This window comes from Tetrao urogallus, assembly GCF_951394365.1.
Source record: "Tetrao urogallus genome assembly, chromosome: Z".
In the NCBI taxonomy this organism is placed as follows: Eukaryota; Metazoa; Chordata; class Aves; order Galliformes; family Phasianidae; genus Tetrao; species Tetrao urogallus.
The window spans coordinates 71,569,130-71,641,218 of NC_136816.1; positions in this window are offsets into that span (position 1 = coordinate 71,569,130).

Here is a 72,089-nt window from a genome sequence, read left to right on the forward strand (position 1 = left end):
GTGCAGAGCAGCTGTAGCAGCCCAGAGTGCTTCACCAATTAGTTACAGCTCACATTTCCCTTGTTTAATAAATCATGGGTTTATAAGGCCTGGTTGCAATACTTACAAGATGTGGTTAAGACATTTTTATTGGAGGGGAGATGTGGGAGGAAGAAAATGAAAGAATAAAGCATGCTTTTAGCATACTCTTTTTCTTTTTTTCCTGGTGTATACTGAAAAAGGAAGCAAGTTGTTCTCAATACACAGAAGCTGAATAATTACTTCTGTTTCTTAGGGCAATGTTATCATATTTAATGTATTTTTTCATTAAGCGTATCAGACAGAGACCAATGAATGTAGAAGAGTTCTTTTTTCCCCCCAGCACTGAGTGCTAATGGTGCTGAATTGCTGTGATACTACTCATCTCTCAGAAAGTAACAAATGCAGTGCACTCTATTAGAAGCCTATGAAGAAAGCCAATTCTGATCCTCGATGAACTGAAAGATATGCGGCTACAAATACACCATTAGTGTGGACTTTTTGGGGACTCTTCTGACTCCTCAACTAACACAATTCAAGCAAGAGACAAGAAGACTGGTATCTCTTCCCTTGCAGGCTGTTTATAGTACAAGCACTGAAACACACATGGATTTACTGCAGTTATAACTGTAAATATTGGAAAAATAAAGTTACGCACGTATGAGAGTCAGCAGGCTCAGCGAAGGCGAGTGTGATTTTGTGACTGTCATTTTTTACCAAGTGTCACTATCACACATGCTGGCTGTACCTACCAGCTGATTGCAATGTAAATATGGAGTCATTCAACTAAAACCTCCTTCTTTCTGACACTTTTTAAATGCCTAAAAATGTCTGGAGCTTCTGTATGCCATCATGGAACATAATATAGTTCAGTGCCCAAAGTAAAAAGATGTTTATGCCTTCTTTCCCATTTCTCCATCAATGGATCAGAAGTACCTTTTAGTTATTAGTCACTTTTATTTTTATGGAAAGAAAACAAATCAACTTGGTAGTAGAATTTATCCTGGAAATAAACACAGTGCCAGTGAGGTAAATACATTTGAATCATTCACTCCAGTCAAATAGGAAAAGAATGATCATTTCTGAGGAATGGTTCATCCAAGCTTTCTGGCTACATTTATTCATATGAAATCCAACCAGTGGCATTTAACAAAGAGAGCCTCTCTGAGAGAGAACGAATTTATGGGTGTGTATGTGCCTTCTAATTGACCAAACCGAGAACTGACCTTCTGTCTCTGGAAATATTAAGTCTCATAAAGATAAAATATAAGTTAATTTTAATTCAACTATACCATTATATATAGTGAATAACTCATTTACTATGAAAAGTCCCAGGACCAGAAGTATGGAAAAAAATCAATGTGCATTTTCAGCAATGTTACTCCAAGGGCTTAGGTTAATGACTATATGAAGAAGTCCTGGATCCACTATTTCAATAGAGCAATTATAGCTTATATAAACTGAGGGTGTCCTGAGATCTATTAAGTAAATATCATATCAAAAAGAGAGTGAAGAGAAACTTCATTCTTTGGCACAAAATATTCCAAGGGACTCCCACTGAAATGATTTAGAATTGTTCAGGAAAATTAAGAAAAATTGCACAGAAGTAGGTTTCCCTTGAGATGTAAGCTGTCTCCATGCATCATCTTGGCATTTGTAACTGCTCCTGAAGTATGAGATAATCTTGAGATTATTCAGCCATTGTGTTTAAATAACTGGGCTATGTAGTGTACAGTTATGTTTTGTAATTATATTGAGAGCAAATGCTACCATTTCTTGATTTTTCAAATTTAACTTTATTTTTGCTTTGGCTGAGGAGTCCCTGGTGAAAAAAAGTAGTTTATTTGTGCCTCATTTGTAAAAAAGAAAGCTTTGGTTAAATACATACAAGTTATAAGTAAACTAATGGGGAAGCTAGCATATATATTTTGCCCTACCTACATCACATTTAATCTCTATCTGCAAGACTTCAGCGGCATGAAGACACTTTGCTGGTACTCTGCAGATATATTTTATGCCCTGGATTTATCCATATTTCTGTGATTATTTATCCTAGCTGGGGTATACCTGTGTATTCAGGTTTTCTCTGTCAAGACAAACTGTGCCTGTTTTGTCTTCATCTTTTCTATCATTGTATTTTTCTTACAACTGATGAAATGCCTTGTTCAGTACTAAATAAAAGGTTCAAGCTGATCCCTGCTATAATTATCTTTTATTGGTTTTCCATGGACAGGTCTAGCCATCTTGATTCTGTTGTGTAAGTATATTTGATAGCTTACATGTCAAATAACATTACTCATGCTAATTGAGGGCACTTTGATATAAACAGGAAATTGAAACTAAAGAAAATCAAACAAAGCTTTTAAGTCCTCCCTCCCCAAAAAATCCACAACGTACTGAACAATGGAAAGAAGTTATTAATTTTAGTTCCATTGAAGATATTCTGTTAAATGAAAAATATGAGCTTTTGAAACAATGACCAATATGTATGTGAGTTAAACAGCTGGAGACAATACATAAAAAGAATCTCATTTAAACAGAAAAGAATCCCCTATAGAAAGTGTGGTGGTCATAACAACAGACTGTACTCTAACTCATGGTGAGGAAGGGAAACATTAACACATTAATTTTAAGTGTCTCAATCTCACTTTTATTTATATTTAATCTTTTAATCCTCAAATAATTAGTCATTACTAGTATTTAATGACTGGTTTGCTAATTGGGTATCCCTAGATGGAACTAAAGGCAGTTATACCCTTCTAAACTGATCATTAACTTAATGATCAAATTCTTTGGGATTATAACTATTATAAACTATAATTAACAGTTTATAACAGCTATATTATATTTTGTATTTTGTTTCCTCTAAAGAAATCATCCTGGAGTACAATTGTGAAGCTCTGATTAAAAGTCTTGTTTTTAGAAATGTTATAGTGACAGTATCCATTTCCTCTGGTTAGAAGGGAAATATTTAAGTGTTTGCCTAAAATCACTGCTATAATAGGTGTTGTTTTGTCAGATGTTGGCTGAAGAAGGCATCAGTGATGTTGTTGATTGGCTCGACACCAAAACAAAACAAAACATCTGGGAAGAGCAGGAGTGAATGAAATTTTAACTGATATTCTGTAATTTCACGGGTAATCTTTTAGATTGGTCAAGTCCCAGTTTATAATAAATAATTTTTGATAATTATTTATCTATCTATTTATTTACTTATTTATCTTTTTTGTCCCATTTTGTAGCATGCATAACCTATCACAGTTTATCAAGGAGCAGAGATTCTGCTACTTTCGCTGCCAAACCATAACACCTCTCCTTTGTCAGAAGATGTAGACTTCTCTTTTATGGGAATGGGATAACAGAAAGGCTATGTAATTCACTCAGTTCACCTGATGATCTAAGATAGCTCCTTTTTAGTTTTCAACCTGCTTGGGTGCTTCTTAGTACAGTGTGCATTGTTAGAAATGTATGTGTAGATAACTATCCATACAGAAAATCAAAGTAGATACATGTATTTTAGGAATGAATCTATAAGAGTGAGTGACCTGGAAACCTAAATGGAAAGACTTATTAATCAAAAATATTTTATTTTCTCTTTTTCAGTTTTCCAGTCGTATTCACAACTCAGTGCCATTTGTACTATGTGCTGGATTATTTTCCTGATTTTATTTGTAGTCTGTCTATATTTAAATACTTTAAGTCACATTTAAATACTTCATGTTACAACGATGGTTATTCCTTAGATTTATCTTCAGTGCTTTGACCCAAGTATCTGAGCTCTCAAAAATTTATCAGCTCCTGAACATATTCACTTTCATATTTTCTCCAGCAGGAAAGGAATCACTGACAAAATGACAATCTATTGGTGCCTCTCTTCTCCTTTCATATTCAAGATGCTGTATTCTCAGGCGTGGTGATCATAAACTATTCCTTTGTTTAGCAACTGATTTTATTTTTTAATTCAAGAGGAATTACATCTACTTTTCACTGCTGAGGTGGAACATACATTAATCAGCCTAGGCTCAATACCTCTGTTATCAAGAATAAAAGCCATCTTGCTCCATGATTCACCTTTCTTATGCCTCCCTAATCCTTCACATTTTCCTGTGTGTGTCTGGAACTTTGTAAAGGTTATATCTAGGAGCTATATGGATTTGTTTGAAGGTCTCTAGGCCGTTCTCTTGTCCATTTACAAGAACTTATCTCTCTGCAAACTCAGTGACCTAACCTTAACCTAAGTAGAAATATGAATTTCTTGCTTTCTCCCAGATAGTCATATCTAAGAGTAGTGGACTGTGGACTGTGACAAATATGTTCAAGCAGTGCAGAAGCAACTGAAACAAGCATTGTCTTACACAGGAATATTAAACAAACAAAAACAAACAAACAAACAAAAACAAACAAACAAACAAAAACCCACAACAACAACAAACCAAACAAAAGCAAGAAAACACTAGTTACACTCATTAGCAGAAATCACAAACAAAAAGAAAACTAAAAGAAGGGACTAGAATTTCCTTTTTTTTTTTTTCATGGCAAAAATCTTGCTAGCCTCTTGGATAATTTATGTGATAAAATACATTAAGTAAGGATAGACTGAAAAACAGAGTAGGTGGAAAGTAGAATTTCCATGGTGAGTAAAGGGCAAGAATCCATTAAATTGTATAATTTAATGGATAATCTTAAGTATATGGGTGACCAAAATGATTTTAAGGATGTACTTTACGGCCTCACTAATGGTACAGAACATGGATAGGAGTTTCAAATAGTTACAGTCAGATTCAGTCCTGAAACAAGAAGGTGCCAAAAAGGATCCACAGGAGATCTGAAGGTGATCTGATAAAAAATGGGTTGCTAGAGCTCTTCCCATACTTAATCTGCATTGTAACAATGAAGAGTAAGATTTCCTGCAGCAACTAGAATAAAAACCTCTTCAAGAATATAGTATAGTAGCTGTGTTCTAGGTCATGGTTGTCCATCCTTTTGCCTTGTCTGGGCCACATGTGAGTGAATGGGAATTGTTTGGGGCTGCATACAAAATATATAATTTTTTAAAATGTATTCTTTATTGAGACATAAAAAGCAGAGAGCAACAAAAGCATAAAACTAGTGGAATGTTTGACCTTTTTTTGAGAAACTAACGTATGAGGCAGGTTCAGTGGCAGTGTTGCCATTCCTAATGTATTCACTAGCTTTTCATCAGAGATTTTTTTTGGTGAAATATTATTCTTCCTGTGCTTCATCCCTGACAGTAATTGTTCACAAATGTATGTAATGCCAGAAAGTGATGATAGGAATAAAGTATGGCTGTGAAGTGAGGAATATTTTACTATGGTAAGATAAGGCTTATGAAAGTCTAGTAAAGAGACCTGACCAAATTTTTGTTTGAATTGAATGTCTGATTGCAATTGTCCATTCTATGTGAAAATTCACAGGTAATGTCTTTGTGTTGACTGAAGATGTACTCAAATATATATACAAGTATATATTAAAAATACTTTTTTTTCCTTAATCTTGAAACTTAATCTCAAATTTGTTTATAAAAACAGAAAGCATGGCTGCATTTTTTAACTGATCAGAGGGCTGTGTTTAGCCAATGTATCAAAAAACATAAAATTATTTGCTTGAGCTCATCACCATTTTAAGTTTCATTTCAAAAACTGTTGTCTGAAGTGTAGCACAGATAAGGTGATTTTCACTTTGAAAAAGCATGTTAAACTCATTTAAATGAACAATAAATGCTTTCTATACATTGCTTAATAAACTCACGATTAATGGTTTTGATGTTTTTGCATTCAGATTTACTACCATGTAACTAGTTTTTGTATCAGAGTCCATTTCAGTTTTAACTTTTTTTAAAAGATCTGATTGAGGTGACAGATGTTCTTTCAGTTCCATTCTTTTATCTTTATGAAACATTCCTTGATATTGAGTTTGGCAGCATGTTTCTGCATGTTATGTCCTTTTTAAATTGTAATCTTTGAAAACTGACACACTTGCCTTGCGAATTAAGCATATCATCGTATTATTTGACAGCACTGTCTGCGGAGCAGCATCCATGATGTTGTGGCAGCATGGTGCAGGCCGCACTGTGAGCTGTGCTGGGCTGCGTGTGGCCCATGGCCCACGGGTTGGACATGTTGTATGTAGGCATACTACAGCCCTCAGGTTGCTGTATGAATTCAACTGTCTGCAGAACAACCCAAAAGGAGAATCAACTGGTCCATTACCCAATATTATAGAAAAAAAATCAGCTATCTAATTGTGAAAACTGTTCAAATGTATGAGGCTGAACTAAAGAAGAAGATTCTGAGTTCTAAAACATAATGCTGGGTTGAGACTCTCCCTGACCTTCAAGAATCATTTAGCATTGCATGGCTTGTCAGCGATACTACCAATACCAGTGGCTTCTACAGAAACAATATGTAGGGGAACAGTGAAGACTTTCATAGAGTTAATACTATCAGAAGGTAATAACTGTCCAACTACATCTTTAATCTAATCTGCCAGGACCTTACCTACAAACTCTGAATACTACATTGGGTTTCATGAATGTATTAACTTGTTCAACTTGTTCAGCATAAGCTGATGCAGGTATTTCAGACAGGAGGACACAGAGTGAGGTGTTGCCATTCCATCTGTTGTAAAATCCCAAATCAGCTATGGAGCACCAGTGGTGTCAGAGGTAGCTCAGGCCAGCTCAGCTGTTTTCCCCCTTGACTCAGAATTCTGCGCTTGGATTCTTGGGAAGAGTACAAAATCTATGGCAAAAAGCTTATTTGCATCAGGTAAGAATCTGCCAAAATGCCCAAATACAAGTAGAATAAAAATGTTGTTACATTTATTTACTGGGAGCCTTTGTTTACAGAAATAATCTATCTTTTGTGATGGAACCACTGATTTCTGTGGGCATGTTTCTGACTTTATTGGTACATAAAGCAAAAGCTGCTAATTTGCAGAGTAAGAGAACAGAACTGTGTCAGAGTGTGCAGTATTTTCCTCAAAGTCATAAGGCAGTCTAAGAATTTATTGAATCAGGAGTGTGTTTTAACTTGAAACCAAACTGTAGATAATACACAGATACTCTTCCAGTTGGAAATGCAATGTGCATTACTATCAGAAGGAAAAATAGCTCAGTGAATATACGAACAAAGCAAAACTATAATTTCGCCCAGTGTGGTAAAATTCCCTAGGGAATCCTAGTGCTTTTCATCATGCTTCTTAACAGGAAGTCTAACATTATAGCAATCAGTTTGTGACTACTACATAAAGGGTGCATACTTTTAAGTGCAATTTGTACATATGAAATGTAACTCCTTAAGTGACACAAATTGCCTGAAATTTTATTAAAAAGAACTTGATGCTTGAAAATAGACTTGTTTTTACATAATTAAGACAGATGTTAGCATTGCAATTAGATTTCTGTGAAATTGTTATATTTTGTTGTTTTATGATAGTACCAGTTCAGGAAGTCTAGATGTGATATTTTTAAAATCCCAGTATATATTCATGTCCAGGTCTTGGATGTTTTATTTGTTTTCTGCATCTCTTTTAAATTACATGCTAGCTCTGACTGCATACTATGAAGTCCAGCAGGAGGCAAAATTAGGAAGGAAATTACAAATACAGAGTTCTACTTGTCACAATGGAATTCAAAAAACAATAACTACTGGGATAGTATCATAGATAGAATATTGTTCATTGTGAATTGAGTGGCTCATTTTCAAGCTAAGTGCAACAAGATAAAACACCATTTTCAGCATCAAGACTGGTTAACAGCTCTACTGGAAACATTTCACTTCACCGCTAGATTATTTTGGCAGGAAAAATAACCTGACCCCAGTAACTAAGGGTTGTACACTCATTGTCCACTTCTTCCATTCTTAATCGGCATGAATCATATCTACAAACTACACTATGTTCAGCAGTGAGAATTAAATAGGTTTCTTGGAAATGGTCCTGATGTTATTGATGGAAATGATCTTTGGGGAGTTAATGACCTGCTGTTAAAGGTACGCTTTGTCTGCTCAGGTTGTGTGTGCTTGTAAATAGAAAAGGTTGGACCTTTTTTACTAGAAATTGGTAACAAATGAGTGTGCTTTGTTGTGCAGCAGCGAGGGTCCATTGCTAAGCTTTCTATCCCCATGAATGCTCATTTGCAGTGTCACACTGAAATTAAAGTTGTAAAGGAAGTAAAATAGTCTCTGAAACACAGAAAGTGCTTCAGCTATTCTTCTCCCACCTACTTGAGTTTCTCTATCTGCTGCCCCAGAATTAAGAGGTAGAGGGAACAATGTAATAGCAGAGCTTGTAGCTCTGACAGCACATCCAGTGCAATAGGCTGGAACATGTGAAATGAGGGGTAAGAATGCTTGTTTTAGAACAACATGGTCTTGCGCAGAACAGTAAAGTCTGCATTTAATAGGAGCACTTTTTCCACAAGGAACTTACAAAATGATGCAGAATGCCTCTTGGCCTAGCAGGATTTCTCATTATGAAAGTTAATCATTGAAAATATTATTAAGATAATAAATGTCTACAGGTTGTTCGTGCTGTTGTAATGATGAATGTTCTCTGGGTAAAGACAACTGTTAGTTCTCAGGCCAACCCAAGCTGTGCCTATTAGATTGCCTCATTAAAGGTTAATCAAAGACCTGGTGAGGATCAGAAGTGTAATATAAGGGGGAGGTGCTCTGTAACTTTGAGGGTAGGAAGGTTTTACCCATATCTGGAGAAAATTTTGCAACCTCAGGAGCACATAAGTCAGAACAAAATTAAAAATGCACCGCTTGCATTCTTGAGTTTTTGCATTACATTTGCGAATCATTGAAGCCTGATCTTGTTTTTTTTTTTTTTTTTTTGTTTTTGTTTTGTTTTGTTTTGTTTGTTTTTTTAAGTATAATTCTGTCATATGTATAGTTTGAATTAATCCATTTATTAAAATATCTTATGCCAAGATTGAAAAACTAATTATTTTTTTCTGTTGTTTTCCGTTTTGAGGTACATTATTTCTTACTTCAGTTCTGCACTGCATATGGAATGATTTGATTTTGTATTCCTATTACTTAGAAAACAAGCAATTTCACACTTAGAACCTTTTGTAAATTAATTTTACAGGAGAGGAGAAAGAGAATTGGATGAAATTTAAAACTTCTGGTGGTGTGAACATTTCCCTGAATTGTTTATCATCATTAGCTATTACAGACATGTTCATAGTTCTATTTTGATCCATTACTTAAGTATAAATTACATTCTCTCTGGCTTTTTCCATTTCTGAGTTGCACAAATCAAAGCAATTCTCCTATTTTCCAGTGGCTGAAGTTGCTTACATGTGGCCTTTAGCCTCATCAGTCCTTGCGAGTAACATCTTTTGGTACAGTGCTTAATGTGTATTAGGCTATTATATAACCTTTACAATCATAGGAAAATCAACTGATATATTGGAAATGATAACTATATTTAAGGAAAATTTACAGCATCTTATTCAAAGCATGTAATTTTTGTATCTATTTTAGGTGTCTGGTAACCATAGACTACATAGATAAATGATGGTAGGAGAAGTCTAAGTTAAGGTCTCTGGATTACATTGTGATTTTGTTGTTGCTGTTGTCACTGCTGAATATCTATAAAGACTAGAAAGATTACAAAGGGTACAATGGCTATTCAAGCTAAAGAGACCAGCCAAATACATATATACACAAACTGCAAAGTTAAGCGAAGTTAATAGTCTTGCTTTTTCCTCTATTCAACCTGAATTTCAGGCCCAAATCATGTTTACATAGAACTATTTGAAAAATTGTTGGTAGTTCTCAGATTCACTGTAATATGTCCAGTATCGATGAAGGAAGCACTACACATGATCAGTCTCTTCAGTAAATATGATATTATGAAGAGAAAAATAAAGGTTTTTTAGCCACTTTACTCCCTAACCAAAAACGTGGATAATGTTTAGAATAATACAGATTTTACCTTTGTCTGAATTACCTTGGTGATTTTTTTGCTTGGTTTTGCAACTTTGGACATTTCACTTGGGATAAACAAATGAAAAAACAATAAAAATTTGATGCTACTGATACCACTTCTCCAATTAGTCAAAAATCTCTCAGAAAGGGCATCTCTTATGTGCCTCTCTCTCTCTCAGTATTTTTCGGTTGATGTCTTTATACTCTCATCTGAATACAAATAACTGTATGTCCTTTCCATGTGCGTGAAGTTGGACAGGTCTGAGACACCTGCAATACAGAACCAGAGCTTGAGCTAAAATAAAAGCTGGATGTGTACACAGCTTTTTGGCTAGAGCTTGTTCAAACCTGAATGGTTCAGAGACTAGACAGAAAAATAGATTATAATTAAATCTATCTGAGTTGATCTACCTATCGATCTACTTATTTACACATCTATACCTGCTGAGATAACGAATGGAAATAAACTGGAGTAAGAATTCTAACCCCTGTAAATGTAACTACAACAGTTAGCAACAGAGAGGTTTTGCTTGTAACAACTGCCGAAACAACAAATCTGATGCAAAACTTGTTGGGCAGATACACGTTTTGATGCCTTGCTTGTGAAAATTTTGTTTGTATGTGGAGATGGAACAAATGTGAAATCAGATTTTGATTTTGTTTATTTATATAAGGTCTTTGCCATGAAGAACAATGGAGATTCAGACAAGGAAGTAAAGAGCACTGAAGCTGTAAAAAAGCAAACTGTAGTTGGAGCAGTTTGTCTATGCAAGAGTTGCAATCTATAAAACAGGTAAACCACAACTTTCCAGTAAAAAAAAAAACAAAAACAAAAACAAAAACTTCAGACTTTAAACTTCAGAACCTTTTTTATTTTCTTTCTTCCCCACTTGTGTTTTTTACATTTTCTATTAAGGAGTCCAAGCACCAGGAATTGTAGATCAGTCCAAAGATACAGTCATATTAAGTTCATGTCCAGAATTACAGCGATTCTGTTACTAGCTTCCCATAAAGTATCCCAAAGCCCAATGTTTTAGGAAATATCTGGGTCATTTCTTTAACTTGATTTACCTTCTTTTAACTTCATTTCATTTACTAGAGTACTCTGAAATCCAGTTATAACAGAGATCACAATAACACATTACCTGCTCTCTGTAAGGGATGAACTGAACAAGTCCATTAAATAAAGAATAATTCAACTAGCGGATTGCTGCAGATTATTAATTCCACATTGGTAAACATTATTTTAGCTTAATAAGTCCCTAAAAGCTGAAGAGTCTATATTGAATCAGTATCAATTGAAGTTTTTGCTAGATAATCCTGACTAGGATCCTTACCTTTAAGCTTTGAGTTTGACATAAGCAGATACAGATCTGTAAGAAAGAAAAGCAACTCACAGCTGAAACTCCCAAAGAGATTTCACTGTTGCCAAGAGAACATAATGGATGGTAGACAAAACACTTGATTTCAGTTACAGGGGTGGAAAAATAATAGCAATTATCTTCTAATACCAATGGCTTAGAATTCTGCCCAGGTGAGTTAGCTTTGGAATTAGCATTATGAATCAGCACTCTAACACGTTGCGCTTGTACAGATCACTGGAAGAAATTGTAATTGATGGAGTGAAGCCACGTTGCAGCTTAAAAGTTAATGTAGGAATCTGGCTATCAAAGAGCTATGGCTTTGTTAGTAATTGATGCAATTGAATCTGTGAGAACACGTGAAATGTGAATAAGTTAACTCCTACTCTGATAGCAGGAGATTGTACCTGACCTCAATATTCATGCCATGTGATGATAATTGCACACATCATTGTCTTTAAAGAAGCAAAATTAAAATCAGAGGATTTAAAATTAAATTGTGAGGAAGATCTGCTCTCTGCCATGTTACCATTGCACAATAAGGTGAACAGGAAACAGTAGAGCTCATCCCTGCCTCGAAGCTTAGTCTGATTCATTTTTGCTGAATCTTCTAGTTTGGAGCTGTCAAGGTAATGCAACCGCAGAAATTGGTCATAAGCTGTTGGAGGTTGCAAAATAGTGTCAATGGGTTATTTAAGATGTGTGGACAGAAGTGGAATCTCATGAACCTCCGGCTGCAATTGGCCTAGAACTTAGCACAATGACACAAAAAATGCTGCATCCACTTCCGTGACTTAAACTTATTCCCATTCTTTTCCAGAAAGTGAGTGAATGGAACAAAAATAAAAGATTTTCTTTCCCAAGAGCTCACAACATGCTTGTGAAGTTTATCTGCTCCTATTCCTCACTAACACACCTGTCAATTTTTTGCTCTGTTAATGAAGTTACAACTAAAGCAAAGGGCAATAATACACTTTAAAAAAATCACGTAATTCAGATGCAGTGATACTTTATCAAATCCAGTACAGAATGGCCTCCCATGACTTGCTGCAGCATCTAATTTGGTCAAGTTTGCAGAGTAGTTCAAGACTTGATTGGAGATTGGAACAGCTATCCATATGTGCTTTGACTCCCTGAAATCCTTCATAGCATTAATAGTGCATGCTTGCTTTTGAGGCTTGGGAGCTGCTGCTCTACTAGTATTCCTAGTTAGTTCAGCCCATTATACAGTTTAAACTGAACTAGAAGAAAGGATGGGACTTGTCTTTTCTAACTCAGTTGCTGCACTGAAAGGCTCCAGTCCTGTCAATAAAGTTGCTGCAATGCATTCATCATTTTATAAAGAAGACCCATATTCTGAAGTGAATTGCATTCTTGTGTCCATTGACTTTACGAAGAATGTTTACAGGCTGAGATGTCAACACATCCCGCTCCCCATTTTTAGCATTTTGTACTTCAGTTGTACCATGAAATTGCAGGAGTTTGGGGAGAAAATATTTGGGAAATCAGTCATGATGAAAGATACTTACGTCTCAAATTTGATAAGCTTGATATTCACTAAATAAACATCAAATTCTGAATATAATATTTAAAATGGCCCCAACATTCACTAATGGACATATTTTGGCTAAAATGGCAGAATAAAATACAGACATTTTCCTGTTCGCTATAGAATGACTGAAGACTTGTTCTAGTGGTTGGCAACCCTGCCCTTCGCAAGAGGTTTGAAACTAGATGATCTTTGAGATTCTATGATTCTATGACCTTGAATTATGTTAAGAAGGTGCTTTTGCTGCTTCTGATCTGTTCTTTTTTCTGATCTGTTTTTTTTTGTTTGTTTGTTTGTTTGTTTGTTTTTGTTTCCTCCTCCCCCATTCTGTTTTCTCACTGAGTCATAGAAGTCTGGATGGAATTTTAGCAAATGAATCTAAGGGAGCAATCCCACACTGGGAATTGTGCCAGATGACTGTCTAGTGTTCTCCATCTGTTCCACCCCTCCACCCCACTGATTGGTTTCACTGACGCCCAATATAAGCTGAAGTAATGGCGTGGATGTGGGTGTATTTGTAAAAATGTTCCTGTGCTTTGTCATAGACCATTTCTGTTCTTCAGTGCTCTTTTCTATTTCATTCTGTCATGAAATAATATGTCAGTGGAAGCCACTTCAATTCAGACATGGGTATGAGGAAGACAAGATGGTACCTGTGAAACTTTTCCTGGACTGTGTACACCACACTCAAGATAGAACAAAAGATAAGATGTTAAAGATTCTGGCAGAATTCTGAAGTTTCAGTAGTCAGAAATGCTGCCTTTGTATACCACACATTTTTCTCATTCTGCAGTTCTCTCTTAACCAATAAAGATAGCAGCTGAAGTAGGTTTTTAAAAATTTCATTCCTGTATTGTCTTCCTCTACTCCATATTACCATAGAATTAGTGGCTGTTTTGAATTAGGATCATGGAGGTTATTAGTTAGTTATCAAATTGACACTGGATATCTCTGTTTCTTCCAAGGGAAGAAGATACTCCTCGCTGTCACTTTATTGTGCTTGTCATTTTAATTTCTCAGTGCAAAGAAAGAAAGAAGTGATCACACAGCAGAGCAGCAGTCTCCCATCCGAACAGTCTGCCTGATCACTGTTAAAATTTAGTTGTAATGAGAAAGACACCCCTCTCTCTACTTCATTTTGATATTCATATTGCACTCCTTCATGCAGTCTACGTGGTGATAGCTCTTCAGCAGCAGTCAGAAAAAAAACACCCAAAAAACAACAACAAAAAAACAACCAGCAACAAAAAATATTTCTGTGACTTCAGGATACAGTCAGTTTTTAATACTGCTGTCTTTTAATTCTAGCCTATTACATGCTTACTAAATCTCAGACTTAGCTTTGCCCAGTAGAAATGCTTTGAACAAATTTATCATGATATCAGTTTGATGTAATCCCTGATTTATGTGTTTGTGTTCAGGCTTCTCTCAATTCTCTGCCTATTGGCTTCCATCTGTCATAGTGCAACTCTGCTCTGGATTCCCCCCAGATATAACACTGTTAGCATTCTCTGCTGAAAATAAAATTTCTTCTTCTCTCTTTTTTTTTTCTTCTTTTTTTCAGTTTAATCTGAAAAGCAAGTAATAGCTACCTTACAGAAATATCACACAGATATTTGGAGTGCAGTGATCTTATCTGATTGTGCCAGTTAGAAGTTAGAGACTTCCTTCTCTTTTCATCTAATATTGAGTCTTTTTCTTTTTTTTTTTTTTTGGTTGATGTCTCCTTCAACTGCACTAATATATTGCCTTTGCTTTACATTTCAGAGCTTTCTTGCAGTATATTTACTTGAAGTAACATGCCATGATTGTGCATTTCTACCGTTTCCTCTGAGAAAAAAGTCTGTGTGAAAAAAGATCTGAAAAAAAAAAAAAAAAAGGGAAAGAGAGAAGAGCGACACATTAGTTGAATAGTCTAAATTTTGTAGAATTTTACCACAGTTTGTCTCATAAAATGTCTGTGGGAGTAACCCCAGTACTGAAGCAAGCAGGAAATCTCCTGTTAATTCCATAGCAATATATCCCATGTTCCTGTGTGGTGGAGGCATCTCACACTCTTTTGTGATGTCCCTTACTACTGAAACTATTCATGAAGGCATGTCTGTATGGCTTGGAGAGGAATTTACTCTTCATGCCTCTTCAGTGACAGATCTGTCTGTCGAGTCTGTTGGCTTATGCTAGCCATGAATGTCAATGAAGAGCATGCATCTGTCTAGAAGAAACAGGTCTGACACAACTGGCTATTTACAGAGCCCACAGAGCTGTTGCCAGATGGCAGACACTGTTCCTTTTCATTCCAGTTTGGATCTGGGTGCTGAGTAGGTTCAAAAACAGCAATTTAGGCACTGTTCTAGGAGTGAAACTTTGGGTTCAGATTGAAGATAGGGTTAAGGAGGTGATGTGTCCATGACAGGGAAGAAATCCACATTTACTGAGAAGTCATTTTCAGTTCCCAGATGTACAATTTTATGACTCAGTAATAAGTAATGAAAATACAGAAATATGAAATAATATCTGTCTGTATACTTAGGTGTAGTCTGTAGTGTGCTTGCATGGCATTAATCTCAGAGACTAAATAGAATGAAAGTTTAAAGTTTAGCTCATATCTGCTTCATTCTTCAAATTTTATAGCAATGCAAATTGGAAGAGCAGAAATACTTTCTGCAGATTAAAGAGCTCTATATTTTGGATTGTAGTTAATGAGGCACAAACATCAGAAAAGGTTTGCTTCAAATGGGTGGCCAAATGTTCAAGTGATTCTCTAAAGCTTTTCCATAAATCTGATATGGGAGAGAGGGTTTTGTGTACTGTTTCTGTTTTCTTTTGAATGTGTGTTTTTGTTTCTACTGTTTTGGTGCCATTTTCACACATGTGTATTATGTTTGCCCAGTTAATGTGGAAATTGATAGGAAATGATTTCTAGACCTTAATTTAAAGACATTTATGAAGATTTTTCAGAAAAAAATAAATAGATCTAGAACCTACGTAAGACTTATAAAACACAAAATGGAAAATTTTCCCCAAATTTACGTTTAAGAAGTTTCATAAGCTTTTCAGAAATTATGACACAAAGTAAACCTGGTTACCATTTCCATTTTTCAAGCAATTATTATTTTTCATTTCAGTAGAACTTAAAAGGTAAAAAAATCATGCTATTTTGTTATCTGTAATTAATTAATATAATTAAAAATTATAATACAAGGACAGAGTTAGAGAAAGAAAGAACAAAGGAAAATACAAATAAATTGAATTCATATGCTAAAATCTCAGAACCCAGGAAAAAGGCTGTAATATTAATTTTTCTTATGAAAGAAAAATTATGAAGAAATTTTACAGGATAACATTGAAGCATTGGAGTAACTTTTTCAACTAAAATTAAACGCTTCCAGCATTAATGAAACAAACTGCTTCATTTTGAATCACGTCAAATCAAATAGGCTCAAATATGATATTAAGCAGATATGATTTTCTTATGCTGGTAAAGAGACTTTGTAGTTCAGTAAGCTTTAAATGGTAATAAAAATCTTGTTTGCTGTTACATCATATAACTGATGCATAATCTAAGTTTTTGAGATAAGAACAGTCTGAATGTTTATAGAAGGCCCCTGTTGTCTAACAGGGTTAGGATAAGATGTCTCAGGCCATGTAGAGTACACACTGAAGGCAGATGAGACTGAACTCTTCCTGAAATCCCCTTCAGTATATCATCAACTTGCCATTACTTCTAGTTTGGTCCTTTTGCAAAAGGCAATAATAAAATCTTTTGAATTTTTTGTTAAAGAAGGAAATAAATATGAACAGCCTAGAAAACCTGCAAAGTAAAGCATTAAAATTTTTTAACAGTAACTCCTGTTAATAATAATAAAAAACTCCTAATAATAATAAACTCCTAATAATAATAAAAACTCCTGTTAATAATAACAAAAACTCCTGTTAATAATTTCCTTATGAAATGTCAATATATTTTAAATAGGAAAAATAAACCACAGCAACGAAAACAACCCAAACCAAAACTAACAACAAAAAAACAATGACCATACCCACAGACTCTGATCTCTCTAAATGTTGTCTTTGCTGCTCATAGACTTCCTCACAGAGGTCTGAAGCATGTTCCTTTCAGTCTCACAGAAAGAGCAATTAAGATCAAGGTTCCAGACGCCCTGCAGAATTTCTCACACTGCAATTTGGTTGACTGAGGTCCTACATGTTAGATCCCGCTTACTACGAGTTTTGAGGAACCTGAGGGGTGATCATAAGAGTATGAATTCTCAAGATCTCATCTAGAGAAGTATGTGCCTCCACACACAAGCTTTTAAAAAGGCTTAAAAGACCTGGTATGTCTGTATAAATTTAGAATTTATATGTCATGGCTAAAGGTATACTTGGGTCAAGCTGATAGAACTGTGGCAGACAGTGCACTCCTGGATGCTATTTTAAAGGCAAAAGAAGGAAAGAAAATTCTCATTTCCTGAGAATGATTTCTCAGGGATAATAAAAAAACTCATAATAACGAAGATGACAATAGAAATTCCCTTCTCCCAAAGAGAAATTAGCCAAAGTTGGTAGTGATGGCAGCTTCAGAACTGTTCTTTGATCTATTTTGATCCTGGTGTTTCAAGATGGTGAAACTAGAAATGTGATATGATATGTTACATACTCCAGTCTGGGAAAATTGGTGTTTTCACACTTAGGAATTTGACGAAGCAGTCGAAGAACATACTACATAGCTATCAGATTAATTGAGGAGAGCTAAGGACTCCAGTGCCTTAATTTTCATAGAATCCTGTGGAGAATTTTTCATCATATATTGAGATAGATATATTTTGTATTTATAAAAGAATATCCACTAGAATATCCATGATGCTCCTATCACCTTGGACAACCTGAAGGTATAATTCCTGTAATAGGAGAAAAAAACGAAACAAAACAAAAAAAACCCTAGATGTCTGACATTCCTATACCCTCATTTCTTCCAAGGTTGTGATTTCTCTGAGGTATTATGGAACCAGAGGTTACCCTAAAACAAAAAATTTCCTTTGAGTAAAGCATGAAAAAATCTCACCTGAAGAGGCTCTGGAATATTTAACATTAGTGACCTGAAAAAGATCATTCAGGGAAGCTATAGCAGGATTTCTACTACAGCTCTCAAGCCTTAACCAGTTATACGAACTTTTAAAATGGCATCTTCTCTAGGAAAAAACAAAGTATATTTTAAGTGTGGCAGTACATCCTATATTTGAACTTGATCTTCTTTCTTTGAAGTAAGAAAAAGGAATTTATCAACATTATAAAACCTGGGATTTGCAGAGAGCATTAACTACCTATTCCTAGATGAGTCTGTGGAAATCATGTTTTATTCCAGAGAACCAGTGTTATAAAAACGGACTTAGTCAGAAAATTCTCAATGTACTGATGACACAATTTCTAAAGAAGAAAACATGAGAATATATGCTTCATTTTTTCTTTTTTTTTTCTCTCTTTTTTTTTTTTTTTTTCTTTTTTATTTTAAGTTGGTGAACACTGTGTTACTGGGTGTGTCCTTCCACTGGGGAATATAGAAAATAAGTTCACAAATGAATAGATATTAAAAAAAGCGAAGAAACTTCAATGTGTCAGAATAGAGCAAATATTTGAACAGTGAAGTGAATTAAATGCCAGATGGAGGATTTATGACAGTGTAAAAGATCCCCTGTGGAAACCAGTAATATTTTATCATCCAGAAAAAGCCTGGTTTGGCTTTTTATCCACTAATAAAAGTCTGGGTTGACCACCCAGCTTATTTATATGTGTTTTGCTAGAACATCTGGTTACTTCTATACAAGCAGAAAGCAAAATCAAACTCATAAAATTGTTAACACTGATCATTAAGCCCTCCTGCAAAGTTAAAGTGATGTAAAGTAAATGAATTAATATGCTATATTTTCTAGTGTACCACACTGTCTGATACACAATGCAAATTTTTATGCCTGCTGTTATGAGCAAATTTTTGTTAGTGATATGATTTCAGATAGAAATATGTAGGATGAAATCAGGTATTAGGTAAAATGAACTCTGAGTTTCCATTGCCAGACCCAGGAGAATGGGAAAGAAAATGAATCTAGAGGTTGGTGGCTCTGCCTTTGGCAGGGGTGGTTGAACTTGATGATCCTTGGGGTCCCTTTCAACCCAAGCCATTCTATAATTCTATTATTCTGTGAATCCTACCTAAGTAGGATTTGCACGAATTGGGTCCAGCTGTATTTTATCCCACTTTAGGAAAAAGCATCAAACACCTTCAAAGAATCTAAGTAGATGGAAACAAACAAACAAGCAAATCATACTAAATAAGACAAAATACAAATCAAAACAACAACAACAAAACAAACAAGCAAAACATCAAACAAAAAAAGGCAACAAAAGAAAATCTTAATCCCAGCAGGAAGTTTTGCCTCTTCTATTTAAATGTTTGTGAATATAGATACAAGCAATTGTCTCTCCCAGAATCATATACAGTTGAACAATTGACCTGCCATTCTTCAGACTAGCAAAGGAATAAAAATGATGTATGTTTTCATTTATTTTCTTTTCCTAGTTTGACATTGAATCCAGCCCTGGATTGTTGTGCAAAATAAAACAATCCTTATATCTTTGAGGAAGAAGAGAGAAACAGAGGTGTCCACTGTCTTTCAACCATCTTTTTACAGTACTCGGCCTTTGACTCCTGCTTGAAAAGCCAACAGACCAGAAAATCCTGTGTAGTATGCTGACCTCATAAGGATGTCTTGGATGATCTTATATATCTAGAATATATCAGATGTTTGCCACTCCTGAGATCCCTCTGAACGAGTCTAATAAGAGAAGTTACTCAAGACACGTACGTTTCTTCTTTTCTAGTTATCCAATACAGACTGAGGACTATTTTTCTGAGATTTTCTTGTACAAAGTAAAAAAGATACTGTTTGTTACACATTCTTATTCCTTAATATAACAAAGCAGATGTCACGGAGTTGACCAGATCAATCTATGTCCGTGACAGGGGCGACAGGCCTCTGCCCTCCCCCCCCACCCCAGTCCCACAAAAATGGGAAGGAAGGAAGGGAGGAAAAGAGCAGCGGCAACAATCTATGGAGGAAAACTTATTTTACTATAATATCGGAATACAAAATAACACAATATATACAATTTAATTGAAATTGAGATTAATAAATCAGACAAGATGAGAGAGAGAGAGTTCCCGGGACCGATTCAAACCTGAAAAGCTTGGAATGGCCAGGAAAGCACCCTCCAGCACCCACTGCCAGGCAGCAAGAGAGCGCCCCCCCCACCTGGAAGGGCCAGATCCCGTGACTTCTGTAATGTACAGGGATAGGTACTTGGAATTGGGGCAGTGACACTTTAATGCCCCGTATACTACATGATGTTTTGATGTGGAATACTGAAATCCAAAAACAAAAAAAAAAACAAAAACAAAATCATAGAACCATGACAGCAGATTCATTGTATTATGTTCTATTGCTATGTACATCTTGTAAGAATTTATAATAGATTTCTTTATTTCTTTTTCTCTCTATTTTGCTTGTTTCCTTTCCTGCTGTTTACTGATGAATGAAGTTCTAATGAAGTTAGAGTCTGATTTTATGAGAATTTGTACTTTTTAATGCAGAGGCTAAGTATGGTATACTGCTCCTATTTGACTGCAGAGCTCTGATGGTTCACAGTAAATAGCACTTTCTTACTATTTCTGATCTATTATGAGGTGGAAAATTGCAGGGTTTTAGTTATTTGGTAATGCATTAGCTGTTTCCACAATTCCAGCTGGAATGGGTAAAATGAGTGCATAAAAACTGTCACATAGTCATTTTGGATAACAAAGCAAAACAGAAATATTTTTGTGTGAAAATGAGGCAGCCGTACTGGAGAATATGAGCAAAATAGAGGGAACTGAACACAAGACTCTCATCCTTAATCAATTGCTAGAGTTAGCAAAGTGACAGTTATTTGCAACAGGAAGCAAAACTGCATAATCAACAAAGTTGGACACATTTCAGTGAAAATCAAAGCAAAAGCCAATTTCTGAAAACATTGTGCAAGTCCATAAAGTCATACTCATGTAGTTTAGAAAATGTGTTTGGATTTGTCATGGGTTCAGAATAAAGCAAAGTTAAGCATTTTTGTATGTTTTACAAGTACTTTATTCTCTTCTGAAAGTTGGAGCATAATGTCACTTTATTCTAAGCCTATCCCAGCTCAGTATATGCATATAGTGCTTCAGGACAATATAATACACTTGCTCACAACTGTAGCCAAAGGTCTCACTGCACACTGGAAGGATCATGACATTTAGGGGACTTTGTTGGACAGACCTTCTGCAAAGAAAGCTTATTTGAGGGAAACTATGCACAGATTTTTGAAACTTTTTTTTTTTTTACAAAGATGCTGAAAGGGAAACACAATGTAAAATGTATAAGCAGAAATTGCAATTTTTCTATTTACTAGAAATATGTGCCATCAAAAATGAACCAAAGAAAGAGATAAAGAGAGAGAAAAAGAAGGGAAGTAAGAGAAGGAAAGGGGAAAGGAAAGGGGAAGAGGAAGGAGGAGGGGAAAGGGAAGGGGAAGAGGGAGTGAAAGGGGGAGGAGGAGGGACAGGGACAGGGGCAGAGGGAGGGGGAGTAGGAATGGGTAGGGGAAAGGGGAGGGGAGGGGAGGGGAGGGGAGGGGAGGGGAGGGGAGGGGAGGGGGAGGGGGAGGAGCAGGTGGAGGGGGAAGGAGGGGAGGGATGACGGAAGGAAGGACAGAAGGGAGGAAGGGAGGAAGGAAGGAAGGGAGAAAGAGAGGAAGGGAGGGAGGGAGAGAGGGAAAAGATAACACTTAGGCCACGCATTAATGGATTTCTTTGACAGCTTCCCTCACTTTGCTTTTACAAATGTGCAGAGCTGACAGATACCTCCACAGCCATGTGCCCGTCTCCCAAATCCCTGATGTCCCGATATTGCCAGATGCTGCTGTTGAGTCAGTGACAGGATCTGATTTCTATGTGGAAGCCAAGGGGCCAACTTACGGTTCCAAACCTTTCTTTTTCCAGGTCACAGCTTCTTTCAGGAATTGAAATCTTCCTCTGGGTTTTAGCAGTTGATGTTCCTGACAAGATCACTTCTATTGGGAATACAATACCACACATTCTTAGCAGTCATTTTGCAAGAATAGACTTTCAAAATACTCCTGTCTTCTCATTATCCTTTTCTGCAGATAGAAGAAGTTATCTATTTCATCTCCTTTTGCTAGAAACCTCAGCCTCCATAATTTTGAAATGACTATGGTTATTCATATCACAGTATCACTTCGTCTTGAGAGCATGTGTTACATGGGACTTAATAGAAGTTGTGGCTGCTCTGCTTTCAGTTTTTTAGCTCTTCATCAGTATGCTTCATTATATTTACTTTTATCCCCTTAATTCTAATAATTCTCAATAATAGTTATACTAACTATACTCCATGAAAAAGAAATAACCATATTTTACTTGTACCAGCAAATAACTTGAATTCTTACATAAGCAGCCAGATGTGCATTAGTATCCACAAGGAAGAAATACACATTGAAGTTTCAATGAGGATATCTTAAGTTGAGAGGAAAGCTGATGTACTATTTTCATGTAAAAATTCTGCTAATGTTGCGTTTTTATACCATTTATATTATGATATTTGACGTTTTTTTTTTTTTTTTTTTTTTCTGTTCTCCTCCTCCCCAAAGGAATCCTCCAATCCTAAACTTCTGTAGAATTTAGGATAAGGCACATAGAATTTCCAAATGTGCATTTGCTTTCCTGCCGATTCTTCATCACAGTATTCTCTCACACATCCTAAATATAGAGACACTGATTTATTATAATTTCTCTCTGAAACTACCAGATTTTTCTATTAGTCTGGAATTTATGATGTTCAAATAAATGCATGTGCCCAAAATAAAAAATGAGCCGCAGTTCAGGTGGTAATTTTCCCGATCCACATATAAATTGCAATACCAATAATCGATGTTATAATTATGTTGCTGGTATGAGCTGAACAATGTGTGGGGAAGAGGATTTGTATTTGGACTGGTTTTCCATCGTAAAATTGTTTATCAATGCTACAGAAGTTTTATCTAAAGCTCCTGAATTTAAAACACATCTCAGCCCCGAATCTCAGCCATGTGCTATTTATTATTAACTTACAGGAATTACCTTGTAGATTTGGAAATATATATAATCAGAAATGTAGACAGGCAAACCATATAGAAATTGAATTCCTGAATATAAACAAACAATCACAGACCTATTTGGGAGATCTATGACATTGATTCTTTCTGCCCTCTCTAGATGTTATTAAGCTAGCACTATGTTTGAAAACTTGAGCACCAGAAATAACATATCTACAGTGAAAGAAAGCTTATCATTCTTATCTTAAGCTAGCTGTTCACCCAGCTTTTCAATGAATATTATGCTTTACCTTTTTTTTCTGTTCAGGTGGTTACAAGTGCTGGATAGCCTCAGAAAATTCTTTATGGTTTACACTCCTCAGTATTTCAGTCAAGATTCAGGAATACTGCTTAGTTGGCATTCAAAATTCCATCTAAGTTATTTAAAGATTTTTTATTTCCTGGCAAATTTTATATTTTTCTCTTTTTCTGGTAGGACGTGCATCAAATGGCTCACTGTTCCTATCATCCTGTGTGCTGTTCTGTTGGAAATGGTAAGTAGAAAAGCTGATAAAACAATAGTTACTTAAAACACTAAATGTTACATACTGTTGGTTTAAATTTCAGTTGATGATACATTTTTCTACTTTACCAAGTCTTCTTTATTCCTCATAATATTCAGATAGGCAGTTTCCCAAGTAATAATAAAAGAGGGCTAATATTCCAGTGAATTCACTAGTGTATTAATTCAAACTAAACAACTAGCTCTGGAAGAAAAACTCAACTCAGTTGAACTCTTTCCATTGTAATGGGTCAAATTAGACATTCTCTTTGCCAGCACCCATACTGGGAGGAATTTATTTCACCTTGTTTAAGACACGAAGAATTTAGCTCTTGGAAAAAAAGCAGAATAGCTTTAATTTTGCAGGCTTGCAGAAGGATATCTGAATATGTGAGCACTGGTGACATGGAAGAGATGTGTCTGAGAAACAGAGACCATAGTGCTCCTATGGTCTTATCCAACCTTTTCTCATTGAATCTTGGACAGAAATGTTTGGATGCAAAAGAGGGACAATAAACTGTACGGATAATATTGTTTTTTGTTCTCTTGAGCCTTGATTTTGAAGATATATTGAGATATATTAAGAATATATTAAGAATGAAGTAGAGTGAAGTTTTGAATGCCTGAGGAATCGCTCTTTCAACAATTAGATTAATTAGATTACTTATGTTTTTTTTTAATATAGATAGATAGATAGATAGATTAAACTATATGTAGAACGTTACAAAAAAATGCAGACCAAACAAACAATAACAAAAGAAGAACCTTTGGTCCATGTACTCTTCCATTTGGAGAATATAGATATTCAATACATGACAAAAGCAAAATAGCTGAAGACAGTTCTTTTTAAATTATTGTTATCTTCTTGTGATTTTAGCATATTGAATGTTTTGTTTCAAAGCTGGAGTGCTTACCAAATACTAATGGGAAAAAGGGAGCAGTAATCACTATATTGCTTTTTGTAAGGAATAAATTTCAATTGCTTTGATTCTACACTATGTTTTAGAAGGAAAAAAAAAAACATCTTTTTAGTAACGTTTAAGTGAAAATCTTACTCTTAAGGGCAGAAATTTGCTTCATGTTATGACACTGGAAAAGATCATTAAATAAATATATAAACAAATAAACTCTCTTTTTTCCTTTTTTTTTTTTTTTGTTGTTTTGTTTCTTGGTGGTTTTTTTTTGTTTGTTTGTTTTTGTTTTTGTTTTTGTTTTTTTTGTCTTTAAAAATTGTCAAATCCTAATATAGGAGTAGCCTTGGGAGGAATACTATATTCTTATGCCTAGTTCTTTTTTTTTTTTTTTTTTCAGAATCAGCATCTGCCTGAATTTCTCTTGATGTAAATTTTGCACAGAAAGGGATGAAAGAATTACTTTACTTCAGCTATGTCTTGGTCTTGTTCTAAACAGTCTAAAAGAGAAAATAACATTGTGAAGAACAAGTGAAAAAAAAAAAAAAAAGGTGGCTAGTATTTATTACGAAAGAAATAAAAGCATAGCATCAGGTTTTTTTTTTTTTTTTTTTTCAGATTTTCCAACCTTGAATATGTATAGTGAAGCAATTAAATTTCCACATAAATCTGTCAGTAGGACTCAGAGGGATTACCAGCTTTCATGCAAGTGCATAACGCTCTTGGTGTATCTTAGTGAAGAAAACTTCTGCATGTTGTCATCTGCCAAAAGAATGTCCTGTCCTTATGTCATGAGTCCTACCAGCAGGACTGGAAGAGATCAGGATTGTAGAAAATATCACAGTCACATGCATGCCTTCCATCATGAAAACAACTGGACTGTGGTAATGTCCCTGTGACGCTACTTGCCGCCATTGGCACTAAGGAAACTTACCCAAGATATGGACACTTGATCTTTTCCTCTGGTAATTTCTTCCTTTCTCTTTGAACTCAGAAACTCTAAATTGGTGGTAGTGACTTATACTTCTGTCTGCATATTTGGTTATTTAGGCACTAAAACGTGTTGATATGTGGTTTACAGGAAATAATCAAGATGAAATTGGGTTATGATTTATCATTTTATGCAAAAGTTGGTGAAATTAATTTTCAGAATGGAAGTTTTCAGATACACTCTTAGCTTATGTATGCATGCATGCATACAAAATAATTATTTTCCACAAGCAGTGAAGATATATATTTTTAATTTTTTCAGTACTTCCACCTGAAAAGCTGGACTTTTAAAGTGTTTATTTTGCCATTTACTAATAGTGTAATGCTGGGGGAAGAGTCAAATAAAATAGATGTATCCAAACAACTGTATGAAAGCACTCAGACCTGAGCCTATTTCAAACAAGTTAATATAAATAAATATTTTCAAAGAGTTTTCTTAGTGCTCCAATTACAATTCATAGTATTGCTCTGTGGCAGGCTTGATGCTTATCAGAATTCACATATATATTCACACGTGCTTTAAATAACTATCTATGATTTGGGTGGCTCAGTTTAGCTAAAATGGCTTGAAGATGAAGATAGATTGGCTTAAATAAATTTAATTAATTATTACAGAATAGTGAATCTCTGTCTAGAGTTACATATGAAGATATTTGATGATAAACATTTCCTAGCTGTAACAGTTCTGCAGCTGAAAGCAATTGTTAAATGCAAATCAAAATGTGTCACATGTTTTGAGCAGAGAGGGGAATTTGGACAAATTTTTTTTAACTAGGAGCAGGATGTATTATCCATACATTTTCATTTGGGATGGGTGTGACCTCTTTAGCTGTGCCTTGTATGATCAAGGCTTACAAATATATTCCCTTTTAAAGAAAATATGGAAAGAAAATATCGGTTTCATTTCTGGCATGGAAAACACAAATCCTGTAGTTTGAGTTTCGTAAGGGAAGAATTATTAAAAAAGGAGATATTCTAGATATTTTTTCATATTCTTTATATTTCCACGCAGTACAAAGTATCACCCTGGGTTCTGCTTCTACAGTAAAAAAAAGATTAATTTGCTTCAGGAATCATTTCATGAAATTCTTTAGCCAGTTTATGCCTCAGGTCAAACTAGATAATCATTATAGTCTCAAAATGAGTTTATAATCTCAATTATGATATTATGGCCTCATTAAGGTCTCAAAATTATCCAAGATTTTAAGAGTCAGTAGAAAGTTTAGGAAGGCTGAAAGAGAAATGATAATCTCAAAGCAAGAAATTGTACTGTTAAGATAGATATTGATCCCCTCTCTTTGCATGAGGAAGGATATTCGGACACTGCAAAGTTGACTCGAAGGGCTGTATAGGATATCCTTAATCATTAGGAGAACTGAAAAATCTTTCAATAATGAAAAGGAATGAGCAATTATCCTGTGAAGGATCTGGATCATAAAGAAGACGAATGAAATCACACTTTTTCTAGGAAAATAGCAAGTATTATTCTGTGTTTGCATGTGAATATTACTGAGATCATTGCCAAGGTGTTAGAACTGTTCAAGAATCACACTAATTGTACTGAATAATACATTAATAAAAGAACTGCTATTTTCAAAAAGATTGTTAGTAATTTTAAGCATCCTTGACTGATCTGATCTTCAAAAGGAAGGTGCTCAGCAAAATGAATCTCTTGATGGTGTCACAGGCTAGAATACTAGAATTATGAGGCTATTTCAAAATTGGTAGAGGTTTGGAAAAATATTAGCCTTGGCCTATTCCCACAAACTCCACTTTTCACAACCTTCCTTACCATGCTGCTATCTGGAGCAAGGATCTTGTCTCTGTTCCCGCTTTCAAGGCCCTCATTAAACTATCAATAGGATGAAAGCAAATAAACAAATAAAATACACTATCTCTCTATCAAGAAAAGAGCTTGAGACTCAAGATAGCTTAGTAAGTGTTGTACTAAGTTTTGAATCGTTTCCTTGTCAAAAATGACATTCAATAAAACATCAAAAAATATTGCAGCTTCTGCAGTTTAGCTGGCATTGCTTTTGGCCTGCTAAAATGTGAGGCATTTTTATTCACTATCCTGTCAGTCAGTCCTTGATTGCTGAGAGATTTCTAACTTCATCCTTGAAATGAGTTGTGATGGATAGAAGATGACTGTAGAAATTTGGAGGCATGGAACCCTCCTTTTCACCTAAACTAATAAAACCTGGGTTAGTGCAGAAATACATCAGTGCTTGCCTATCTATCCTCCAAAAGCTTCCTTGGGCACAGACTCTGTATCATTACCTAGTAAAAATGCTATTTCTCTGCTAAGTAATGTAGCATGGTTTGAACTGAGATTGTGAGAATTATTTACCTTTATAAACAAACAAACAAACAAACAAACAAACAAACAAATTCAATACTCTCCAGAAAATTTACTTTCTATAAGGTAATTAATCCACATGAAAAAGAATCATCATAACAGAGGCCATTTTTATATGTTTTTTTTTTCTGTTTAATTATACCAGGAAATGCTACCACTCTGAATCTCAGTCTCTCACTATTAACTGCTGAAGAAATTATTGGCTAAGAAATTCCCAAACAATTTCTGGCAGCAGGAATTGGCACATGTGAAGGACCATACACAATGGAAAATTTGGATGAGGTCATTTCCTTTCAGAGATTAAGGAAGATTAATATTATGGATATTCATGTTTCTGTGTCAAATGGCTTCTACAGCTAGGAATCATTGTGAGAATATGCAATTCAATTTTATTGCAGCCTTAACTACTGAATAATTTATCTTCACTTAATATAAAGTTAGGAGCAGTATTAAAATAACTTTAATAAAGTCAAAAAGATAAAGTCTCTAAAAGTAGAAAACACTAGAAAGAAGATTTTCCATCTTACTCCTAGAGCTTGCTTCTGTATAAACATTTGGACACAGGCTTTGAGAGATCACACATTCCTGGCAGCCCAGAATATCTTCGTTTTTGGTGCACAGATAAGTATTAGCACACATTTAATTATTTTTCATCTTACTTGTATTTCCCTAAGAAAACTGCCTGTTTTTCCTGATGTGCTCCAAATTCAATATATTTTCTTGTTGACTTTATAAATATTCCTCTGCATTACTTATTGTTTAAATACAAATATTCTCGAAGCCCCCAGAAACTCATCTGGAAGAGGACACTTAAATACAAATAGATTCTAAATAGCAAAAGTTAAAATAAGTGGGGAAAGTTTCTTACATTAAGATCACTGACCCCTCTTAATAATATGTAGTAATAGAGATACATCTGAAATACGTCAAGTGAATTATTATTGTATCTATGATGAGCACAAATTTTCTCTCAATTCATATTAACAATAAGTAGAGATGACTTTTCTTTACGAAAGAGAGAATTTTCCATCCAAGACTCGACAAGCACTTGGAAATTTTTGGTTTTAGGCTTCTGTGGATGTCTTATTTTTACCCCAATGAATTAAATGAACAGGATTTCATTTTCGATACTCCTAAGAATGAACCTCTTAAGATTCCGAAAATGCTGAGTATTTCTTCCTAGAATCTAAATGATTGCCACCATTTCTCATATTTTTACTATATGCTTATTTCACATGATTTCTGAAAGAATCTCAGAAAGAGATTTCAAGAATTCAAAATCTCCTACATCAACTTTTTAAGTACTTAATTTTAATCTCACCTATCTATATCAGAAGTGCTTATATGTCATTGTTTTAACAGAGCTGATATAGCATCAGTATATGAGAAATGCAGTTAATCACGTTATGATTTTATTTTGTTGATGTCACAGCATATACATATGCAGAGAGGTGCAAAGATACATGTCACATTTCCATCAAATGAATTAGAAGGTTTAATGACACAGAAAATGCAGGAAGACATATTCTATGCTATGGCTCATGTAATCAGGTCATCTAGGCCCTCAAAACTGAAGATTAGGCTCTTAAAACTGTCATAAATGAGTCAGAAACCTTCAATTGGATTCACTAACTTCTTCAATAATGTTTGAATCAAAAGTAAGTTTTATTTAATAGTGAAATAGGGGAAAGATTGTGACTGGTGTAATGTAGAATATAGGAAATATAGGAAAGATAATGACTAGTGTAGTCATTACCTGAGTGCACTGAATAGCTTAGAGAGAGAAGGCTATGACAATAAGACATAGTGTCTTACTTTCCTTCAGGGCTTTCTATTGTATGATCTCAAAATATCTTATAATAGCAGTGATTTGTATCACTTCTGGGAGGGATGCTGCTGTTACAGCAGTACCTGATTATCTCATTCAGCGTTTAGAGCTCTGAGAAACTGAGAATCTGTTCACTGAATATAACTCATACTCCCTCTGGCTACCATACCTGCTTTGTTTCTGCTGAGTCATGTGTGACTTTTTTTTTTTTTTTCTCCTCAAAGCTTTTCTTGACATACATGGAAGATATAAAATTAATTTTACAGAAATATTTACTGTGCGCTCCTTAGAGGAAGAGCTGAAACAGCAAAAATTAGTGATCATAAAATTTACAGCAAATAGAATCACAGAGGAAAAATAAAGAGTTTTAAACTTGAGTGTGCAATCCTGAGCGCTCAAACAAGATGCATTTATTTATTTTTTTAAGCTCTTGTAAAATTCTGGTTTCTGGAACAAGTTCTAAGACTGCGCTGTGGAACCGTGTATATGCCTAGTGAGAAAGCCTTGATTTACAGCTACTAATCATAGAATGGTTTAGTTTGGAGGCAACCTGAGAGATCATCAAGTTCCAAAGGCCGATTGCCAACCACTAGATCAGGCTGCCAGGATCTCATCCAAGCAGGCTTTGAAGGTTTCCAGGGATGGGGTATGCACAAATTATCTGGGCAAACTGCTCCACCCTTTGAGAAAAAAAAAATTCTGTCTAATGGCCAACCAGAATCTCCCCTCTTTTAGTTGAAAGTCATTTCACCTTGTATTATCAAAGCAATCTCAAACTCTAGATCTCATGTGAAAATAAAGAAAATAATGATCAGAGTAAGCTGATCATTGCAATTTTGCCTTGAAGTTGTATTCTACAGAACTTATGCTTCCTAAGTGCTATGGAGGTCATCTAACCCAAAAAGAATGTTCAGATCTATAAGTACCTGAAACCAGCTGGGATTCCTATATTGGACTACAAAGTTCCTCTGGATCTGAAATTCATGCATCCATGTACATTCAGAAGCAACTTCCTTCCAGAAGCTCACTATTCAAAGTGGAAAAATACACCCACTTTGAAATAAAATTACAGCCCTAGGTCACATGATCTACTACCTCGGACTAATCTGGTTTTACTTGCCCTATTACCATCCCTTCCAAACCAAACGAAACCAAACAAAACCAAACCATACCATACCAGAACACCTAAGCGCAGTATTTATTTACAGACATTTATTTTGGTGGCTTTGTTCTAATTTGCTTTCTTTTTTCCCCTAATTATGGACAGTGCAGACTGATTTCACATAAGCCAACAAGACTAAGCATTTCTTCTTGTTTAATGAGTTTTATTTCTTTGTACATCTGCAAATATATATGCAGAAACTTACACATGCAAGTATACAGCTTTGAGAACGTAAATACAGCAGACAGCATTACGTCTGCTGATAATGTGTACAACTTACCCATACCAAATCAATTCACATGCGGTACTCTTGGCAGATGAGATCTCATTTTTATCCTAAATCAATAGTGAATTAATTAACAAGATGGTAAACAAAAGTTACATCTAATGGATCACCAGGGCTATGTCTGTAGGGGAATGAAAGGACTGATTAACCCAGTGGTATTGCAATTCTCCATGACTAAGTTCTATACAGGATACAGGCTATCCTGTTTTCAGGGTCTGTGCTCTGAACGTAGTAAAATTACCGTGAGTAAAGATAACTCCTGTGACTTTTCCAGGCAAAGAAAACAAAGAGTTTGTATATTTAACTGCAAAGGTAACCTATTTGAGTTTAGAATCGTCTCAGTAAAGATAAGACAAAACTTCTTTTTGCTGTAGTAGGTGAGCAACAGAATAAATAAAGGAGACAGATAATTTTTCAGAGGCCTCAGAAGTCTGAAACAGGTGGAAGGGTTAATGCCACAAAAATGATACATTTTCTTGGTTAATTATAGAGTCTGGAGCAAACAACTCAAATATAACCATCCTGCATCTTGCCCTTTGTGTCAGATTTTTGGTGAACAGTCAAAGAGAGATGCACAGTTCTCCTTCCTACTAGCTTTTCCTAGGGGACTGGTGTGAATGGAATTGGTGCCAAATGTGCACCAGATGAGCCCATTAGTACTATAATCATGCACCGTGGTGTAGTCCACATAGAATCATAAAATATTTTGTGTTGGAAGGAACGCTTAAAGTTATCTACTTCAACCTCCCTGCAATAAGAAAAGACTGGAAAACTAGTTTGAAACAATCTGTGTTGTTTTTTTCTCTGTTATCTTTCCAAAGGTACACTCTTTCAGATGTTCTCACAATTGCTAATCACTTGGTAGGTTTTCCATGAAGAATGCCTTTTTCTTAACTGGTTACATTGCTGAGCAGGGTAGCCAAAAGTCATTAGTTCTCTTTGTAGGAATAATACTGGCACAAATTTTCTGAGATCCAAAGCAGAAATAAGATGTTGTATCTAGTATTTAATGTAAATCTCTCTAGTTAGTCATGAAAAAAAAATCTACGGGGATAGGGTGGGAAAGGAAAACTCTTCTGTCAGGTTTTAACCTTCATACTGAAACCACTTCATACAGCACAATAAAGCTCTACATCCTTTCTATCTCTTCTGATATGCATTTTTAATAAGGTGTTTCAGATTATTTATTTATTTATTTATTTATTTATTTATTTATTTATTTATTTTCTTTCTTTCTTTCTTTCTTTCCCAACAGTTTATTATGTGTCCCTGGGCAGTTAAACTGATCTATATCTCAGCTTCATCTTTGTATGTACACTTCAGAAGAAAATCGTCCTTTCCCCACGTGATTTGCTAGAACTGTTTGTTCTTTGTCATTTCATCTTCTCTGCTATACAGATTGACAGAAAAATATAAAGAACATTGACTAAAATCATAAAGATATATAAAGACAACATGACACCAACAACATAGTTTAAAATCCTTAAGATGCCAGCTCATTTCTGGTAACGCAGAAATGCTTAATTCTGCAGATGAAGTGAACAAATGAATGAGGTGAAAGCACTGTGGAAGGACCAAGTTGCTGAAGGAGAGAACCCGAAGGTCATCCTGCACTGAAAAGTTATTATTTCCTTCCCACATCTTTCTTCCAGCAGATATCTGTCTTTCACTTTCCCTGTTTGATACAGCAAAGCGTAGTATACAGATTGTCACAATATAGAAATGTCTGTTTATGACCTTTTTCTCTAAGATCTTTAAAAATTGTGAAATTAATGAAATCATACATATGTTTCAGTCTGCTCTGAGAAAACTGTCTTGATTTGAGACCAAGACAGTATGTTCTAATCAACCTGATGAAATATGAGACACGCGACTCATGGTGTTGGATTCTGCTCTTGGGAATGTAAGCTCTGCTTTTGTTTCTAGAATGTATCTCGTAACTCATTTCCTTTGTCTTACATTTTCCTAAACATAACAAAAAGAAAAAATTGGGATAAGATAAAATGAGTCCTATAACTTTTTGTGGGTGGAATTTCTATTGTTGAATTTCTAAGGTTCGGAGTGAGGATTGCCACACTCAATATCCTATTTTCTCTCTCCTCCCAGCCTGCCCAGTGTTTTTCATAATAGAATATTCTCCTGAGTGGAAAACAAATCACAAAATTATCCCCTTGAAAGATGATCCTTTCTCTCAGACCAGACTGAATATGCCCAGACGTAACTGGAACGATGCAGAAGAAAGAGGAATGCTGAGACCTGAGGGGTTTTGTTTTCCATGGGAAAAAAAAAATAATGTAAAAGCTTTATAAAAGGATCTGTCATGCTACTTGTTCTCTCTTTTTCACACAGGGCCAAAGAGCACTGATTATTCCCAGCTCAGTGGCAATGCCCTTGGCAGGACCCCAGGAAAGGCATTTTGCCAGAGAGAGATGAAAATGAGTCCCATAGGTTCTCTGCTCTGTAATGTCAGTGCATTATCCAAATTTAGCAAAGACTATTCTTCCACTCCTATCTAAACTGCCTGCATTTGTGGCATATACGCATGCTATTTCCTTCAAGATGGGAAGCTCTCCAGGGCTTGGTGTAATAACTGAGTCTTCAAGCCTCCTATATTCTCTCTGTCATCTACTATATACTTTCTCGGAGCTAAAGATAATAAACAAGTTTTCCAACTAAGCAGCCTGTGAGTTGGGAATCACAGTGTAGTTCAACATATTTCTGTTGCAAATATATTAATTTTTGACAACTTACAGCATTTTTTATTAAAAGATACGTAGGTCACTCTGAATGTAAAGCCTCATATTTTATGGAAACTACAACTACAAACAGCACAATAACACTGCTTGATAGAGCAAAACACTAGTTTTTTATGCACTCTTCATTATCTTTGCCAACAATGAACAAGAATTCTGCATCTTATGGTTGTAAAAATATGCACCAGTGAAGTTGAACCACTGTTTCACAATGACTATGATGGCATAGTTTCTGAAACACATCAGCCACCAGCTCACTGTCCTTGTATCCACTGTTTGGTCTCCATAAGCCTTCAACAAGTATCAATGACTGTAAAGGGGTGCATTTTTGCCCCTTTGTTTCATACATACTCCATGTCGGATACCATTTTGTCAGACTGTCCCTCTCCTGCCATCTGTCACACAGCAACAAAATTTAGTGGAATATTTGTGGGAATGGAATGTTGTTTCTGCATTAGATATTAAAAAGAGTAATTTGTTTGAAGAAGTAGAACATAATGTATTTGTATTCTGTAACTTATCCTTAGAAATAACTATTTCTAAAAAGTAGGAATACTATCTATATTAGCAGCATGTTTTAGAAACATAATTGCTGAATTATGTGATTAATTCTTTCTTGCAAAACTGCAATAGTTTTTAGATGTTCCAAAAAAAGTGGGTATAGTGTTAGGGACTACAAAACATATTGTAGGGTAGTTCTGTTAAGATAAGAAACTCCCAACAAAAGAAAAACAGATTTAACAAACATCAAAGAAGCCAGGGCCTCTACTCAAGGCTGGACTGTCTCACTCTGTAAGAAAGTTGGGATGTGACAGGCAGGAATCAAGATACTCCCCTCTGTCCTCATTCTGAGCTTATCTCTATGCAAGGGTGGACAAGCAGATATCCAGAAACAATGACCAAGTGTGGAGTAAAGGTCAGAAGTTAATTAATTAATTAGATGTTTACACTCAGCCAGCGAAGATTTATGTTTGTCCAGTGTTTGTATGTTTAGTGAAGTGTCGAGAAGATTGTGAGCCTGAAGTACTCAGCCAATGAAGAACTAAGAGAGAAAGAGGTAAGCGTAGGGCAACAGGGCATAAAAAGATGTAACACTGCTTTCTGGGTGCTCTCCTGCCTGCAGGAGGCCTGCCATTGCAATTGTGAATAAAATCTGCTTTATCAGAGATATCGTCCTGATAAATTATTTGGATATTTCCAACATATTGGTGGGAAAATTCAGCTTCTACTGACATACCACTGACATCCAGCTCTGACATCATGGGCCAGATGTCTCACTCCAATTTGTAGGATGGAGAGGAGGTTCTTTTAATGTCTGTATACCCTGCGTGAGATTAAGAAACAAGGTTCAAATGGTGGTCCAACCAGTTTATTACAAATCTTAATTAGGGAGATGGGGAAGGGGAGGACAGACATTATTATGAATTAGGGTAATGGGGAAGGGAAGGAGGGCGATAGAAAAGAAGAAGCAAGGAGTCTTTATAAGAAGCAAGAAGGAGATAGTCACCGTGGATCCAGCTTTCGTAGTTCAGCCACTGATCTTCAGTAGCAGTGCATCGTTGGGCACTGCTGTTCTCTTGACGATGATGACAGCAACGATAATGGTGACCATGGTGATGATGGCCCCCTTTTTAATGCTTTCAAAGTGGTCGAGTCAGCTGTCTTTGGAGTGACAGCTCAAATCCAAAGCGGTTGAGTCAGCTCTCCTTGGAGTAGCAGCTTCTGGCTTTGGGATCTCAGTGGAAACTCCTTTGTTCCTATCTTCCTGGCCTTTCCAGCAGATAAGAGGCAGCAGGGAGGTGCCAACTTGTATCTTGCCTTCACAGGATACAATGGCATCATCCCCTACTCTCCCATAGCAAACAGGAGTTATTTAGTCACAGGCTAGATCTTCTGCCAGTAAACAGTCCTGAGCACTATCTTCCAAAGGTAAACAGCTCCAAGGAAATGCTTTCAAATGTGAAATTGTCCACACAGTGATGTTGACTGCCACATAGTAACACCCATATCTCATCCCCTAGAATCTTATCACAAGAAATACCTCAAGAAGCAAGCTTTGAGCCAAAAAACAAAGAAGGATTCTCACATAGTGTAATTGGAACTATATGATATTTAAGGTCTCCTCTAACCTAAGTCATTCTATGATTTTGTTATGCTATTATTCTATACCTGTTAATTCAGCCTAAGTTGACTAGGTTCAAGTTTGTTTTCTAATATGAAGGTTTACTTTGCGTAAAATCAATTTCATTCTTACATCTCATTTAAATTGGTCATATTTGGGAATCCACTTTTTTTTATTATTTATTATTTTTTATTTTTTGAATGCAGGCTGCAGAGAGTTAGGAAGCATGACACAGGATCTATGGGAAATATTTTATCTTCTGGAGTATCAACCAAAGGCAGGCAAGATGACTCCATTATCTTCCCAAATAGCTGTCCTTGTGTGTTGACTTAATCTCCACTGTGTTTGTGGTCATTTTGTCTTCCCATCTTAAGTGTAGCTTGATAACAGTATAAAAGGAAAGGTTTTGCAGCTGTTTTAGTGTATAAAATTCCCAAGCAGCTTTCAAGATGCCAGGAAGTTAAGGACAAACTTTAAAGTATTACTTTCATACTTAGAAGAAAAGTTCACACCCTGAGGAATTTGATAGAAAGAGAGGATCAGACAAACAGGACAAGCCTTCAGAGTTTAATGCTTTGCTCAGTTGAATTTCTGTATGAAACTTTGGTATTTGTGTTAGGCTGACTAGGTAGTCTCTAAGGCCAGGAACTCATAGAGCTAGTGATGTGGCATCTAAATTAAGCAGACAGCAGATTTCCTCTTTCAGCTCTCAAGGGCAAAAGAAGCTCAGTTTAGTGTCAGTTCAAGTATTAACCTCTCAAAGAAGAATAGAGATGACTTCATAGGTTGCATTCCTGGCCCTGCTACAGATTCAGGTTTTGATTTAGCTTCTCTGTTCTTGTAACTGCCTGTGATCTGGAACTAGATAAAAACACTTAAAAAACACTTAACTGCTTTCCATGTCTGTTTTGTAGCTTAACAATTAGATATTTGTTAAGAGATTTGAGCAATTTATGAGTGTAAACTGAAAATGCACTGCCTCTTACTCTGCTGTTAACAGCTATTATTTTCTTTTGGCTGTTTATTTTGTTTGGGTTTTAGAATGTTGAATAATCTCATAATAGGACATTTAAATGAAAGACAGTAGGGCCAATCTTTTTTGGTGACATTTGTTGTTTGAGAAGAACAGTTTTCTCATGCTGTTAGAGAAAAAAAGTTTTGTCTTTCTTCAACAAAGATAAAAGCCATTCTGCCTGAAGGCCTTGTTTTTCCATGAGGACAAGACATTTCACATCTGATTTTGGCTCATAAACCACGAGATTTGTTTTTATATAATTTTCTCTTTTTCCTTTCCTCTTCCTTCCTTTCTCTCTCTCCCTTTCCGTCCCTCTGGCGCACACACATACACATGCGTACAGCCGTGAACATGCATGGTCTTAGGAAAGAAGTCCACATATCAAGTTAAAAACAAATTGTGAGATGTTCCATTTTAAGGCCTCCACATGACACTACTTATCTGTCTCACTGAGGGACCCTCAGTAGGGTTGCAAGTATTTGGAGTTCCTATTTTAGGATGCAGAAATGAGGTAACACATTGCGTGAACAACGGGTTTAGCATCAAGTTTGTTATACATTAATGTGTTACAGAAAAAGTAAGATTCCATTTCATCTTCATCAGGGATCCAGAACCATAGACAGCTGAAAGCAAGCAGAAGGAAAATTTTTAATATAGATACACATCCACTGTAAAGTCTGGAATTCGCTCCTTTCTAGTCCATGATGCTGGAAATCATTCGCATACAAGCATGGGTATGTGAAGATTAATGCTAGAACTAGCACACGCCTTGGTTTCCCCTTAACAAAGATTTGAGATAGTATCCTTATTAATTATAAGTTTCTGTCCCAGTGAGGTTAAGGAAGGTTGCACCATTCATGAATCATTCATATGTCAAGAAGTTCTAAAACCAAGTGAAAACTTCTCTAAACTTGAGTATGCCTTCTCAAGGCCTTTTTACAAATGACGATGTGATGGATTTTGAGGGGCTGGAATCAAGAAGTGTCTAGTAATCACTGTTAAGCAGTAAGAATATTGAGAATGGAGAGTGATGACTAATTTTCAGGAAAGACACCTCTAGCTTAAACACTGTGAATTCAACCTATGCAAGTCTGTCAACTTCTGAATAAATGTGTAGTGTAGCTCAGTCTTAGAGACAATCAGTACAAATCCACTGTCCATGACCACCTGCCCTTTCTCCTTCTTTTATCTTGACCTTCAGTTCATCTGTGACTTGAGCCAGTAGTCTTTCAGCTAAGTTTTTGCAGTCTAGTAATAATCCAGTCTTCAACTAAAATGTTTGTTCCTATTGTACTGCTTCTACCTAAGTGGTGGAGTGACACAAGAGAGTTTCATTTCTAACATCTGAAATCTTGAAGTACTTGGATAAATCCAAGATACCTCCTATAAAACATATCAGTAATAAAATGTAACTGCATCCTTTTATTATTGTTCCCAGGAGGATGCTATAGGTAGCAGGCATGGTAGCTCATAAGTAGGTCTAGAAATAAGAAGAAAAAAAAAAGTAATTTGATTTCTTCAATAGCAGGAGACAAAATGATATACACTTAATCCCTTGTTTTTAGAGGTAATAAACTCAAAGTTAACAACTACCAAAAAAAAAAACAAAAATCAATTTTCTTTATTTAACAATTTTAGAGGTCTTGAGCCATAATAAAATGGCAGTTTTGAGGCTTCTGTGTAACCTTTAGCAACAATAAAACATTCCTCTAGGTGCCCGTAAGAGAGACACTGGGAATTCCTAAGCTCTCTAGACTAGTATAAAAGAGATTTTTCCTCTTGTGATGTCTTTGAAGCAACAAAGTGAACATTTATCAGTACTTTGTGTGACAACAGAAGAAATATTTCCCAGATTGCCTTTATGCAGATGTTATTCATTGTTTGCTGCACAGAATTGATGTGATCTAAGATTGATATTAGCAAGGATGAACATTAGTTGTGAACACTAGCCCTCTGGTTTTCCTGATATTGTTCATGTGATGAGCAATAGAGGAATATTCTAATCAGTAATTAGATGTTATAGTGTAAAATCTGAGTGGTCAAAATGAGATAATTTTGACTTCTATAAATCCTAAATATGTTCAGTAATTAACAAGGAATAAGAAATTGGGCATTTTTATTTCTAAGTCTAAAACTAAAGTAAAAAAAGCTACACTAAAAGTTTGATGCATTTACCATTACGACCTTAATATATACAACTTGATTGCACAGACAAGTAAATCAGATTTTGTAGATAACTGAATATTTTCTATAAGCAAGAACACAATTAAAGCTATGCCTTAGCATCATGCCACTTTATCAAAATAAATCCAACAGTCTTTGCTTAAATTCTAATTCCTGGAATAGTTTCCTAAAATGAAAGTCTCATGAATTTTCTTTTATTTTTTAAATTTATTTTCTATTTTCTATTTTTGTTTTATTTTATATTCTTATTTCATTGTGTTTTTTTTTAATAAGTTATTTGAAATGGAGTAGCTAAATTATTATTTATTCTAATATTTTAACTGTATTTTACATGCCTTCCAGTTGACCTAGACTAGAACGATAGTGTAGTCTTAAAAAGGCTGAAGTATAAACTATGGACTAGCAGTAAAAAATCAAATAAATACACATATGCACTAGGTAAAATATATTTCCAAAGAGCCTCATTGCTTGATAAATTCTTACCAATTTCCTTACCTCTCAATCACTTCTTTATGAGATTTAAAGACTCCACATTTCTGCATGTAGATAAACGTTTTTAAGGTTTCTCATTAATTTTATGAGGAAGACATTCTTATGAAGCAATTTCTGGTGTGTCATCATCTCAGTCTTTTAAAAGTGGAACACAACAGCTTTTCTACCTTCTAAAGACCAGCTTTTTTGCAGAGTCAAGGGCAATCAATATCTGTTTCATTGTCAAGGAAAAAGTCAAACAGCAGAAAGTAGATGCGATACCCTTTAAGCACTAAGAACAGCTAAAAAAACATTCATATTAAATTTTTTTTAGGATCAAATGATGCAAATGAAATATTTATTTTCTTCTTCTGGCAACTGTATTTGGAGAGGAAAACATACATATATATATATATAATATATATGTCAAATTATATTCAAATTTTTGTGTAGAAAGATAAAGTTTTGTTGAAAAAGTAAAAAATTACGATGAAAGAAACCTCTGTCATTTTTATGTTTGTCTAAGTCAACTAGCAATATCATGTCCTAACATTGAGCAATAAATATCTCATTTTTATATTGTGTAGTCCATAGAAATATCATAAAAAATAGATTTGACTGTTGCCCTGAAGGCTTTGAGAAAATGACACAATATGCATCACAGAACATAGTTGAATTTATTTTTCATTATTTGCATATTGAATTATGTATCTATAGGAAGGGAGGGAGGGAGGGAGGGAGGGAGGGAGGGAGGGAGGGAGGGAGGGAGGGAGGGAGGGAGGGAGGGAGGGAGGGAGGGAGGGAGGGAGGGAGGGAGGGAGGAAGGGAGGAAGGGAGGAAGGGAGGAAGGAAGGAAGGAAGGAAGGAAGGAAGGAAGGAAGGAAGGAAGGAAGGAAGGAAGGAAGGAAGGAAGGAAGGAAGGAAGGAAGGAAGGAAGGAAGGAAGGAAGGAAGGAAGGAAGGAAGGAAGGAAGGAAGGAAGGAAGGAAGGAAGGAAGGAAGGAAGGAAGGAAGGAAGGAAGGAAGGAAGGAAGGAAGGAAGGAAGGAAGGAAGGAAGGAAGGAAGGAAGGAAGGAAGGAAGGAAGGAAGGAAGGAAGGAAGGAAGGAAGGAAGGAAGGAAGGAAGGAAGGAAGGAAGGAAGGAAGGAAGGAAGGAAGGAAGGAAGGAAGGAAGGAAGGAAGGAAGGAAGGAAGGAAGGAAGGAAGGAAGGAAGGAAGGAAGGAAGGAAGGAAGGAAGGAAGGAAGGAAGGAAGGAAGGAAGGAAGGAAGGAAGGAAGGAAGGAAGGAAGGAAGGAAGGAAGGAAGGAAGGAAATACCTGAGAAGTGCAGTGAAAGTCCTTCTTTGTTTCTATGTGAAGGGCTTGTATTCTATTAGTGATCAGTAGAATGAATCATAAACTGACAGAATGATTTAGAGTAGAAATAACGCTACAGGCGAACTGGTCTAGGCCCCTGCTCAGAGCAATTATACATGTTGTATGAAATGTATATATATGTGTATACATCTGTATCACAGAATCATAGAATCACAGAATGGCCAGGGTTGGAACCTCAAGGATCATGAATCTTCAAATCCCCCTGCCACAGACAGGGGCCACCAACCTCCCCATTTAATACTAGACCAGGCTATCCAGGGCCCCATCCAATCTGGCTTTGAACACCTCCTGGGATGGGGCATCCACAGCCTCTCTGGGCAGCTGTTCCAGCACCTCACCACTCTCTCTATAAAGAACTTCCCCCTGGTACCCAACCTAAATCTTCCCTCTCCCAACTTAAGACCATTTCCCCTTGTCTTGCTGTTATCTACCCTCTCAAAGAGTTGATTCCCCTCCTGTTTGTAGGCTCCCTATAGGTATTGAAAGGCTGCAATGAGGTCACCCCGCAGCCTTCTTTTCTCCAGGCTGAACAAGCCCAGCTGGTCTTCATAGGGGAGGTGCTCCAGTCCCTGATCATCTTTGTGGATCTCCTCTGGACCCTCTCCAACAGCGATATGTCTTTGTTGGACACAGTATTCCAGATGGGACCTCACAAGAGCAGAGGGGGACAATCACCTCCCTGTCTCTGCTGGCCTCCCCTCTTCGCATGGAGCCCAGGATACCATTTGCTTTCCGAGCTGGAAACAAGAGCACACTTCTGGCTCATGTTAAGCTTTTCATCCATCAAGACCTCCAGGTCCTTCTCTGCAGGGCTACTCTCAAGGACTGCTCCTTCCAGTCTGTATAAATGTCTGGGATTCCTCCAGCCCAAGTGGTAAGCCTTACACTTTGCTGTGTTGAACCTCATTAGATTCACCTGGACCCACTTTTCAAGTCTGTTGAGATTCCTCTGAATGGCATCCCTTCCTTCCACCGTGTCAACTGCACCACTCAGCTTGGTGTCGTCGGCAAACTTGCTGAGGGTGCACTCAATTCCGTCATCGATGTCACTGATAAAGATGTTAAAGAGCAACAGTCCCAAGACAGAGTCCTGGGGGATGCCGCTCGTTACCAGCCTCCACCTGGACATAGAACCATTAATCACTACCCTCTGTTTGAGGTCTTTCTACCAATTTTTTATCCATAGAGTGTATCTACCCATCTATCCATCCATTCATCCACAAAATCTTCTTTCTTACGTCTGTACTTTCTGTATGTGTGCATATGCAAACATAGTTTCAGATTTAATACTAGAAAGTGAAACATAATCTCACAAATTAAAAATGGCTGTGGAAAATTAATGTGGCTTTAGTATGTACAGTAGACTGTAGTACTCGTCAAGGCATGATGGGCCTTGCCTTTAACCATTATATATCCAAATTGGATAACTGAATTAGATGTGGTGGTAGGAAATTTAACATGTTTTGTGAAGATCATCATTAAGTAAATCTTTATATCCTTCTGAGTGAATGTACAGTTTAATATAAAAGATTTTCACAAATAAAGATCTTAATTATTAATGTGGGAAACTTTTGACAGTCTTGGTGGTAATACGTTTCAAAACAACCAGTGTACTACAGAGACACATATTAAAAAAAAAAATAAAAAAGAACTTCTGTAAGAGTTGATTTAGAAATCTTACCATGTGATGCTCCTAGGTCTTTATTACAAATACAATCAAAGTAGACTATTGAAGCATCTCCTTCTGGATTTGAATTTTATTAATCAAGGAGTCTTCTCAAACAGTGGAGGTCAGTACCTGCTCAAAATACAGAGTTTAATTAAAATGTCAGATTAAGTCCCCTTCCTTCACCACATCATGCTCTGGTGATCTTAGGTAATTGTTTAATAACCAGTTATGAAGTTGTTTTCATGCCAGTGAACTATTGAGTTAATTTTGGACTTTATAAAAATAGAGCAACAGCTTTTCATGTATAGGTAAAGTTTGTACCAACTGTTATTCTCTATAGCTAGTACTGTCTAAGAATATAAAAAGTGAATTTTTTGCTGCCATCTTTTTATGTCAAAGAAAAATTATTGATTCTGAGTAATGAAAAAAATATAACAATTAAAAAAATGACTAGTACGTACAACAAAATGAAAGGATTCTTACGCTGCTGCTCTTACTCATATTGAATAGTAGTTCTGTTGGTTAATATTTCCAAATATGTGCCTACACGTGAAGCTGAATGCATATCTTCAGTAGGTGTTAACCTCATTGCATAGAAGAAAAACCAAACCACCTTTTAACATAGATTTGTGTGCACACCTATGAACAGCACAGGTGATTTAACCTTTCTGTGTCCCTGTGTCCTTGCAGTAGTACCATGTTCTCACAACTGAGCTGAGATTTTTCTAGGAGTCTGAAACTGTCCATTGAAAGGGCAAGTGGGATTTGAGACTCTTGTGTTGATGTTGCTTTACTTTGGGCAGAGTAATTCAAGCCATGATCATTCTGTCAGTGTTGATTTGAAAAAGCACTGCTGGGTCAGGGTTAAAAGCAGGGCTATATTTGCCTTGATACACACTTCAGTGATTCTCTTCAAATGCCATGCAATTTGCATCCAAACTATACATCTTATTATGCAGAGCAAACTGATTCTAGCTAACCTTCCACTTCTCTGATTCCTTTCTCCACAGTAAATTGCTGATAAATCTCCTTTCCTATATTTAAAAGAAGATGAGATTAAAAATAATAATAATAATAATAAGAATAGTCAAGGTAAGGAAAAGTTAAAGCAAGTCAGTCACTCAAGTAACACTCCTTTTAAGTTCTGTTTTCACTTTACAGTAACGAATCACTGACAGGGAATGGTGTTTAGAAAAAGTCATGTTATTCCTATAGCAAGGCCAGAAAGAGTTATAGAAGAATTTTCTCATATCTGGACAAACCATTTATTGCAGTTCAAAATCAGAGCAGTATCTATTTATCTGCATTTTCTCCAACATCTGCGCTAATACAAAATATTAATACTACAAAACAATAGTTATATAGTACCAAGTAATAGTGTCTCAGATCTTTGTGAATTCATATGAGATTGCTACACTGATAGTTGGCAAAACCAATGAAGTCATAATTACAGCAACGAAAAGGGATACATTATAGTTAGCAAAATTATGTGTGGTCTCCACAGCTCTGTTCCTGAAATTATCTCTGTTTTTTAAGCAATCACATAACTTACTATCTACACACTGGATGAGGAATTTGCATCCTAGATGTGTATCAACAACACTCCCTAACCTATGCCCACAAGGTCTGTAAGCTTCCTCCTTAATTTATTCAGGTAATTTCACATCTTTTAGACAAGATATGTTGGATCTCATGGTCTGGGATTTCACTGATCCTACTGTAGAGGTAATATGTAATCTTGTTGCAGCAATATAAGTCAAGCATTTATTATGGACTTTAAAAGGATAAGGAGTCTTGCACAACAGCTACAAAAGTTTGTGAAATCCCTAATAGTAATATTTAGAGCTTCTCAAAAGAGAAAATGCCATTCTACTATTAAAAAATAATGATCTGTTGCAGAACAGAGAAGACCACATATGGTCTAATCCAAAGCACATTAAATGGGATAGAAGTCAGATAATTATGAATTTACATTTACAACATAAGGACAGTAACAGAGGGATTTAATTAGGTTTGACTAGATACGAATATTAGAAAGTGCTGAATTATATTATATCTGGTATATTTTAAAAAAATTAAAAAAAAACAACATTCAGATGGGAATCAAAAAGGTTAGGGAAAGAAATAATCTGGTTAATTAGAAGACAGTGATTATATATTTGTGTAAGATGCTGGGGCTATTAGCACAGCTGATGAGTTGTTTTTCAAATTGTGACGTTAATATTTCACTTAAAGCGTCCTGTACTTGTCTGCTAGATACAGCATTTCTTTTTATTCCTTGTTCCAAGATGCTTACTTCTGTAGAAATGAATAAAAAATGAATAAAGTTGAGTGCTCATTGTATAGAAAGATACAAGTAAATACTGCATCACCTGGGTACAGAAAGAAAGCAAAACTGAGTTACTGAAATCCAGCCCTAATATTGTGTTTTGTCCCCATATTCTGAAGAGAGAGCTTCATTTAATTTATAAGTAAGATTATTATAAACTGAACATTTTTCTTATTTTGCTTGCTTACTGTAGGCCTAGATATAATAAGCTTTTGACTGTATTTTGAATCTCTGAGAAATTTTTCAATAGTTTGATAGATTCTGTAAAATATATTTGAAAATCTCAAATCCACATGGAGATGCCATTGCAGCCATGCACTTCCTTATATAGACGTTATGTTATGAAGATGTTCAGATTTGCTCTGCAAGATTAATATCTAAGAATATATTCCAGACATGTTTTTGAATAAAACTGTAGTTCATAGACTAAATGAGTGTTAATAATACTGTTCTACTTTATGTTGTTTCTTCTTTACATACATCATATAGATTTGTCTGCAGTCTTCTTGTGCATAGGTATTCTATGTGAACAGATAAAATTGATAATAAAGCTGAGTCAGATGACTTAGATCCAGAATAGATACAAGTGCTTAAATCACAGTGTGGTGTTAGAATGGTCACCAACATTGAAAGGTTACAGCTTTACAGAATATCTTATGGTTCTAGTGGTCTCAAGTAACCCTCTGATTTGAATTTTTACAAATTAGCTATCTAAAATTGTTTGAAAGATGACAGAACTCTTATTCAATTGCCTGAATCTGTACAGACATCATCCATCAGATATGTAAACACTTTTGTCTTGTTAAAGAGTTTTCCTGGGTGTGTCACAGAATTTAAAAATCTGCCTCCGTAAAATTGGCTTCCTTAAGCAGAGAACTTCTTGAATACAGTGACTATGAATATGAACTTAATCAATCTGGAGTTAGCCTTGCCAACAGAAGATAGTGGGGAAAGAAAAAACAAAAACAAAACCAAAAACTGGCTGGCTCTTCTAGCTTTTCATTTTAGTTATTGAAAGAGGACTTATTTTCTGCATCATGCCTCGAGTGGTCAGAATTGGAGTGTAGAAAAATGCTCCTGTGGGTTTACGAAGCTGGGCAACACATTGCTAAATCATGAAATGAACTCAGATTTATTTATGAAGCAAATTAGATGAAGTTCCACAGAACACAGTGTGAAGCAAACAGAGCAGCAGTGCCTTGGTTTTAACCCACCACAGCTTACTACCCATTCTTCACACTGGAACACATTTAGCCTGCGAATGAGAGACTAGGCCAGTTGTTCTCCAGCTGATGTAACAGCAGTTATCTCATTCACATGTCAAAGTATGCCCTGTGACTGTTGTCAAACACTATCTCCTTCAAGGCAACACCAAACAAATCTAAAAGCTGAGAGTGTAGAAAATAAGGTAAACTCTTGCTGTGAATGATCTTTGATATTTTGGGAAAAGCTGAGACCAGCTCAATAATGCTGCCTCTATAGACATCACAGGCTCTCTGGGAGCTGGGAGTTTACTTTTAGTTGTGCTTTGCAGTGATTCATATAAGCTGTTTGAAGCCAATTAGCACAATGTAATCACAGGAGTGATAGTTGTACTCTACCTCCAGCAATGTGTGCTGACAGCCTGCTAAAGGGTTACAGGAAGGAAGGAAACCTTAGTTTAAATTTGGGTCAACTTTTTAACACCTACTACCTTGGGCTATGCTTTGTCAGGGTGCAGTGCTGAGATAAGCACTCATCTGCATGGATATCCATATGGCACTGGTATTCATAGGCTACAGGGCTGTTAAGGAAAGCCTAATTTATTGGGCTTTGCACACTAAAAAGCTCAAACAGGAAATCAAATCTCTCAAGTTAGTTAACAGCTGCCTGATTTGTGAAGGGAGTTTCCATTGCAAGGGTTTGTGCAACACTGGCTTTAGCTGGATTAGGTATGACCCTACAATACACTGCTTTTCCCACTTCTTACATCCAACTAGTCTGTAATTCTGTATCTAGCACATGAATGATCCATCATTATGGATTATCAAAGAATCACAGAATCTGAATGGCCCGGGTTGGAAGGGACCTCGAGGATCATGAATCTCCAACCCCTCTGCAGCAGGCAAGGCCTCCAAACTCCCCATTTAATATCAGACCAGGCTGCCCAGGGCTCCATCCAAACTGACCTTGAACATCTTCAGGGGCGGGGCATCCATAACCTCACTATTTTCTCTATTATCTACTATGTACAAATATCTCCTAATTACGTAGAAAAAACCACCCTGTTAGTCTATTACTGTGTATACAGAAAATTTATACTGTTTACTTAGAAATCTTTTATCCAAGTGCACTTTTTCAGGAAAAGACTGTATGATTGTTCATACCAGTTTAGATGGTATGAAAGAGGCAATTCTAAGCCCTGTATTTTCTCCTTCATCTATCATTTCATTTAGTAGCTGTTACAGCATGTGAATCTGTGTATGGTATGAAACTATTCAAAGACACCAAGACTCAAACATCCAAATGAATGAATAATTAAACTATCAATTTGAACTCTGCCACTCCCCCTAACCCCCCTCTGTCTGTCCTTCTTCCTTCAATATCAGTCTTATGTTATGGTTCTGCTATGGACCTCATTCTTTTGCTGTCCAAATCTTCCTCCACCAATTTGTTAAGCTCAAAGCCTATTCTTTGAATACTGCTCTTATTTATTAAAATTACAGTTATGTTCCAGAATGCTTCCCTCTTTTTCTTTTAGCAATCTGCTAGTTAAGGAAATTCTCCCCATAGTCTAGGCTGACAATTAACCCTGGTATCCCTAGAAACATATGGTTAGTATTCCCCTACAGGAGCCAAGAAAGACTTAATTAGAAGTTCAGCATAGGAAGAGACTTGTTAATGGTAAAAATGTTATTCCTTCTCTGTGGTATTTCATTTAAATTCTTTTCCAAAATAGTTTACAGAAGTAATATATATATATCTCAAAGGAAAAGAGAAATTAATGTGTTTAAATACTGATTGAATGTCATACTAAAACTAAGTTTAAAAATAGACGAGCAAGCCAGCGGGGAGAAAAATACGTGAAGGCTACCTTACACATTAAAGAGAAGAAGAAGCTTCTGAAAATACTTTTTAGTTCTTAGTACTAGAGAAATCACTTAGGAAACTGCATGAAATTTCTGTAAATATTTGTTCCAGTTTTTAACTTAATTTCACTAGAAATGTCTCTTTCAGTGTGAATTTTCCTTAGGTATGGATGTGTATGGATGTGTTCCACATGTATTTCTTTAGAATTGCTCCTGAAACATGTTTTTAGTGCCACCAGATTTCAAAGATTTATGTTGAAAACCCAAATTCATCTCACTTAAACTCAAATTTCCAGAATATTGTAAGCTTGCTGAGTGCCTATTAGTCCTATATTTCTCATGCTGTGAGGTACATCTTGAGGCTGGTCTTAATCAGGCCAAATACCCCTTAAAGATACTAAAAGATTTCATTTTGCTTGATATGGAAGCTGGAGGATTTTTGCATGGGGGGTTGGCATTAGGTATGTGAGTCTGCTTCAATGTGGTCAAATATTTTCTTCAACAAAGAAACCCTACCCCCTAATTTATTAAACAAATTCAAATAACTGTTCATAGCTTAGATATCGCACATTATGTGAGTAACCACTGAAGAATGAAACATGGTCTCAAAACGCTGTGTAAATTATTTATAGAAAATGCAAATAGATAATAAAAATGCACCTCTGAATCCATGGTTAGCCAATAACTGTGGTTTTCATTTGAGTTAAAAGATCTCGTGTCAATAATTCGTGTTGAACAGCGTGTTAGATAAAATTAATAATCCAGTGCATATTAATATACCTTTAAATGTATATTACATGGACTGAATGCAAATTAAATCATATGTATAATTAACTCGTGTAGAAGTTTGATATCTACTTTGTCACTGGAAAAAGATATTGAACATCCTGAATGAAACTGGCTGGGTTTTTACTGTGTAAACAAATAAACAGGGATGAAGCTGGTGCTAAAATATATAGAAGAGAGAAGAGAAAGATTACCAGATGAGAGGCAAATTCTGCAAAACATGCTATCCTTTTCTCTTTGCGTTAATATCTGCCTAAATTCTACCCAGTGTACAAGAAGGTGAGAAGCTGTGAAGATAAGCCTAAAGCACCAACCTCAGAGGTAATTTAGTTTAAACACAGTGTTGAATGTGGTGCTTGATGAATGTCAAACTCAGTGAGAAACATGGGTGTCTTCATGCTGCAGAAGGGAACTGTAACCATCAGCCTTGTCATAAATCAGCAAATGATTTAGTGAAAACCCAATGGACAGTCAGCCACCTACTCAGCAATTTGGCATTCTTCAATTTTTGATCTTCCAATTAAATGTTGTCTGTTTGACTACTTCAACATTTGCAGAAGCTCCTAGGACACTCTGACATGTACCTGCACAAAGAAGACAGATTGCTCAGATCTGTGGTGCTGATCTGCAGTTATATAATTTTCTAGACACACTATTACAGCCTAGTGACACCTGAAAATTACGAGCCAAATACTCAGAAGCTGTGATTTTGAGTCACAAATCTTGCTATTTAATTTAAAATGTTCTTTTTCCTTCGGTGCTTTGCATGGTTATCTGGCATGGATCCAGGCTTTTCTCAGTTCAAGTTTGAAAAAATTAAAACAATTTCTGAAGCTTAGATTTCTTATTTTACTTAGCGTTTTATTTCAGCAGTTTCATGGCGTTGAAGTTAAGAGATCTGAATTCCACAAACTGCAGCTTGGCAAAGTCTTTAAACATTGCCATAGTTCATCATGACTTGACTTTGACACATAGTGTACAGAGGTATTAAGGCTGATATTCATAGGATTAGTGACCGAATGGTTTTTTTGGACACTAATATAGATTAGTAAATATGATTGTCTGGTACGAAAAGAGTTTTTGAGGACACATTTCAGTTTTACCTTCACTTAGGACATGATAAGATCATTTTGTGGATGCTGCTCAGTACCTTCTTAAAAGATATTTGATGAAAACTGCAAACACTTGTGTGTGTGAAAAGGGGGCTACTTAGTTCATTACTATCTTAGAACAGGCATTTTAAATCAGACTTATCTTAAAAAAAAAACCAAAACTGTGTTTTACAGTAGCCAGGATACTAGGATAAGAATGAGGCAGTGTTGGTATAAACACTGCCAGCTTCCAGGAATCTGCTCCATAGGATTTCCTGATCACGGAGTTTTATCTGTTGATTAATTGTTAAATGGAATGTTTTTATCTTAATTCCCCCTTTTGCAGCAGAATCTAGAATGTCTCCCAAATGGACAGAATAGAAACGAAGTTTCCAATATTTCCCAGTGTGCTAAGGGAGAGGTCCCATTTCAAATATATTGTAAACACACATACACACAAAAAAAGGCAGACACTGTGTCTTTGTTGAGTATGTTTTTTCCCTATATTCTTGTACAGGTTTGTACACAACTCCGTAGTCATGTTGTATGAGTTAATTTACTGACATCACTTCTGTTTACTAAGAAATGGAAAAAAAACTTAACATTCCTTGGGAAGATGTTAAGGGATTGGGATTACAGGTAATGTTCTCCTCAGACCTCCCAGTTGGAAACTGGGATCCAGGCAGAAGTAAGAGAATGGATCAGTTGAATGACTGGCTGCATGTGTCGTGTCACACCGAAAGGTATGGTTTTGATGATCTAGGACATTTCTTTAACAAACTAGGAATGTTGACATGGGATGGAACACAGCTGACTGGAGAGGCAAAAATGTACTAGGTAAAAAGCAGGCTGAGCCCATTTCTGGTTCAGGTATTGCAGAGACCATCTAGAAATGAAACACTGCTGGACCTGGTTCTCACCAATGCAGAGGAGATTGTTAGAGACATTAGGATGAGAAGCAGCCTAGGCTGTGCTGATCACATCTTGATTGAGTTTGTGATCTCAAAAAGTGTGGGCCTGGCAAAGAGAGGAGTCAGAACCCTGAGCTTCAGGAGAGCAAACTGTTCGAGGAATTTTTGGACAAGATCTCCTGGGAAGTTGTTATTAAAGACAAAAGAGAGGAGCAAAGGGGAGTGCTCTTTAAGGGTACCTTTTCCAGAAGTGCAAGATCTCTCTGTCCTCCAGTACAGGAGAACTGACAGATGAGACAGGAAACCAACATGGTGTGGCAAAGACCTGCTGGTCAAACTGAGAAAAAAAGAGCACGTGTACAGACAGTGGAAACAAGGAGGTGTGACCTGAGAAGAATACAGAGATGTTGTCCAGATATGTGGAGATGAGATTAGGAAAGCCAAGACACAGATGTGTCAAAGAATATTAAAAAAAAAACAAAAACACACATAACAATAAGGGGTTCTATAGGTAGATGGGTCAGAAGAGACAGGCCAAAGAGAGTGTGCTTCCTCTGACAAATGAGAAAGAACTGGCTGCAACAGACGTGGAGAGGGCAGAGGTACTCAGTGAGTTCTTTGCCTCAGGCATCACTGCCAGCCAGGATTTTCGTATTTCTTACATACTGGAATCTCACATCTCTAAACCTCTCTGTGGGAACTGGGGAAGCAAACTGCCCCATACTGTAAGAGCAGAGGAAGTCTGAGACTGCCTCATGAGACTGAATGTGTACAAGACTGTAGGGTTGTATAACATATATCTCAGGGTCTTAAGGAAGCTGGCTAATGTAGTTGCCAAGCTGCTCTCCATCATATTTGCTGTCAGGTGAAATTCCCAGTGACTGGAGAAAGAGAAACGTCACTCTCATTTATAAGAAATGGAGGAAAGAGGATCTGGAGAACTACAGGTCAGTGAACACCACCTCTGTGCCAGAGAAGATCATGGAAAAAAATACTGGAAGGCATGTTAAGACACACAAGGGATGAGTGGGTGATCCAAGACAGTCTGCATGGCTTTACCAAGGGAGGGTCATGCCTGACCAATCTAGTAGTCTTCTATGATGGAGTGATAGCATTGGTGGACAAAGGAAAGGTAACTGATATCATCTATCTAGACTTGTGCAAGGCCTTTGATAAGATGCCCTATGACATCCTTATCTATAAATTGGAGACAGATGAATTTGAAGTGTGGACTATTTGTTGGATACAGAATTGGCTGAAATCCAACATCCTCACAGCCAGAGTGTTGTGGTGAATGGCTCCATGGCCAATGACAAGTGGTGTCCTCCAGGAGTCTGTTTCAGAACTGGTACACTTTAAATTCTTTACCAGTAACATAGATGATAGGATTGAGCGCAGCCTCAGCAAGCTTGCTGATGACACCAAGCATAGTGATACAGTTGATATGACAGAAGAAGGGGATGCCATCCAGAGAGACCTTATGAATTTGAAAGGTGAGCCCTTGTGAGCCTAATGAGGTTCAACAAAGCAGAGTGCAAGATTTTGGGTCAGATATGTATACAGACTCGGAGAACTTCTTCAGAGCAGCCTGGCTGAGAAGTATGAACAAGTGAAGGCTGCAAGGAGACCTCAGTGTGGCCTCCCACTATTTAAAAGGAGATTATAAACAGGAGGGAAATCATCTTTTTTACATGAGTAGATAGGACAAGAGGGAATGGTTTTAAAATAAAGGAGGGGAGTTTAGATTAGATTTCAGGGGGAAGTTTTTCACAGAGAAGGTGGTGAGGTGCTGGAACAGGTTACACAGAAAGGCTGTGAATGCCTCATTCCTAGAGATGTTCAAAGCCAGGTTGGATGGACTTAAGCACTCTGATCTAGGACTTGATCCAACAGTTTGCAAACCTACTTGCAGCAGGGTTTTGGAACTTGGTGATTCTTGAAGTCCCTTTCAACCCAAGCCACTCTGTTAGCCTGTGACAGAAAGTGAAAGAAATAAAACTAATCAGAAGAATTCCTAGATCCCGTTATATTTTTTATTTTCTATTATGATAGAAATGTATATTTTAATTTGTTGATACTGTAAAAAACATATAAATAGAAAATATTTTCAAATTGGTTTACTTACCACTGTGCAAAAGTGTTTTTGTTTTTTTTTTTATATATATATATATTTATTTTGGGAAAAGGCAGTTTTGTCTATCTTCCAAACAAACTTGCTCAGAAATACTTTCCAGCATGGACCAAATACTCATTTATTTCTGCGTTAGTGTAATTTAAATTTCAAATATTTAATGTTCTATATCTTCTTGATACATTCATTATGATACTTTGCAGTTGTAATAGGGCATAATTGAAACAGATGAGACTAGACATTTGTACATGCAAGCATTCTGAGAGAGCCCAAATGAGATTAAAAAAATATTAACTAAAAGAAGAAAAATTTGGCATCACAGAAAGTGGTATCTAAGTAGTATAAGAAAAAAATAATAATAATAAATCATGTTGCCTCCACTAAACTGAGGCAGAAATGAGATAGCCATTCCTACTCCTTTTGTTGTTGTTGTGATTATTTGTATGAGATTCTAAGAATGAGATTCTAATCAATTTTTAAGTGTCCTCATGAAGATATCTAATTATATGCTGAGTATCTAAGCGACCATTATAGTCAGAGTAGACCTGTTCCTACTTCCATAAGAACTTTGGTCAGAAATAAGTCCCTTCTTTAAGGAGTCTCTCCCTGTTTATTTACAGCATGCATTAAATTGGCATTCATTGGCTACAATTGGAGCTTAGAACCTAATTAAACTCAGACAACAATTAAGTGTATGAATCTACAGCTGAATCCCACTATAAGGGCCCAATTAATTTCCTTAAATATCATCTTGTTTGTGGTAGCTAAGCACACTGTGGATTCCTGAACACCACCTGCCATAGGTCATGTGTCAAATCTGCAAATCTGATGTAGGTATCTCTAACACCCTTGTGTGTAACAAAAATTATTAGATATTTAACCAGCTGTGCCAAGTCCTTAATGTCCTTACGTGACAGTGGAGAGCATCCTGGAAAAGGCACTACATGTATTACTCTGTGATGGGAAGCCATATTTATTGAAGCAGTTCCAGGACAGGTTAATGCCAGATGACTTATCCATGTTATTGTTTTCTGAAATCACTGTGCTTCCTCTCATTCCTTTATCATTAAAACAAAACAAATGCAAAGGAGGTTGAATAAGTCTTGAGGTAGTGATAAATAAAGTCCATACAGCTTGCCTGGAAGTATATCTGCTGAGATCTCCCAAAAATTACTACAAGAAAAGGTCATATAATTTACAGGTGACTGTTTGTGTTATCCGTAGGGTGTCAGATCAGGCTGTAAATAAGCTAAACAATGCAACTTTCCAGGCTTTGCTGTAATCTTCCCTTCCCCTCACAACACCCACACTTCATATCTGTTTTAATGGTTTTTCTTCCACTGCTTTCCTCCCCCACCCATTTGAAGGGATTGTTCTACCTGATAAATTTTATGTAGTCATAGCAATGTTTTCAATTTAAAAAATTAGCAGATTTGAGCCACAGCTGCACTATTCTGGCAAGCCGGACTAGCTTTGGGTAACAAGATTTATTTTCCTTGTGTGCTGCCAAGCCAACCTGAAGACAATGTTAATAGAAAAGGTCACAACTGATAAGCTGACATGTCTCTAATTCTTTAGGACAAATCCATGGATGGCGAATTGAAATGCTACCCTGTACCTCCTCAGGGGCAGAGGCATTAAAGTTAAATGTTACAGATGTGAAGGAATGGCAGCAAGCATGTTTCGTTTGCAAAAGAGCTTGTGGCTATGGTGGCAGAAATGCAGCAGACACCAGCAGAATTTATTTCCTGGGCTAAAGGATATTTTAAGGACACACTGCAACGACCTCCACAAAGAGAAGATCTATCTGCCATGGTGCAAATGGTAGTGCATTTGGAAAGGCCTGGTTCACGGTCAGAACCATTGTCTCTTTAGTAAAAGAAAGATTTGATTTCCATTTTTGCTATTACATACTTTGCAATTTGCAGAAGAGGAGGACTGAGGGAAACTGGGGAGTTATTTTTCAGGAAAAAAGATTAAGGCTTCAGAATTTTCATCTAGAAGCAAGCTTGTTTCTTGAATGTTCTAAAATTCATTAATTTAAATGTGAATTACCCTCAGTTACTGTACTTATACCAACCAGTACATTGCATGGGGACTGGGAAGATCTCCAATTATCTGTATTGCTAAATGTGAGAGTGAGCTCTTGGTGTAAACCATGCTCTCTGAAAAACAACCTGTGGCTACAGCCCACAACTTAAATTAAACTTGTGACAATCTCCAGCAGGCATTTTATTCTTTAGTGCTGGAGCATAAAGGAAGTTAATGGTGTGGCAGTGGAGGACCTCCTATAGACGGTCTCAGCGAGCTTACCAGTACATAGAAGGTAACCTATGGGCCATCCTTTTTTTCATCTTACTCACCTCTAGTATAGAGTTTATTGCAAACAGCTAATAAAAATCCTATGCTGAGTATTTTTCTGGGGTGAATGTGAATGAGAAGGTAATCTTTTCTTCTTATCCTATGTAGCTAGGGTTAACAGGAGTCTGATATTTTCACTCCTTCAGTGTTATTGTCTTCTTCAAGTGCTCTTGAGAGCCTGAGTGAAGCCTTTATTGATTGCCTTAGAGAATGCAAAGTTCAACGAGAGCAAGATGATCAGAGGACTGAAGGACCTCTGACTTTTTTTTAATGCCGTGAGTGAATATTTTAAAGAAAACTGAGATATAATAACCAGAATGGTGTGACAAGTTCATGTGAAAATGGAGGCTTGTATTAGTTTCAGCTGGATCAGAATTGTTTTCTTCAGAGTATCTGGTATGACACGATGTTTTGGTTCTAGGAGAAAAACAATGTTGATAACACACCAATGTGCTCTAGCTTCTGATAAGAGCCAAGGCCATTCTCAGTGAAGAGCCCAAGGACATTGGAGGGAACAGAATTGGGACAGCTGATTTAACATGGATAAAGGGATATCCCGTGCTGCATGACATCAAAGCAGTATGAATTTTGAAGAGGGTGGGAAAATTCATTTCCCCTTCCACGGCTCATGGGGCTACCTGGGCATTGGTAGGGGGATGGTGAGCAATTGCTTGTGTATTACTTGTTATATACATTTATCATATTATTTATTATCATATATATACATATAATAGTTATTGTCCTAATCATCCACCTTTTCTATATTAGTAAATATTTTTATCTCATCCCATTAGTTCTACTTTTTATTTATTTATTTATTTTAATTTTCAATTCTCTCCTTCATCCCACTGGAATGGAGGGGGAGTGAGCAAACAACTGTGTGGTATCCAGCCACCTGCTGAGTTAAACCACAGCAGGGTGGCAAATGATATTTTCAAAACTTACTGTGACTCAGGGGAGACTAACACGATAAATGTCTTCACTTTTTTTTTTCTTCCTTCTTTTCTCTCCATTTCAGAGACTGACATGTTATGAACAGAGGATAATGAAAAGATACCGCATTAATTATTTCCATTATTTTCATGCCAAGATGTCCTAGCAAAGATCAAGATCCCACTGTGCTCTGTGCTGTACGAACACATTGTAAGGGGCAGACACAGCTATGCAGAATTTTCACAGTGGTGGAATACTGTTGTGGAAAAGATAAATACAAGCCAATACCTCATTTGCAGTAGGATTACTCAGGACAATAATCTATTATGTTACATTTTGGGACATTTTGGGAACATGCACTCATCTTTATAAATACTAGCGGATTGTTCAAATATTTGAGGACAACCAATTCCATAGCATCTCCAGATCGTTAGGAAGTAAGAAAAGCACTTTGATTCATGAGAATATTCATTGATATCAGCCTGTTCCTGGCTCTATGGTCACTGTAGTGGCTATTTACAATTTCCTTGTGTATGTGCTTTTATAGTGATGGGCAAGAGCTATGGTCACTTGGCTACAAAACAGGGATGTTTCAGGAAGAATAATTTTTCATCCCAAGCCTGTTATAACAGATTAAATAATCAAGAGAGCTTAATTTATAGGAAGTAGCTCATACAGCATTCATATCAGCTGGATGGCACAGCCTGTGCTGCTGCCCAACTTATGCAAAAGATTCAGATTTTAACAAGCATTAGATAAAAGAAACAAACAAACAAGCAAAAATCCAAAACAGAGAGGGAAATACTATCTAAAATGAATGATTTGCTTAAAATAAGTGAAAGAGCTATTTAGCCTTACATCACTTGTTTTTCACATTATTTATTTGTCACCATCTCTTGAGTGCTTGTTTTCTGTCTTCCATGAATCTTGATAGCTGCTCTCAAGCCAAAGGCTTCTTTAAAATCCAAGAAATTCTCACGCTGAGGAAAACAGCACTCCAGTATTTCTAAGGAAAACATCAAAGCCCTAAACAAGAAAATTGAAAAACAAAATACATAAACACACACAACAAAGCAAGTCCAACCCTTGTGTCAGAAGCTATTTTATAAAAATTCATCTATATTAAAAGGAAGAATCATAGAATCATAGAATGGCCTGGATTGAAAAGAACTACAATGATCATCTAGTTTCAACCCCCCTGCTACATGAAGGGTCGCCAACCACCAGACCAGGCGTCTCAGAGTCATATCCAGCCTGGCCTTGAATGCCTCCAGGGATGGGGCATCCACAACCTCCTTGGGCAACCTGTTCCAGAATGTCACAGCCCTCTGAGTGAAAAACTTCCTCGTAATATCTAACATAAACATCTCCTGTCTTAGTTTAAAACCATTCCCCCTGTCCTATCACTATCCACACTCATAAACAGCTGTTCCCCTCCTGTTTATATGCTTGTTTCAGGTACTGGAAGGCCACAATGAGGTCTCACTGAAGCCTTCTCTTCTCCAAGCTAAACAAGTCCAGTTCCCTCAACCTTTCCTCATAGAAGAGGTGCTCCAGTCTTCTGATCATCATGGTGGCCCTCTTCTGGACCTGCTCCAAGAGCTCCACATCCTTCCTGCAATGGGGGCCCAGGCCTGTACGCAGTACTGCAGATGGGGCCTCACAAGAGTCAAACAGAGGGGAACAATCACCTCCCTCTCCCTGCTGGCCACCTTTTTTTTAATACAGAACAGAACACATTTGGTCTTGCAGGTAACAAGTGCACACTGCTGGCTCGTGTGCAGCTTCTCATCTACCAGGAACTCCAAGTCCTTCTCTGCAGTGCTGCTCTCAAGCAGATCTTCCCCCAGTTTGTATAAATTCTGGGATTGCCCTGACCCAAATGCAGCCCCAAACCAAACCGACCCTGCACCTGCCCCGGTCCTGCACTTGGCCTTCTTCAACCTCCTCAGGTTTTCATGGGCCCACCTCTCCAGCCTGTCCAGGTACTTCTGGATGACTTCCCTTCCTGCCAATGTATTGACTCACTGATCAACTTGGTGTCATCTGCAAACTTGCTGAAGGTGCACTCAATGCCATTGTCTATGTCACTGATGAAGATGTTGAAGAGCACTGGCACCAAGACCCCTGATGGACACCACTTGTGACCTCCCTGACACCTTGTGACACTCCCTCCACCCTGACACAGAACCATTAATCACAATCCTTTGTCTGTGTCCAGCCAGCCAATTCCTAATCCATCAAACAGTCCATCTTTCAAATCCATGCTTCTCCAATTTGGAGAGAAGGATGTGGTGAGGGACCATATCAAAGGGTTTGGAGAAGTAGATGACATCCATCACCCTTCCCCATCCACCGAAGCCGCCACTACATCATAGAAGGCCACCAGACTGGTCAGGCATGAACTGCCCTCATTGAAGCCACGATGGCTATCTCAGATCACCTCTTTGTTTTGTATAAGCCTTAAAATAGACTCTAGGAGGATCTGCTACATCTTCCCAGACACAGAGGTGAGGCTCACTGGCCTGTAGCTCCCTGGGTATTCCTTTCTCCCTACCTTAATAATAGGAGCAGTTTCCCATTTTCCAGTCACCCATGGAAGGGTATTTAAATTACAGTTGTCACAGAATCACAGAATTTCAGAATGGCCAGGGTTGGAAGAGACCTCAAGGATCATGATCTTTGGATGTGAACACAAAGTAAATAGGATTACTATCAACTCAAATCTCACCTTTGGAAGGGCAAATTAAAAATAAAGTAATACTTATATACTGTTCTATGAATAGAGACCTTTATAATTACTTTATAATTACTTTTTATACATCTTTATTGTTGATGTGTTGTAGCTATTCAACAAAATAAAGTCTCTTTAATAACAGCAATAATCCCAATTTTTGTTTATATGTGATTGCTTCTAATACAGTAGCTGCAAGTCCCAGTGTGATTAAATATGATAGGACATTTGTCAGGATCTTTCATCAACACACATCGGTATAACATCATGATGTACAGCTTTTGATATTATGAGAATTTTAATTTCAAGAGTTACCAGTATGCACATGATGGAAACTTGACTGCCATTGGCCCTTCCCTTCCCTTCCCTTCCCTTCCCTTCCCTTCCCTTCCCTTCCCTTCCCTTCCCTTCCCTTCCCTTCCCTTCCCTTCCCTTCCCTTCCCTTCCCTTCCCTTCCCTTCCCTTCCCTTCCCTTCCCTTCCCTTCCCTTCCCTTCCCTTCCCTTCCCTTCCCTTCCCTTCCCTTCCCTTCCCTTCCCTTCCCTTCCCTTCCCTTCCCTTCCCTTCCCTTCCCTTCCCTTCCCTTCCCTTCCCTTCCCTTCCCTTCCCTTCCCTTCCCTTCCCTTCCCTTCCCTTCCCATTTTTTTCTTTTCTTTTTCCTCAATTTGTGCTTAAAACTGAACAGGAATTGTAAAAAAAAAAAAAACAAACAACAAAACAAAACAAAACAAAACAAAAACCTCTTGTGCAAAGCTACTGCCTTAATTTTAATTTACTTAGTGAGTTCTGAAATGATGTGATCATCAGCTGAAGCTTTGAGTCATTTCCTATTACCACACTAGTGTTAGTAATTTCCTGTACTAATTTATCAATTACAATTGCCATGTTTTGTCAAGAGGTCTTTCAGAGTTACTTCTAGCCAGAAAAATAAAAAGAATTTTAATGAGTTAGAGAATGTTTAATTTGGTGTGTATTGACGCTGAAGGGTAGCAAGAGTAGGGCTTGTTCATTTCTGAACACTTGCTATAATTATAGTCTGCTACTATTTTAAACTACTAATAATAAGAACAGGTTGAACACTATAGGTGCACAGAAAGTAAAACCTTTCTCTATGGCAAAAATATTACAACAAACTGACTGACTGGCCTATATTCATTAAAATGAATATTTTGAAGTTGTATTATAAGTTAGTTTGCTAAGTTAAAACTAGCATTGTTTAGTTTAATATAACAGAACAAGTGCAGAACACCACGGTGAAAAAGAGCTGAAGATACCTTGGGAACAATGTAAGCATTATTAACAGTTCACATTTACTACTTATATTCATATGAAAGCAATTGCTAAGTCTAAGCACAGAACTCAACCCTGAGCTACACAGAATAGAAAATCATACTAATGCCATGCCAAAATGCATTCACAGGTTGGAGTTTTCAATCCACTTTGATGCCTTCCCTGTACTTTTCAGACAGTTTCTTTAAACCAACCAGTTATTGGTTTATTTCTTTCTCAATTTGAAACTTGTTTTTTTCCTTTCAGTGTCCAAAATCATGAATGTTTCCTGTGGGACTGACCAATTTCCAACTAACCACTTTATTAATAAATGAAATATACATATTTAGAACTATTAAATGTGTTTGCATGAAAGAAATTAGATGAATGAATGAAGAAAACAGAATGGACACAGTATTTCTACAAAATATCTAGGGGCAAACAAACAAAACAAAACAAAAAAGTAATTGCTTTAATAAGATGAAATATAGAATTATAGAATCATAAAATCATAGAATTGCTCAAGTTGGGAAAGCCCTCAATGTCATTTCTGTTTTGAGGTGCCTAAACTGAACACAGTACTCAAGAGAACTCAGTACTCAGTGCAGAGTACAGAGGCAGGATGACTTCCCTAGTCCTGCTCACCACTGCTCACCATTCCTGATCCAAGCCAGGATGCCACTGGCCTTCTTGGCCACCTGGGCACACTGCTGACTCATATTCAGCTGACATCGGTACACAAGGGTTCCTTCGCATCAGGCAACTTTCTAGCCACTCTTCCCCAAACGTGTAGTGATGACTGGTGTTGTTGTGACCAAAATGCAGAACCTGACACTTGGCCCTATTTAAACTGATACAGTTAACCTTGGCCCATCGATCCAGTCTGTCTAGGTCCCTTTGTAATGCCTTTCTCTGTTCTGGCAGATCAACACTCCCACCCAACTTGGTGTTGTAATAGACAGCTATATATTCAGAAAATAACATTGCAAGCTACATTTAGTAGTTGGAAGACTGTCCCCATTGAGGCTTTTGCTGGATTGTCATCTAATAAGGAGCTCCAGATTGTCTTTAGATTCTAGAGTATTATGAAATTGCATTAAATAAATTCCTTTCTGCCTGTTATTTTTTACTGGTATTTGTTTGGTTGTTGAATATTGTGTCTGATTACATCATTGCCAGCATTGGAAATGCTTCTTTATTTAACAACCTGGATTTATGTCAGAGGGACTGAAGAAATGGATAAAATGCATGGAAGAATCTGACCTGTTTCATTTGAAAACAGAAAGAAACAGCATAAAGATCCTCTATGTTGTGTCAGCTTGAAACAGGAGACTTGCACAAGTTTCCCTTGTACATAACTGCTGATGGAATTCATGAATTCAGTCAGCTGGCCCCATACGTGGCACACAATCTTTCCTTAAATGTGGTGTCAGTTATCAGGCTCCAGCTCAGATTGTTTAAGGCTTTAATTCTTTGCTGGTGTGCTGTCTTCTGTCTCTTCAGTGCTCCTGGTTGCATTCCAGGGACCTCATCCCTTTGCTGTTTTTTTTACTGAATAAAAGTTTATATTAAGAAAAAGAATTAATAAGTAGTTGGTGTTGTTTTGTTTTGTTTTTGTTTTTGTTTTAATCTCTCTCTCCTTAGGGGTATACTGCTTTGAATACACAGTCATCTCCCTTTTAAGACTTCAAATGAAACTATTCTCTCCTATCGTTTTCAGGCATCAAAGCTTTCATGCTTTTTGTTTCTGTGATAATTCTCTCTGGATAGCAGTCTCTGTGCTACCCAGAACACATTAGCATCTTTATAACCATTACTGAGAAGCAAGTTGTATTATAGAGTTCATACTAATGAAATACGTTTCTTCAAAAGGGTTGAAGATAACAAATACCGTGTAACTCATCTAATTTCTGAACGAACCTGTTCCAAAAATGCTCAACAGAATAAGAATGTGGCAGTGCAGGGAAATCCATCTATAAGGAAAAATGGGCAGAAAGTTGCATGTTTGCTTACATGAACAATCCATGTGGTCGGCTCTTTTCTTTTATATATATATATATATATATATATATGTACTGTTGTATTTTTTGTTTGTTTATTAGTTTTTTACATAATTTAGTGTTGTGCATTATTCATGCAGTTCTGAAAAATATCCAGGATAAAGCTCCTCAATCACATTCTGGAAGAGATTTCTGAAAATAAATAAATAAGATATAATAAAATAATTAATTAAATAACAAAGAGTGACATTTAGTAACTTCATGAATAGACTGTTCCCTGAGGTGAATATGCTGCTTGAAGAACCTAACTCCCTTTTAGATGCAATAATGAGTTTATAACCAGACCTTATCTATCTAAAGGAATGGGAAAAAAAGTACTTATTTTTCTGGTTTCCCACCAAGTTCACTTTCAATGAAAGTAGTTCAGTATACACAAGGTTGTGCTCAAAAATAGACTTGTACAGGCAGGAAATGTGATGGAACTGTCTGTTCTTAAATTCATCTTCACTGATATTCAGCTTCCAGAAAAACTGCAACAAAAGAAATGCTCAAGTTTTAGTTGTGGTTCTGGACAAACAGGATCTTCTCGATTAGTAAGCTAAATACGCAGAATATCCTGGCATAGATTAATCACTGATTGTCATAGAAGAAATAAAATATGTTTTTTGCTTTCTATCCTTGTAGCAATTACTATCTTGATGGTAATCCTGAGGGGACGCATTGATGATGGTAGGAACTCTCAGAAATTTATGCTTGTAAATCTCTACTATAATACCTTTATTGAGCACTGCGTTGGGAAAACACCTCACAAGTGCTTGAAACTTGTTAGAGTATTTCACATGGGTGACACTGTTAGCAGAGGCAAATATTTTGTCTGAATTTTAGGTTTAATTTCTGCTCTTTCAGTAGAAATAGACAAACAAAATACATGTTGGATTCTTCATTTACTTCTCATATATCCATATATTAATTACCATGTCTATTAGTGCTGCCAGCTAAAGATGCACAGAGATTTCTGATATATAAATCTGCAAACCTTTTTCCTTCTGAAGCTGCAGTGGGCCTCACAAGAAGCTTTTGTAGAAGCAGCAGGAGTAGAGCTGTAGAAAGCCCAAGGCACCAGTTTCTTTATAATTCTATTGTTATGATGTGGTCATGAACCCTGGAAATGACTCCCAGTGGCCTGGGGCCTTCATCCAGACAAGTGAAGGATACCTGTACTCTGTTCTGGCCAGCCTTATTTCTTCAAGAATGATGGCATGTCTAAAAGTTGGGAACAAATTATGTCTCATTTGTTCTATAAGATTGTCCTGGCAAACACCATTTGTTCCTCTGCCTTTCTAAGCTACATGTATATCAACTGAGATATATGGGCATTGAATGAATATAAAATATAAAAATACACATTTATATATTTAGGGAGCAATGTATAAGAGTTCATATCTGTGCCTTAACAGACAGGCAGAGCCCTTGGGGAGTGGAGTGCCTCTTATTATTGATGGATATAGATGGATGGACTAATTTAATGCTAATGAGGGACGAGGATATCAGAAAGTCTTACCACAACCACTGCTGAAAACCCTCTCTGCGCTCTTTCAAGGTTTGGCTGGTGAGGTTCAGTGAGATCGCTGATTGAATATGTTCAGCAGTTGATGATAAATCACATGTATCCAGCATCCAAAAAATGGGTGTCTGAGCAACCCTCCTTAAGCTCATTTTGGCACACAAGGGAGACATTCTGATCAAAGTTGGATTTACACAGGAACATCTTTAACACCAGGCAGTAATGTCCACTAATGGTTTGCGGGCAACATTTTATTATAAATGGCAAATCATTATTGTCTCCTTTGGTATTCAATGTAATAACATTTATCATATTGAGTTATTTTAGTACTCATGGGGATGTCAGATGTAATTCCATAGGAATTACTGTTAGAATGAATGCCCACTAAGTTACAATCGAATTAATATGAAATTAGATATTATGGTAACACTATTATCAAAAGAGGTCATCATGATTGATGTGCTGTTCAAACAAGGATACCAAAAGGAATTACAGTCAGACCTGTTTAATCCAAATCAGTTTGCAGACTCTATTTTTATGCAGATTAAAACACATTTTCAAGCTGATAAATCAGTCAGAGGTGCTAGTAATGAGATGCAGTCCACTGCCAAGTTTTCCAATGTGCATCATTTCTATATACTGTAGAACAAGACAATTAAAATGCTAAATCACTCATAACACTTAAATCAGTTGGAGGAAAATAGTCATTATTTTCTTCTTTGATTTGGATGGTAGCAACTCTTTTGTGACATCAGCGATGTTGTCATAGTGTATGAATGGAAACAAAGACATATGACACTTGTCCCTGCTTTCATCACCTTGTCAGGAAACACAGGATAAGAACCATATTAAAATAATAATAATAATAATGGAATTGTTGCTCTGCAGGTTGATCCAAACATTTTGCTTAATAGCTAAATAGAAACAGTGGATTAATTCCTCTGAAAATAAACCTTCTATATATTTGCTTTGAACCATTCTCTATTTTCCACTGATTTGGGATGGGAATTTTTCTTTTATGAAATCACTTATAAACTTTGGCTGATTTCTTTATCTAAACTTTATTTTAATGGAAATATATTAAGTACAATTATGGGAGAGAATCCCAGTATTTCAAGCTCCAAAATTACTGTACTATAAGTTACATCTCCATAAAAAAAACTAGCATAAGCATAAAGAGCCTTTAAAAAAAAGCTTTAAGAAGAGAGAAAAAAAAATGAGAGATTTATCCACAGCTTTTTATGCAGACAGATGACTCCTTTGAGCAAGGATTTGTGGTATTGAGATGAAAGAAAATGCATATACTGCAAAATATACAGATGGTGGAAGACATTTTTAAGCTCCAATTACACCAGGTGTTTTACACTTTGATTATCTTTATCTGTCCAGCTTCTGAATTAGGGGTTAATTACTGAGAGTAAATAGGCATTTTTAGATAAAGTGCCCTATCATTGCTTTTTCAGCTGATCAGCACTATAGCAGGGAGAAAAACAGTCTTAGCTTGGAAAAGGCTGCAGTATCCCCTGTAGATTTCTCCCCTCCCCTCCCCTCCCCTCCCCTCCCCTCCCCTCCCCTCCCCTCCCCTCCCCTCCCCTCCCCTTCCCTTCCCCTCCCCTTCCCCCTCCCCTTCCCCTCCCCTTCCCCCTCCCCTTCCTCTCCCCTTCCCCTTCCCCTTCCCCTTCCCCCTCCCCCTCCCCTTCCTCTCCCCTCCCCTTCCCTTCCCTTCCCTTCCCTTCCCTTCCCTTCCCTTCCCTTCCCTTCCCTTCCCTTCCCTTCCCTTCCCTTCCCTTCCCTTCCCTTCCCTTCCCTTCCCTTCCCTTCCCTTCCCTTCCCTTCCCTTCCCTTCCCTTCCCTTCCCTTCCCTTCCCTTCCCTTCCCTTCCCTTCCCTTCCCTTCCCTTCCCTTCCCTTCCCTTCCCTTCCCTTCCCTTCCCTTCCCTTCCCTTCCCTTCCCTTCCCTTCCCTTCCCTTCCCTTCCCTTCCCTTCCCTTCCCTTCCCTTCCCTTCCCTTCCCTTCCCTTCCCTTCCCTTCCCTTCCCTTTATTTATTTTCCTTAATGATTCCATCATTCTGGGTTTTCTTACAAGTAGAAAAATGTAAACCTTCAGATTTGAGCTAAAACTCTCATGGTAAGACCTTGACAATAACAGCAGTGTAGCCCTTCATCTTTCTGAAAAGTTGATAAAATCTCAAGCTGTGTCTCACTACTGGAAGGTGAACTGCATTCTTGACCAAGTTATAGTTGTACCTAGCTGGCTGCTGATCAGAGGCCATACGTGTGAGCATAGGCACTGTTCATCTCTGCTTTTTGCTAATCTCCCCATAGTGCAGTATCACAAAAGGACTGCTACTTATAGAGACCATGCACATACAGATTTTACTGGCAACCTGTAGTGATCCCACATCTCACTTTTCCTTTTTCTCATTATTATTATTATCTGGTGGGAAGGAAAAGACAAAACACTGAAAAGAAATACTTCAGGTATCCAAAAAAGCAACAACAACAACAACAACAACAACAACAACAACAAATAGAAAACCTACAAAACAGTCATTTGTCATAAAGACTCAAACTATCTTTTTTTTTTTTTCCTCTGTAGCACAATAGGCACGTGTAACTATCCAAGTGACCTGCCTGAAGCTTGCATACATTAGGCATGACATTTATGTAGTTTGTACTGTTGTAAATCAGCAGCTGCAGGTCCATCACATTTCTGTAGACAAATGGTCCTGAAACTGGGCCGCATGCATTCCAAGAGATATGCAAGACAATAGAATGAAATGGGAAATTATTTATTTATTTATTTATTTATTACTGATGATAAAGTAATGAGAATAACAAAGTGTTTGTTTGGACTTCATAATTTTTTTTACTCCTATTTTTCATATATTTCTATATTATTCATAATATATTAGTACAGCAGTATATGCGTTTATTTTATAAATAAATATACATTCAGGGAGAATATGTCCCCTAAATCTTTTACTGATTTGGTTAGAGAAGCAGAGTTTTGATACCACTGTTCTGTACCATTTTGAATTATTCCACTGACTTATAATTTATTTAGCTCATTTATGAACACACACTGTGGGCATCTTAATTTAGGTTCTGTACTCTAGAGATGATTACCACAGCATGTTTTAGGGTGATTAACCATAAGATGAGACAAAGTTCATTGGAAGTAATGATAGAATATTTGAAATTAATCCTGACATATTGTCTAAGGCAGTGTCGTCAGTAGGACCACACTGACCTCTGTTTTGTGAAACAGTAACAGATATACTGCCTCTCATCTGCACAGAAAAATCTTGTAAGGCTTCTATAACAATTTTCACACTATAGAATTCTAGAAAGACAAATTTAAATATTTTTAATCTGATTTTCATCTGAAAATCTTTAATATATCACTATGTGATGTCTACAGAAAACCTTTAATGTAAATGAGAATGTGGCTCTTGAATTATATATATAATTGCAAAACCACAGAATGTAATAGAATTAAAATCCTACTGCATTTTTTTTCCATTTAAAAATCCTCCAATGAGGTTATAGTTCACTACATGTCCATCGTAATTTTTCACAGTGACTAATCTGTTTAAGCAAAGACAGTCCCTTTGTTGTTTTCATGCATATTTTAAGGCATATGTTGTTAATAATAAAAACATTAAAAAATAAAAGAATTTGAAGTGAAGTGAAGAAGAATGATACTGGTTTTGTAAATCTTCTGAAGAGTTTTATGAAGGGAAAAAATGATCAATAAAGAAAGGTTTAATTTGCTACTAAATTCTATAGACTATGAATGGGCTGTTTTTGTTGTCATTGTGGTTATTTCTGCTGCTTGTTTTTTTATTTTATTAGGAAATTCTGTTACATTTTTACAGAAAATTGTTAATAATGCCCCATTAAATTATTCAGCAATTTTTAGGAACTCTTTGTGGATAATGTTTAAATATATAAAGGCTTATGTAAGTGATAAATAATGTATGATTAAGATGAATGCTATACTCCTATATTCAATAATTTGCAGTTTGGTGTTAACTTCTTATTTCAAGCAAATAAAATATAGCTGTATATTCCTGCCTGGGAAAAAAAATATATAAATAAAAGTAAAAATAAAAATAAAATGAATAGGAGTAATGCCCTCACTCCACAAGTCCATATAAGGCCAAGGATGCCTTATATTTGAGCCATTATCTTTCCTTTCTCTGATCACCTCTCCGGATCATAGCAGGGTTTGTGAGCTTATTTGCAGACATTTATTTTGTAGGAATAGCAAAAAGGAAAGCATTATTCTGTGCCCTCTGCCTTTATGCAAATTCTTGTCTCACAGAAGATGGTATGCATATCCAAGAGTTTGTCAATAAAATGAGAGAGATAAAAATTCTTATAGGTCATGCTTTTGTATTTATCTACAAAGCAGAGATTCATTTTTATTCACAACAAATCCTCCATACAGAGGAGGAAAAAAATCATCTGGACTTCTCTGTCAATTCTATAAAGACTATAATACATGCAACAAACACAAACTGAATTAACATTACCCAGGTCAGTTTTGACCAGACAGGTCCACGAGTATTGAAAGAAAGAATTATTTTATTTATACAACAACAACAGAAACCGAACATAAATATTCCAAATTCCTCATATTTATGTATTAATGCATATATATATATACTCATATATATATTATATATATAGGTGAAAGAAGATATTTCAATCCTCTGACACCTCCCTGGTTGACCAGGAATGCTAATAGATGGGGAAAGCAACTTCGTGATCACCTCTGTCAGCTCCTTCAGCATGCTCTGGAGTCCCCCTGGACTCATGGCAGTCCAGGTGCAATAGTAGAGTACCCCAAGGATAACTGGTCTGACTTTTAAAATCATAAAGGCATTAAGAACCCTTGCCTTTATTGGCAGGCCTCCAGTCCTTTGAGACCTCTCTAACTGATGTGGAATGCTGATAGATAATGGAACACAGCTTGGCAATCACCTCCTATAGTTCCCTCAGAACCCTCTGGCTCCATAGACTTGAGGCAGTCCAGATAGAGAAGCAGGTCTCTGATTCCTCCTGAATCATAGGGGGTTTATTCTGCTCCTCATCTCAAACTTCCAGGTCAAAGGGTAGAATACCTTGAGGATAACTGATCAGGTTGAGTTCAAGCTGGGCTTTTTTCTTTCTAGTTTTCTCCCTACGTATCCTAACAACACTCTATGGAAGTGCAGGAAGAAAATATTGGAATTTCAGTAGTGTGTGCTTATAATTTATAAATATTATTGAGTTTGTCCTAAGAAACATCTTTACTGGTGGAGAGCATTAACTAAGAAGTTTTATGATCAGTAATGTAGTTCATTCTCCACAGAGTCATGGAATCACAGAATCATAAAGGTTGGAAGGGAGCTCTGAAGATCATCTGGTCCAATCTCCCCTGCTAAAGCAGATTCTCTCTGGTAGGTTGCACAAGAAAACATCCAATGAGCTTTTGTGTGGAGGAGAAAGTACCACAACATTTCTAAGTTATGTGTTCCATTACTCTGTCAACTTGACAGTAAAAAAGTTATTTCTCCTGTTCAGATGAAACTTTCGGGTCACTTTTTGTGCCCATTGCCCTTTGTTCTGTTGCTGCACACCACCAACAAGAGTTTGGCCCCATCCACTTGTCTCTTTAGATACTTATAAGCCATCATAGAATCAAAGAATCACAGAACTGCTCAGGTTCAGAAAGATCTTCAAGATCATCAGGTCCAACCACAACCTAATCATACTATCTCGATTCTAACAACCCTCCACTAAATCATGCCCCTGAGCACCACATCCAAACAGTTTTTAAGCACATTCAGGGATGATGACTCAACTACCTCCCTGGGGAGCCTATCCCAATGATTAATGTTAATCATTCTGTAAAGTTGTTTTTCCTGATATCCAACCCAAATTTCTCCTGGTGAAACATGAAGCCATTTCTCAGTGTTCTGTCACCTGTCACCATAGAGAATAGACCAACCCTGCTCTCACTGTAAGCACCTTTGAGGTATTTGAAGAAAGTAATAAGGTCTCCCATCAGCTTCCTCTTCCCCAGACTAAACACCCCCAGTCCCTTCAGTCTCTCCTCACAGGGTATATTCTCCAAGCCCTTTCACAAACTTTGTTGCCCTTCTTTGGACCTGCTCCAGCACCTTAGTGTCCTTTCTGTTTTTAGGTGCCTGAACTGAACAAAGCACTTGAGGTGAGGTCTCACCAGTGCAGAGTACAGGAGCAGGATGACTTCCCTAGTCCTGCTCACCGCTGTTCACCATTCCTGATCCAAGCCAGGATGCCACTGGCCTTCTTGGCCACCTGGGCACACTGCTGACTCATATTCACAGGAATCACAGAATCACAGAATTGTAGGGGTTGGAAGGGACCTCCAGAGATCATCGAGTCCAACCCCCCCTGCCAAAGCAGGTTCCCTACACCAGGTTGCACAGGTAGCATCCAGGCAGGTCTTGAACATCTCCAGAGAAGGAGACTCCACCACCTCCCTGGGCAGCCTGTTCCAGTGCTCCGTCACCCTCACTGTAAAGAAGTTCTTCTTGTGCACATTTGTGCGGAACTTCCTATGCTGCAGTTTCCAGCCATTTCCCCTTGTCCTGTCTCCACTCACCACTGAAAAGAGTCTGGCCTCACCATTCTGCCCCCCACATCTTAGATACTTATAGACCTGGATCAGGTCCCCTCTCAGTCTTCTTTTCTCAAGGCTGAACAGACCCAGTTCACTCAGCCTTTCTTCATAGGAGAGATGCTCCAGGCCCTTCACCATCTTTGTGGCCCTCCGCTGGACTCTTTCCAAGAGATCCCTGTCTTTTTTGTTCTGGGCAGCCCAGAACTGGACGCAGTACTCCAGATGAGGCCTCACCAGGGCAGAGTAGAGGGGGAGGATCACCTCCCTCGACCTGCTGGCCACACTTTTTTTAATGCATCCCAGGATGCCATTGGCCCTCTTGGCCACAAGGGCACATTGCTGGCTCTTGGCCAACCTGTCATCCACCAGGACACCCAGGTCCCTCTCTGCAGAGCTCCCCTCCAGCAGGTCATCCCCCAACCTGTACCGGTGCATGCAATTATTCCTCCCCAGATGCAAGACTCTACACTTGCTTTTGTAAAACCTCATCCGTTTTTTTTTCTGCCCAGTTCTCCAGCCTCTCCAGGTCTCGCTGAATGGCAGCACAGCCTTCAGGCGTGTCAGCCAATCCTCCCAACTTCGTTTCATCAGCAAACTTGCTGAGGGTGGCCTCTATCCCCTCATCAAGGTCATTGATGAAGATGTTGAACAAGACCGGACCCAGCACCGACCCCTGGGGAACACCGCTAGTTACAGGCCTCCAACCAGACTCTGCACTGCTAACAATGACCCTCTGCGCTCTGACAGAGCCGACTATTCAGCCGACTGTCATCAGTACACAAGGGTCCCTTTGCATCAGGCAACTTTCTAGCCACTCTTCCCCAAGCCTGTAGTGACCAAAACGCAGGACCCGACACTTGGCCCTATTGAAACTGATAAAGTTTGCCTCAACTCATTTAGTCTATCTAGGTCCCTTCATCGTGTCTTTCTCCGCTCTGGCGGATCAACACTCCCTCCCAACTTGGTATCCACTGCAAACTCACAAAGGGTACATTCAATGCCTTCATTCAGGCCATTAATAAAGAAATATTGAATAGGACAGGTCCCAGTACCAAGCCCTGGGGGACACCACTCGTGACTGGCCACCAGCTGTATTTAACTCCATTGACTACAACTTTTCTAGCCTGGCCATCCAGCCAGTGCTTCACTCAACAGAGTGTGAGCCCAGCCAAATTATGGGCAGCCAGCTTTTCCATGAGGATGTTTTGGGGGACAGTGTCAAAAGCTTCACTAAAGTCCAGGTAGGCTACATCAACAGCCTTAACTTCATCCACTAAGAGGGTCACCTTGTCATCGAATGAGATCAGGTTTGTCAAGCAGGTTCTACCAGTCGTAAACCCATACCGACTGGGCCTGATCCTGTGATTGACTTTTAATGGCAAAGAGTGATGTCAGAACCCTGAACTTTGGAAGAGCGAACTTTATGCTGTTCAATGGACTGTTGGCCGAGATCCCCTGGGATGCTATCTTTAAAAACAAAGATGTTGAGGAGACCTAGCTACTCTTCAAGGATGCCTTCCTGAGA